This window comes from Camellia sinensis, chromosome 6 (genome assembly GCF_055761805.1).
Source record: "Camellia sinensis isolate YWXY chromosome 6, ASM5576180v1, whole genome shotgun sequence".
In the NCBI taxonomy this organism is placed as follows: domain Eukaryota; kingdom Viridiplantae; phylum Streptophyta; class Magnoliopsida; order Ericales; family Theaceae; genus Camellia; species Camellia sinensis.
Genome location: NC_138966.1, coordinates 9,888,223 through 9,960,311, shown reverse-complemented (window position 1 = coordinate 9,960,311; position 72,089 = coordinate 9,888,223). Strand labels below are relative to the sequence as shown.

Here is a 72,089-nt window from a genome sequence, read left to right as displayed (position 1 = left end):
AAGGTACGTACTGTGACCCTCTGGCGGTAGCAATCAATAACAGTCCGGTATGACAATAGCCAGTCCATACCCAAAATAACATCAAAACCCTTCATGGGCATAATAACAAAAGGAAAATGAAGCCTATGGTCGGTGACCTCTATATCACAACCTCTACATCCGTGTTTCAAAATCAATTCACCCCCAACAGGTGATACAACACAAATAGGAGATGCTAATAGTGCCAACTCCAACTCCAACACAGATGCGAATGTAGCAGATACAAAAGAATGAAATGCACCCGTATCAATCAACACACTAGCAACTGAGTTGCAAAATAGAAATGTACCTCTCACAACTGATGGAGCCGGTACTAGGTCCTACGCGGTAACAGCATACACGCGCCCTATAGGCCCCTGATCCACCTACTCACCTCTAGGAGCAAAAGACTGCTGCACAGACTGGGATGACGAAGCTCCCGGATTGGCCCTCGAGGCCTGCACAGATTGAGCTAACTAATAACTCTGCGTCTGCCTAGAACCAGACGCTCTCGAAGTGGCACTCAACTGCGGGCAAAACCTCTTCAGGTGCCTAGGCTGACCACACTGATAGCAAGATAAAGGCTGGCCCCTGCCCTGACTCTGGCCCTGAGGTCTAGCTAAAGAAGAAGCAGCTTGTTGACCCCCTCCCTTCTGCGGGCAAACCGAAAACTTGTGACCCAGCTGGCCACATGCAAAACAAGTCAAGCCTCCCTGACTACCTCTCCCAGAGCCTGTACTCGGCACTGGAAAGGTCGATTTAGTCAAACCACCCGGAGACTGCTGAGGGTTAAAACCCCCTGTCTCCTGCTATCACCCTGGCCATCTTGGCTCCTCTTGGAGCCGCTATGCTTCTTTTCTTTCTTCTCTTGCATCATAATCTCCATATGAGCTGCAGCATCCACCAGGCGTCTATACTCTCGAATAAAAGATCCTTCAACCCTCAACTTGAGTTCACGCCTCAACTTCCGCACAAATTCAAAGCAACGGCGTTCCTCAGACGCCATAAGTTCAGGTGCAAACCTGGACAGACTAGTAAAAGTAGCCTCAAACTGGGCCACTGACAAACCCTGCTGCTTAAGCCGGCAAAACTGCTCCCTCAGCTTTTCCCTAGCAGCTGAAGATAAAAACTTCTCCTGGAAAGCACTCACAAAAGCTTCCCATGCACCACCAACACTTCCCTTCTCGTACTTCCACCACTGACCTGCATCTCCCTTCAGTTGGAAGGATGCCAAGGTCACCTTTAAAGCCCCATCCTCGATGCCAAGCATCTCGAACGTCTTCTCCATCTGTTCCAACCACTCATCAGCCTTAAGTGGTTCCTTCGGATCCCCAACAAATTCGTCCGGATTGGACCGGAAGAATTCCCTCTTCAAGAAGGAAGGCCCTGCCTCAGCTGCGTGGGCTTGATCCTGATTCCCTACTCTGAGAATACCCAGAGCTCCTACTATTTCTCGGGCCAAGGCACTCAATAGCCTGCTGACCCGCTGGCTCGGCCACATGGGCCTGACCAACTCCCTCCTGCTGTGTCAGAATATCATCCGGTAAAGGCATCTCCTGCGTACCACGCCTGCCACGCCTACTACGTCCTCGTCCTGACATCCTAATAAAGGTAACCAAGACTATTAGCACATTCACATATGTGCCGAAACTATAACACTCACGTCCTAATGCATGGACAACTGTCATTCACTCCACGTAAGCACATAAACACATAAGCAATTACGAATTTCATTCCCAGATAATGATAGTCCCGAGGCGTAACTAGAGTTCCGATTAGAAACAACACTGATCAAGTGCTTTTCTAACAAGACTCCTAGAAACCCAAGGATCCAATAAATATCCTAGAAACTAAATCTCATACCCAAATAATCACATAAACATGTTATCAATTAAACACATAGCATATGACACTACATCTAAGTCTCTATCAAGCGAGACAAACCCATTGTGATACTAATCACTTCCCACTTACCCAAAGTATTCGAACCCGGTACGCTCTGATACCAAGTTGTAACGCCCTCAAAATAATACATAAAACCCATCACCTTAGACATGCATTGATATAAAAGAAACCAACCATTTCTATTCATCAGAGTAGTTCTTACAACAGTATTACATGTTAACAACAAAAGCAAATGCCTTATGGGCTTACAGCTTTCCAAGTCAACACTTGGTTACACAAAAGAAGAGCATTAACTCTATACAAAATAAACCCTTGGCTTGATATACATGTAATACAATCAAAATAAACAAAAAAAGAGTCTTCAACTCTCATCATCACCCAAGCTATGTCCTTGGAGGTGGCATGCTACCTGTACCTGAAAATAATGTCCCATATAGGGTGAGCCAACGCTCAGTAGAGATATGCTAAACACAGTATGAGCAGTAACTAAGACATTAGCAATTGATAAATGTTTAATTCCCATAAATCAATTCTTAATCCATTACCATTACATGGCCACTATGTTCATGTTTCATTTCATTTTCCATTTCTTATCACGTTCACAATTCACAACAACGGCTCAGAACCTGGCCAACAACTTACATGAGACAATGACTCATATTAAACGTTTCTCATTTTACAATAGATAGGCATACTAGCTATATCAACATCTCAATAGATAAGCATATCAGCTGTATCCACATTTCAACAGATAAGCATATAAGCTATATCAGTACTTTCATAGATAAGCATATGAGCTATATCAACACATTAACTGACAAGCATATGAGTTGTATCAGTGGAGTCCATCCCCTATCTCCTCCCAAACAACATCCGGTTTAGAGGTCCATCCCCTATCTTTCCCTAAATCGTGGAGTACATCCCTTATCTCCTCCCACACACACAAAGTATATACACAATCAATCAATATATAACGTTAATGTATTCTATCAACCGTCATACTCTATGAAACATCCAATTGATTAGTTTTAGTTTGCCTAATCATCATGCATTGTCTACAACAATCAAAGATACCCTCCACCGGTAGCCCAAGCAATTATTTCTAAACTGATAATAAAAGCTCCAACAGATAAAAATCAATGCTTTCAAAAGCGAGCGATTAATAAATCAAACTCCACTATTTTACAATATAATGAGCCAATTTCATTATTTCCAACTCAATTCCAAATAACAACACTTTTCCCAAATTAATTATACCAATTAATTTATACAACAAATTAGGGTTTTCTACTCATTTTTCCAATAATGACCCAATGGTCCATATATCAACAACCAACATCAATACCATTATTTTGAAACCCAAATTACACATTTAAGAATCAAAATAACAAAACCCTCTTTCAACATTTTCAAACCCTAGATCCCAATATTAAACCATTTAACAAAATGCCCAATAATCTAGGTTAAAACCCATAATAGTGAGTAGGAATCCCTACCTCAAAAGTTGACACCCAATGAAGAAGATGAAGAAAACAGAAATGCTCCAAATCCCGAGATTCTTGGATCAAAAGATAGCCCTCGACGATCAACAATTTTTTTGTAAAGGCCAAAGGTGAGGAGACAACTCCTACTAGATCAATACCTAGAGAGAAGGCAAGGTTCTAGAGAGAGAAGCTCTCAAATGGCGTTTTTGAAAAGTAAGAGAGAGAGTGAGGATGTAAAAAGTGACTTGAAAATGCCCAACTGCCTTCTGATATACGACAGGTCTGCTCGAGCGGAAAACACAACGCTCGAGCGTCAAAAACAAAGTACTGAATTCGCTCGAGCGCAAGAAGTCCCGCTCGAGCTCCAAGACACAAGAATAAAGTACATCTGCTCGAGCGTGAAAACCAGTCCGCTCGAGCGTAGATTTTTCCCTCCCAGAACTTACACCAAAAAAGTACTACCCGTTCGAGCGCAGGAAATCCGCTCAAGCGTAGAAATCACACCTGCAGAAGTTTTGCAGAGCACGAAAATACGGGGAGTGTGCAATATCCGCTCAAGCGCTAGAAGACCCGCTTGAGCGGAACGATCAAAAACCTGGCAACAAGAAATTAGACCAAGGCTCAACCCACCTGCTCGAAACATGCCCAACACATCCTAAAACTCAATCAAAATGGAATTAAAGGACGACAATAAGGTAGACACGACTACCAACTCCACGGAACCGAGTTCAGAATGCAACTGAACAGTAAAGGGAATACCGGAATCGCTATAAAAAATTATGAGATAATTATGATAATTTTAAATTTATAAATTATGGGATAGATTATTATAATTTTAAATTTATATTGTGTTAATTTTAAATTTAAATTAATAGATTGCTTCCCATATTTAGTGACAGTTTAAATTTTAAAATGAAATTTAAAAGTTTTAATTAATTAATTTTTGTGTAAGCTGGTTGGTCTTTTGACCTAACTGATTAAGTTAAATTGTTTTTGGTTTGAATGATTTGCTAATTTTACTAAAATATATTGGTTAGATTTGTTTGATTCGAAATAAACTAAAAAACTGAGATTGCTTAATTAGAAATAAACTTTTGACCCAAACAATTGTTAATTTTTATTTTGCAATCTCACATCGAGAAAAGAAAGAAAAAATGAGTTGTTTCACTTATATAAAGTGAATTTTATAAAGGGGGTTTTGAGGGGAGAAGCCTTCTAGAAACTCTAAACCGTCATTTTTAAATTATTGAATTTTCTTAATTTTAAATAATTAAAAAAATTCTCATTAGCTAACTTTCATTTACCTTTTATTTTACAATCCCACATTGGGAAAAAAGAAAAAAATGAATTGTTTCATTTACATAAAGTGAATCTTATACTCTCATTTATATAAATTATTGATTTTTCTTAATTTTAAACAATTAAGAAAATTTTCATTGGTTAGTGTAGACACCCCATTTTTGACCGACCTTAAGACTCAGACGTCACCGATTGAGCGCTTGGTGATGTTGCATAATGTGCTCGTTCAGAAGTTTCAGAGTTGCGGCCGTGAGCCCTGCCTCCGGACTTCCGAACCCTCTTTTGTACTTTGCCTCGGTTTGCGAACCAGGCTCGGTTTTCTTTGTTTCTTTTCCTGAGGGAAGGGAGAGGTCCCATAGACTATCTCTCAGTGGCCGTAGGCTACATTTTGTGGCCACAGGCCATTTTGCCCATTTCGGAGTCCGGTTTCCGGTTTTTCGGGACCGTTGGCCGTGTGCCTCGGTTCGGGACCGCCTAACCATCTCCGTTTGCTCTAAATTTTGGCTTACATCTTATTTTCTCCCTTTTGAGGGACACTGGGGTCTGAGAAACCCACTTCGTGGCCGAATGCCACTTTCGGTGCTTAACAGCCCATTTTCGGGACCTCGAACTGCGCGTTTTGGTCCCCGAGCATTCGTTTTGCAACGGCTTTCGTTCATTTTTGGCAGGTACCTCTGTTTTATCACTAGGTAGGTCACTGAAGGGTGGGAGGCCAGTAATTGTTGCAGCAACCACTCCGACGCCCTCCGGCGCCCGTTTTTCGCACTTCCGGGCTAATGTTGAACACCTTGGGCCCATTTTCTCGAACTTTGAACCACATATTTGTGATGTACACACATGGGAGGACCCTAAAAGTTGGTGGCCGGCCATTAATGTTACTTGACCCTTTTGAACCCCTCCTTCCGAGCTAATGTTGAACCCCTTGGACCCACATTCTTGAACTTTGAACCACAGGGTTGTGTTGTACATACATAGGAGGACACCATCAGTTGGTGGCCGGCCACTAAATCTGATTGACCCTTTTGATCCCTAGCCGGCCGGCTAGGGGGTGTGGCCGGCCGGCCACCTGCAGCAAAAGTAACAGGCCGGCCGAGTTCCTTGCACTGTTCACTTTACAGCTGTGGAGCTTTATCCCCCAGAAAATATCAATATCCGGGGGATATTTTGTGGGGGAAAGTTGCCCTCCTTTTCCCCCACTTTTGCACCCCCTTTTTGGCCCTTATAACAAGCAAGCTATATCACATCCAAGGGTTAGAAAAATTTGTCTTCAAGCTCCTATACACAAATCCCTCTCTATACCTCTCATTTCCTTGAAAACTTCTAAATCCCTAATCACCATTTCTTCTACACCACCAAGCTCTACCATCACCACTTCATTTCCAGCAACAAGGAAGGCTTCTCAAAGGCTAAAGGAGCTGCAAATTGATCCAAGAAGCAACAAAAGCTTTAGTCTTCAAGGGTGAGTAACATTTCTCCTCTTTGACCCTTTTTCTTGATCCATTTGTAAGCCCCACATGCTTTTTGTTTCAAGCTCCGGCCCTAACTGAAAGTGGCCTTCTTTTGAGCTCATTTTCATTCTTCATTAAGGGCTCAACCCTGTTTGAGCCCTCCATGATACACTTGCTTCATTGATCCTCTTATATGTCATAATCTTGCATGCTATTTTTGGCCCATGAGTAATCTGTTTTTGAGCATGTTGTAAACTGATATTAGGCTTATTTTTGGTCCCTATTCAACATTGAAGAAGGGCTCAACACCATTTGGGACTTCCATGTTATACTTACCTTTATACTCCTCTTTTATTCCCCATTCTTGCATGCAATGGCAGCCTACCATGCTTTTGTTTTTGGCCATTTTACAGTTCTGAAAAAGTGCTTATTTTGGTCCATTCTTCATGTTTCATTTAGGTCCTTTCATGGTTTGGGACCTCCATATGCCACTTCATGTTATATCTCTTTTTTATTCCCCATTCTTGCATGTTTAGTTAGCCTATCATGCTTTTGTTTTTGGCCATTTTACAGTTCTGGAAATAGTCTTATTTTGGCCTATACTTCATGTTTCATTAACATTTTTTTTCTGTTTGGCGATTATTTTGTATACTTCATGTTATAGCACCTTTTGAGCCTCAATCTTGTCCCTTTTTTTAGCATGTTTGTATACTGTTTTGGCCATTTTATAGTTCTGAAAATATTCATATTTTTGGTCCCTCTTCAATGTTGTAGAAGGAAATTTTTCAGTTTGGATTTTGCTTATATCACTTGCTTCATTACCCCTCTCTTGGCCCCTATTCTTGCATGCTATTTTTGCCATACCTATGCTTGCTGTTTGGCCATGTTTATAACTGTGAAAGTGCCTTTTTTGGGACTGCCTAGCTTCTGTCTTGGCATTACATGTCCACATTGTGCATGTTTGGCATAGCTATAGGCCATTTCGGGTGCCTAAATTCGCATTTCGCGACAATTCCATGCATTTGGTGTCATTTCGCCTTATTTCGGGACTGTTTTCCTCCATATTTTAGTGCTGAAATTCTATTAGAATGATTGCTTTCCATTTCTATGTCATTACATCGCATTCTGCCATCGCCTCGGTTTCCGTGCCCGTGTGCACGCATTTCGAGGCACTTCATTTTTCATCCATCGGCATCCTATGTGAGTGTGGCTGAGGCTCACTCATGTTGGTATAAGTCCATATCATGTTATCATGTCATTACATCGCATTCTGCCATCGCCTCGATTTGCGTGCCCGTGTGCACGCATTTCGAGGCACTTCATTTTTCATCCATCAGCATCCTATGTGAGTGTGGCTGAGGCTCACTCATGTTGGTATAAGCCCATATCATGTTATCATGTCATTACATCGCATTCTGCCATCGCCTCGGTTTGCGTGCCCATGTGCACGCATTTCGAGGCACTTCATTTTCACCTACCGGCATCCTATGTGAGTGTGGCTGAGGTTCACTCATGTTGGCATAAGCCCATGTTACATTTTACATGTCATTTGCATTACGTATGCCATTGCCTCGGTTTGCGTGCCCGTGCGCACGCATTTCGAGGCATATCATTTTCATAGCACAGTGCATACTAGGTTGTACCTTAGATTGCATTCTGTCATTTTCTCGGTTTGCGTGCCCGTGTGCACGCGTTTCTAGGCATCTCATTTTCATAGCATTGTGTATGTTAGGATTGTATCTTAGTTGCATTTCATGCATGTCATGCATATTGCATCGTGTTCGGAATAGGAGTTAGCCTGGGCACGGGAAACGAGGTACATTTCGTACTCCGAGTGACGGAATGTGTCTCAATTCCCCTGTCACCGACACTTCGGATTATCCATGATGGAGTTAGGTTTTAGCTGTATTTTCATGTGCATTCATCCTATATTGAGTTGTGCATTTCAATTCCTCGGCCATCATGCCTTGGTATGCGTGATTGGTGGCACGAGGATCGAGACATGCATATATCTGTGCAAATACATTGCTATGCTCCTTTCCTGCTCTCTGTTGCAGCAAAACGAAGAATCAGCAACTTTTTGGGGCTTGGCACGTATTTCAAGAACAGGTGTAAACAGAGGCTAATTGGGGCATTCCGGTGGATTTCCGCGCAAGGCAACCCGGACATGCATCATCCATCAGAAGCAAGGCAGTCCCTGGCTTGCATGCCAGTTTTATTTATTTTCTTAGTTAATTCGTTAATTAATTAGGATTTTGTAATATTTTGGACTGTAATATTCTTTCATTCGGGACTGTAATATTTGGACTGTATTATTTATTCGGACCCTCTATGCGAGGGCATAATTGTAATAAGTGTGCGTGTGTGTGTTGTATGTCTTCCAACCCCGCGTCTTTCTCCCTTTTATTTACCTGCTTATGATGGTTAGATTAGGGCATATTTCATTTAGCGTACAGTATGACAGCATGTTTGCATCATTCATCTGTATTACATGCACCGGGCTCGGCGCATCATACTAATTGCATTTGTATTTCAATTCCAAATTGAATACATGTTAGTTGTAGCATTCCATATGCCATGTTTAGAACAGCCGAGCCTGCTATAGTTGCATTTTTGCATGTGTTGCATTAGGCATTTCTGTATATTTAGGATTCATGCATGATTTCTAAATGAGTTTTTGTTTTGGCTTGGAGTACCCGGTGAGCTTTATGCTTTAGCATCCTTGCATGCGTGTGAGTGAATGCCATGATAGCATGCTTACCATGAGGCAATATGCTTATGTGATATAACTGCCTGAATGCCTGTGGGTGAAGGTTGGGTTACTTAAATTGGAATAAATCATCAAATGTTTTAAGCCCACTAGATAGTGGCAAAACCATCTTTTCCTAAGCCCACCTGAGGGTGGCAAAATCTGCATTTTTAAGCCTACTTGCGAGTAGCAAACCATCTTTCATAAACAAGCATGAAATGTTTTGTTCCAATTCGGGCAACCCAGTTTATACTTATATGCTGTGTGCATCACATAGTAACCTAGGCTAATAACCGGAATAAGAACACACAAAGTTTTCAAAAATAGATATCATGGTTAGTAGAGGCCGATCTTTGATCGGGCGAGCGGGGGTGCTCACGAAGTGACCTTCCCCAATCGTACCCAAGTTCCCGAGCCGAGGCAACTTTGGTGATGACAGACACGTGGCCTTTTGGCACCGAGTCAGGGTTTCCTAAATTTCCCAAAATAAAATATTTAGGTGGCGACTCTGTATCTGGCAAAGCAGTCCATGTTTGGCACTTCTTTCAAAAAATCTGTTTTCTCAAAAACGATTCGCCGGATTTGGACTCTTTGGTTCAGATTTAGAACCGTGACCATAAAGTCGAGTCCGAGCTGTAGCGAGGCCCCCCGCGGGCTTGTTACAGTTAGCTTCCATTTAACTTTTATCACTACAAGAAAAAACACTTTTGGCAACCACCTATTTTTTTTTGGTCGCAAATAGTCCACTTTTTGTGACTAAAATTTAACTTTTGGCGACCACAAGTTTTGGTCGCAGAAAATCACCTTTTGACGACCAAAAAAAAAGTTGGTTGCGGAAAGTATACCTATTGGCGACCAAAGGCTTTATTGGTCGCAGAAGATTACCCTTTGGCGACTAAAAAAAAAAGTTGGTCGCGGAAAGTACACTATTGGCGACCAAAGGTTTTTTTGGTCGCGGAAGATCACCTTTGGCGACCAAAAAAACAAGTTGGTCGCGGAAAGTATACTATTGGCTACCAAAGGCTTTTTTGGTCGTGGAAGATCACCTTTTGGCGACCAAAAAAAAAAGTTGGTCGCGAAAAGTATACTATTGGCGACCAAAGGCTTTTTTGGTCGCGGAAGCGGAAGATCACCTTTTCGCGACCAAAAAAAAAAGTTGGTCGCGGAAAGTATACTATTGGCGACCAAAGGCTTTTTTGGTCGTGGAAGATTACCCTTTGGCGACCAAAAAAAAAAGTTGGTCACGGAAAGTTATGGCGGGATAAATTTTAAAAAAAAGGATACTACTGTAATTACATGCTATTTTTCTGTTTAGGCATTAAAAGTTTTATAAAATAATATATAACCCAATTTTTATGGGTTATATATTTTTTTTGCCGAATATGAACAAGAAGCATGTTATTGGCAGAGTGGATTGGGTGCATAGTGAGTCCTTGGTTAGGAGTTCAAGTCCCAGGCAGCATAAAAGAATTATTTTTTTTGGAAGTTTACTCTTGGCTAATATGAATTGGACTTTCCGCGACCAAAAAAGTTGGTCGCCAATGGTCACTTTTTTTGGTCGCTAAAAGTTCCCTATTGGCTAATATGAATTGGACTTTTCGCGACCAAAAAAGTTGGTCGCGAATGGTCACTTTTAGTGCCCAAAGGTTTTTTTGGTCGCAAAAAACTATCTGTGACGAGGCTTTAGCAACCAACTCGCGACCAACATATTTTGGTCGCGAAAAGGTTTTAGCGACCAAATATGGTACTTTTCGCGACTAAAATGTTGGTCACGAAAAGTGTTTTTTCTTGTAGTGTATTTTACAATCCCATATAGAGATTTTGATTTTAAAAATAATTTTGTATGATATTTTGAAACTCTCATAATATTTAACTTTAAAAAAATAGCAATCCTATATCGAGAAAAGAAAGAAAAAGTGAGTTGTTTCACTTATATAAAGTGAATCATCTTATATTCTCATTTAATATTGTAGTATTGTGCATATTTCAGTTCAAGATGGTTTAAATTTTAAAATAAAATGAAAAAGTTTTAATTAATTAATTTTTTTTTTTTTTGTAAATTGGTTGGTTTTTTGACTCAGCCGATTACGCTGAATTGTTTTCAGTTTGACTAATTCACTGGTTTAACCACGGTTTTAGCTGTTTTATCAAAATATATATTGCCTAGATTTGTTTGATTTGGAATAAACTAGATTGACCTTATTAAAAATTGAATGACTGATATTGCTTGATTAGAAATGAACTTCCCGTTCAAACAATTGTTAACTTTTGTTTTACAATCCTACATCAGGAAAAGAAGGAAAAAATGAGTTGTTTCACTATATAAATCCTATGCTCCCATTTAATATTGTAATGTTGTGTATGTTTCAGTTCAAGATAATTTAAATTTTAAAATTAAAATAAAATTTAAAAGTTTTAATTAATTAATTTTTGTATAAGTTGATTGGTCCTTTGATCTAGCCGGTAGGGTAAATCGTTTTCGGTTTGATTGATTTGCTGGTTTAATCGCGATTTTAACGGTTTTATCAAAATATATTGGTTAGATTTGTTTGATTCGAAATAAATTAAAGATTGATCTAATTAAAGATTAAACGACTGAGATTGCTTGATTCGAAATAAACTTCATGTCCAAACAATTGTTAAGTTTTATTTTACACAATCCCACATTTGAAAAAGAAAGAAAAAGTGAGTTGTTTTACTTATATATTATATAAGGAAAATGATGGTTTTAGAGAGAAGATTTGTAAGAGTCCCAAACTATCATTTCAAAATTATTAAATTTTCTTAATTTTAAATAATAAAGAAAATTCCTATTGCGTAGCTTCTATTTAACTTTTATTTTACAATCCCATATCAAAAAAATAAGGAAAAAATGAATTGTTTTAACTTACATAAAATGAATCTTATGCTTCAATTTATATAAATTATTGAATTTTCTTAATTTTAAACAATTAAGAAAATTCTCATTGGCTAGCTTTCATTTATTTTTTATTTTACAATCTCACATTGAGAAAAGAAGAAAAAAGTGAATTGTTTCACTTACTTAAAGTGAATCTTATGCTTTCACTTATATAAGCCAAAAGAGATTTTTAGTGAGAAACCTCATAATTAATATCTCATACTATTTTTTTTTATTTTCTTAATTTTAAACAATTAAGAAAATTTCGATTGGTTAGCTTCCATTTAACTTTTATTTTAGAATCCCACATAGAAGTTTTGATTTTGAAAATAATTTTGTATAAGATTTTGGAACTCTCATAATATCTCTCTTTAAAAGTATTATTTTGTAAAATATATAGATATATTGATAATTTCAATGTTACTGTTACTGCTCCTTAATACAAAATTATGAGATAATTATGATAATTTTAAATTTGTGTTTAAAACTTATAAATTAAGGAATGGATTATTATAATTTTAAATTTATATTGTGTCAATTTTAAATTTTAATTAATACATTACTTTCCATATTTAGTGACAATTTAAATTTTAATAAAATAAAATTTAAAAGTTTTAATTAATTAATTTTTGTGTAAGCTAGTTGGTCTTTTGACCTAACTAATTAAGCTAAACCATATTTAGTTTGAATAATTTGCTAGTTTAACCGTGATTTTAGCGGTTTTAAATATTACGATGATTCTTTCTTACTCAATAAGTTTTTAATTTTTTTTAATTATTTCCCTTTCAAAAACCAATATGATAATTTTTGAAAATTCATATATTTATATTATAAAATAGTGAAATATTATAATTATGTCATTTTTTTATAATAAAGTATAGTTTTAATTATTAATTGTCAATACAACATTTTTAATCTATCTATATTATATGTTATGGTAAAAAAACATTAAAACAAAATCCTTAAATTTATATATAAAGTTTTATTTACGGAGATAAAATATAAAAAAATTAAATATAATTATCATATTTTTAATAAATAATATATTATTTTATCCTATAAATAACGGGTCATATACTAATCTATACTATATATTAAGCAAAAAAGGGTTTTTAACCCCAAGCCTTGTGGGAGCTCCAATCTCCCAATCTAAATTTCCTGATTTTTTGGTTTAAAAAAAAAAATCTTAGGATTTATTAACTTCTTCTAACTCCCAAGTCTTACCCTCATAATAACACTTTAATGCATTAAGAACAAGTATAACAAAAATTCTTTGAAATCCAACACATATGAATTCTTTGAAAAGTCTCAACACATATAATTATATCTCTCATAATAACAATTTAATGCATTAAGAATAAGCATAAAAAAAAATTATTGAAAAGTCCAACACATATGATTATTATCAAAATATTAAACTTTAATATAATATAATAATAAAAAAAGACATTTAATTCATTGAAAAGTCCAACACATATGATTATTATCAAAATATTAAACTTTAATATAATATAAAAAAGGAAAAAAAGAAGACATTTAAAAAAAAAAACATTTGAAAATCACAATTCACATAGAGCTCCAATCTCCCAACCTTAATTTTCTAAATTTTTTATTTAAAAAAAAAACTCAGCATTTATTGATTTGGTCAAAATCTCCTGATCAACATTTATTAACTTTTTTTCAATCCACATATTTTTCCACATGCCTGCATTTATTGATTTGATCAAAATCCCTAATCAGCATTTAAAATCTCCTCATACAAATAATTATAAATACAACTCGTGCATAATTACTGCGGTAGCCTTTTTAATTTCTTATATACACCATGGTTAGTAATAAGATTGTTAAATTATTTTTATAAAAAATCTTAAAAAACATAATTTATATATTAAAAAAAAATTAAAACATATATAAATATCTATAATTATCCGGCACGGCTGATAGGCTAGTCTATACTATATATTAAGCAAAAGGGGGTTTCTAACCCCAAGGCCTATGGGAGCTCCAATATGCCAATCCTAATTTTCTAATTTTTTGCTTTTTTTAAAAAAAAAATTAACCTCAACATTTATTAACTTTTCTCAACCCACAAGACTTTTTGACTTCTCTCATAATTACTGTAGTACCTTCTCCAAAACAAATAATTTGTATATTAAAATTTTTTTAAAACAAATATAAATATTTATATCTATATGTATCTATTTATTTATATCTATCTCTAACTCACAAGTTTTGTGGGAGTTCCAATATCTGAACCTTAATTTCTTAATTTTTTTTGAAAAAAAAAAAACATAGCACTTATTAAATTCTTCAAAGTCTTTTTAACTTCTCCAATACACACACTTTTTTTAACTTTTCACATACCTATTGCAAACAGTGAGTCTCCCTTTTGTTTTCTTTTTCTTGACTTCTCACTTCTACACTTTCAACTTTAGTAACCACATATGCAAACAGTAAGTCTTCTTTTGTTTTCTCCTTCTTGACTTTTTCTTTTGTTTACTGTTTTAATATTGTAGTTAGATAGCGCATAAAAATATTTGTGATTTGTCTTGTGAATAAAAAATTATAATTTAATTTTTTAATATGATTATAAACCCCCACAAAGAGAAAAATGTGATTATAATTAGTTGAATGCTTTTTTTTTTTTTATGTGATTGTAGTTAGTTTAATAGTTCTTTTTTTCATTTATTTATTTTATTATGGGAAAAATGTGATGTGGTTGTAGTTTGTTCAATGGCTCTTTTTTTTAATATGATTGTTATAGTTAGTTCAATGGTTTTTTTTTTAATGTTATTTAATCTTTTTATTTACTATTTTAATTTTATTTTTAATATGATTGAAGTTAAATAAACATAAACACTCATAAAGAAAAAAATGTGATTGTAATGTGATGTGATTGTAGTTTGTTCAATGATTTTTTTTAATATGATTGTTGTAGTTAGTTCAATGTTGTTTTTTTAATGTTATTTAATCTTTTTATTTACTATTTTAATTTTATTTTTAATATGATTTAAGTTAGATAAACATAAACACTCACAAGAAAAAAATGTGATTGTAGTTAGTTTAATGGTTCTTTTTTTTAAATGTGATTGTAGTTAGTCAATGGTTCTTTTTTTCATTTATTTATTTATTTTATTATGGAAAAAATGTGATTTGAATGTAGTTTGTTCAATGGTTTTTTTTTTAATGTGATTTAATCTTTTATTTACTATTTTAATGGTTTTTCTTTACAATTATTTATATAAAAAAATATGATTGTAGTTAGATAGCATAAAAAGATTTGTGATTTGATTTAGTTTTTTTCTGATTTGATTTTTAAAGTACCAATTATTGATAATGATTAGATTGTATTTTGAAAAAAAAATTGTAATCGATTTTTTTAACTCACTATGTTTTTTGAAAAAAAATTTATTGTGTTTTTTTAACTATCAATTCACTTAATTTGTGATTTGATTTTTAACTCACTGTATTTTTTGAAAAATAAAATGGATTATATTCATTAGGGTCACATAATGTACCAATTATTGATGATGATTAGAATGTATTTTGACCAAAAAAAATTGTAATGGATCTTTTTAACTCACTATATTTTTTGAAAAATAAATTTTTAATTATTAATTGACTTAATTTGTGATTGATTTTTTTAATTATTGATGATGATTAGGTAGCATTAAAAAAAATTGTGATTTGTATGATTGAAGTTATCTCATTTTGTTAAAGTTATCTCATTTTATTTATTGATTTAGTCAAAATTTCCTGATCAGCATTTATTAACTTTTTTTAATCCACATGCCTGCATTTATTGATTTGGTCAATATTCCCTGATTAGCATTTAAAATCGCCACATACAAATAATTATAGATACAATCTGTGTATAGTTACTGCGGTAGCTTTTTTAATTTTTCATATATACCATGGTTAGTAATAAGATTGTTAAATTATTTTTATAAAAAATCTTAAAAAATATAATTTATATATTAAAAAATATTTAAAATAAATATAAATATTTATAATTAAGTCGTGCATAGCACGGCTAATAGGCTAATTTTTTATATATTACGAAGTGACCTATTATAATTACACTGGTATTGGGTGAACCTTTATACAGGCCTGAGTTTAATTTCAGTGGCCAATTGCATTTTGGGTGAACCTTTATTATACATTGGGGAATCACAGAATAGTGGAGCAATTTTTCAGAAAAACATGGGGTGCTGTGATGGGTGCAAGGCAAAAGCTGTGCGGGTGTAACTCACAGTGCGGCTGCCAAAAAGGAAGCAATGAAACAACACACAGCAGCATCCGCTTCGTCGAAGAATCCCGTTAAGTTCAGGATGTAAATTTCCTTCTCTCTCTCTCTCAATTTTTCTTATTATTTTTACTATTAGGGTTTAGTTTATTCTTGAATAAACTTTATCAATTGAAGAAATGGTCGTTTTGCTCGACGAATCCCTTTCCAATGGTAACATTACCTCTTTGGAACGCAGTCCAACTGCTGATAATTTAGTTCCAATTCGTCTGGACATCGAGATCGATGGTCAGAGGTTCAGAGATGCGTTTACCTGGAACCCTTCTGGTATTCAATTTCTCTCTCTCTCTCTCTCTCGATCTCGAACTTCATTACCCTTTTCCCACTCTCAATGTTACTTTACTGCTTTCGTTGTTGCTTTGCATTTATCATTATTATTGTTTTTAGTTAGTTGTTCCAATCTACTTTTCAAATTCTGCTTTAATTGGTTCCTACATTGGAATGGATGGGTGGGGTGAGGTGAGGTGTAATTAATATACATTATCCAGTGGACATGTTTCATATATTTGGTTATCAAAGAGTTTCTCTGTTTTTGTGAAAATACTGCAACGAGGCCAAATAAATGATGCAACTCTGGAATATGATAACGAAGTTGCATATGAATGTTTTTCTTGTTCGTTCCCTTTTGTGTTGTTTTTGTTTTTGTTTTTATTTTCGTTTTTGCTTTTGTGATATAAGTCCCAATATGAGTTGTTGGTCATTGAAGATCTATAAAATTCTCTTTTACATCCAATGAACTATTTGCACGTGTTCTTGAATATTATAGATCCAGATTCAGAGGTGGTAGTATTTGCAAGGAGGACAGTTAAAGACTTAAAGCTTCCTCCAGCATTTGTTACACAGATTGCTCAATCCATTCAAGTAAGTGAACAAGTAAAACACAAAATTTAAAAGAAAAAGGAAAAAAACTACTTCACTATCTTTTTAATGTTTCTTTTCAAATATGAATTTTTTCAGTCACAGCTGACAGAATTTCGATCTTTTGAAGGGCAAGATATGTACAATGGGGAGAAGATTGTCCCCATCAAGGTATGTCTTAGTTATCACATAATGCTAGTTGCTTTTTTTGATATTTATCTTGCTCAACTTTCTTCCTTTTGATATTTGATCATTAACGTCAAGGTTGTGAGTGGTGTCAATTGACCCCACTCAACTTTGAAAAATATTTAATACCTACATAGTGTGACGCAAAATTTTAGGGTGATTCCATAAATTGTTTCCATAGAAGTGTTTATATATATATGGAAATCCTTTTTTCTTAAATTGTTGATTTATACACGATTCATTTAGGCAAATTATCAAACACTTTTAGTGATCTATTCAACCAATTTCCAAACAATCAATCAATTGACCAATTCATGATTTGATCTCTATCAATTCACGGGATTTTAACATGGGAAACCTCCCAGTTGAGATGAAAACCACCAGCCAATGGCTACAAATCAATCCATTGTATAACCCAGTGTTATCAAAGGTGCGCCTAGGCATGTGTCTAGGCCCAAGTCCCATCCAGGCCCAAGGTTTACGCCTCGTAGTGTTCCAGGCCACGCGACTTCAATAAGGCGTGTGCCTAGGCCCAAGTCCCATTTAGGCCCAAGGTTTGCGCTTTGTAGTTTCCAGGCCAAGCGACTTTGATAAGGCACACGACTGGTCCAAGGTGCAGTAAGGCCCAAGTCTTGAGGGCTTTTTTTATTGTTACTTTAATTGGTTTTTTTTAAAATCTGACTATTGATTTAAGATGATGCAGCTACAAAAGATCCCTACTCTTATTACATTTGCCAATTATAACCGAATGATTACAAAAGAAGTGTTACAATGAGACGGTGAATCATATCGTTTAATTCCAAGTCCTTTTCTTACTAGGATATTCTTGTGCAATGTGACCATACCCTTGACCTTCATAGCATTAATTCCAAGTCCTTTCCATTCTTCTCAGTTTTAGAACCAATTTTGATCTTGTCATTGCTTCTGTTCTTTTCTTTTGAGTTGATTCTCTGAGAATAATCTTATTTTTTTGATTATTTTTTTGAATTGCTTTATAATCAGAATCATCATCTCGGGATCAAACTCAATTTATCATTGGACTTCTTTGCATCCCATATGAGAAATTGAAAGCAACACTCTTTTGTTTCTTAGATAGAAGCAAATTAGTCACATAATTTTTTTTTCCTCCGGTAGAATAAAAGAATTTCATTAAAAGAGAAAGTTTACATAGTACAGACCAAGTGAAGCCAAAAACAAAACATAAAAGCCAGACCAGAAACTGGCCATGGTAGCAAGCATCAAGGCTGAGACAAATCAGTATCCCTAGCGGAGGAAAATTAGAAGCTATGTAGAGTGCTAAGCCAGGATAAAATGAAGTAGTCCTTCACGGGCTAGAGAATGAGCTGCCTTGACTTCCAACTGCTAAATTTTTGAGATACAATCTCCTCCAAAAGAAAACGGTCGCCTATCTATCACAAGTTACTGTTGAAAGAATTATTTTGAAACAATCAGTAACCAATCGACTGCCTATCGATCTCAGCATTTTGTTTGAAAATCAATTTCAAGCGATGAAAATCAATTTCAAGCGATCCTTGACCGATGGATCACCTTTTGATCACTTGTCACTGTTGAAGGTGGGATTGATTGCTCTTAAGAGGGATTGATCGCCAGGATAAGGCAATAGAGAATTAAGTGGGAAATCCACCCGAGGAAGAGTGACCATTACCCACCCACCACTTGACTCCCTGGTTGATCAGATCCGTACCATAAAAGGTGTCTTTTCCAAGCCCATGAGGAGCCGGAAGAAGCATTTACATGGAGTAGATTATAGTGAGAGCAATATTTGGGGACTTTTGAGATGGATAGATTCGGGTTAGAGAGTAACCTCCAGCATTGTTTGCCCAAGAGAGCTTGGTTCATAAGGTGAAAATCCCAAAGACCAAGTCCCCCCTCCATCTTTGGAACACAAAGAATGAACCAATCCAACCAGTAATTTGGTTTTTTGTCACTAGTGCTCCACCAAAAGGATGAGATGTAGGATGTGAGGTTATCACAAAGACCAAAAGGAATTTTGAAGGTGGTACAAAGGGAGTTAGGTAAAATAGAAAGAATAGATTTAACCAACAGTAGCTTTCCAGCTTGAGATAGAGTAAGTGCTTTCCACCCTTGAAGCTTCTTGTGAAAAGTAATCTAAAATGTAACGGAAGCACTCTTTTTTGTTAGAAGCAACTCTAAGAGGGAGCCTGAGGTAGTGATCTGCAACCTCTTTGAGAGGGACAGGAAAGAAAGCCGTGAATAAACGTGTGAACCAATGAGGGACATTAGGGCTGAAGATAATGTATGACTTTGGAGAATAACACATTGCCTCGAGACATGACTAAAGCTTTCTTTGGCATCACAGAGGACAACACAACTTTGAATAGAAGGTTGATTCCAACACAGAGGTTGGATGAGTTAAGGTGACTAAGGTAACATGAGAAAGCCTCAAGAAAAGGAATAAATAGATTAGGTGAGAGGGGATCACCTTGATGTAGGCCTCATAAGTTTTAAGATTACAAACCAATTGTTCCACATCGAGTTTGTCAATGTTTTAGATTTTTTCTATTGCGGTAGCCTTTGGTTGGAATCTTTCCGGCAATGATCTCAATTTTTCTAACCACCTTTTCTCTTTGGTATTTTCTCTCCTAGGTTGAAACTTAAATTGACAATGTCGCTCAACTTGGCATGAATGTCAATCAAAGAACTCATTTTCTCCCATCCTTTGAAACTTAAATTGACAATGTCACTCAAATTGGCATAAAAATCAATCAAAGAATTCATTTTCTTCCTACCTTAAGGTTTCAAAACTAGTAGTGAGCTTTTGATGTTTGAATGCTTAATGGTTTGGGTGTCTTCACGAGTAACTTGCAAGAAATCCCATGTTGCTTTTGTAGTTGCACATGTGCAAATTTGTTGAAATTGTTCTGGTGCGACAAAACAAAAAAGAGCATTGATAGCCTTGCTATTCAAATCACAATTCTATTAATCAACTTTGTCTTATTGATCAACGGGTTTAGAAGTTGTCACACCTCTATTAAGGTGAGGGTGCCCTGACGCTTCTATGCTTAATATTACTTTAGTACTCAGTCGATGTGGGACTTTGCTTCATACGAACCTCAGCCCAATGTGCTCACTTGACGGCACCTGTGGCGTGCAGGCCAAGGACACGCATCCTGCCCATCCCCTACCATGTTACACGGTCTTAGGTAGAACTCACTCCCAAAAGTTGGCTATTAAGGTGAGGGTGCCCTCATGCTTATATGCTTAATATTACTTTAGTACTCAGGCGATGTGGGACTTTGCTTCACAACACCATCCTTGGTAAGAGTAGGTTCTTTCCGTCCATGCACAACGGATTGCCAAACTTTATCATTAATAGCTTTTAAAAATGCTGTCATTTTAGCTTTCTAATGTGAATAGTTGGGAACCCTCAAGGAGCTGTGGTTTGACAGTTAAATTGCCTTCTTTTATAGAATCCATAAATATATGAATGAACTGGATTTCACTCGTGGAGCTTTGAAAAACAAAGAATGAGTGACTCGCTATGATACCAATTGAAAATCCCTTTTTCTTAAATGGTTGATTTATACTTGTGATTCAATTAGGTAAATCATCAAACACTTGATCAATTCAAGCGATCTCCAAACCAACCAATTAGTTGATTAATTCGTGATTAGATCTCTATCAATTTCCAATTGAGATGAAAAACAACGGTCCAAATGCCACAAATCAATCCACTGTATAAACAAATGATTACAAGAGAAGTCTAGAATTGAATGGTGAGCTTCACCCAACGGACTTAGGGTTCTATAGCTGCATCTGTGTTCATTTCTCTCCTAGGGATTGATCCAAGAACACTGCCGAATCCATGACAGTCAAGCCGCATCTGGAATCCACCTAAAGTCTTTGCTCTTGCCTTTTGGAATCCACCAAGTCTTCATTGTTGGATGTGAATTTGATGAAGAAATACGTTTAAGATAGTCAAACCATGCTTGGTGATCAAGAGATAATTTACTCTTCTTCAAGGATTGAGTAATTCTCTTACTAGACCAGTTCTGAGGAGTTTTTGCATATCTATAGAGTGAAACTGAAGGGCTTAGATTTGAAATTGATCATGATCTGCACTTTTCTAACCAACTTAACTGATTGAGACTGCTCATTTCGTCACTTCATTGCTTGATCGATGAATTCAAACTCTTAGTCTATGATGCACGGACACGGACACGGACACGGACACGGGACACGACACGGATACGGGAAAAAGCAAATTTTCAAAAAATAGGGGACACGACACGCTAGGGACACGTTCAATATATATAATTTTATTTATTTATTATATGTAAAATTAAAAAATATAAATATTATTTATTTATTTTAATATCAAATATTATTCACAAATTAAAATTTTTCTATAAATAAAAATAATTTATTTAAGCAAATAATAATATCTAAAAAACAGAAAAAAAGAAAAGAGAAAAAAAAAGATTTTTTTTGTTCAAATATATATCTATATTAGTATATAAATATATCTGTATATATATTAGTATATAATATATATCTATATATATTATCAGAAAAATAAAATAGAAAAAAAAATTGAAGACAGAAAAAGAAAATAGAAAAAAAAAATAGAAGAGAGGGGGGGGGATCAACATCACTCAGTATATAAAAGAAAAAAAAATAAAAGAACAAATAAAATCAGACAGAGAGGGAGAGAGAGAGCGAGGGAGCGACTGAGAGAGATCGGAGAAGAAGGACGAAGAAGAAGAAGAAGAAGATCGAAGAACGAAGAAGAGCAGCGTACCTTAACGAGTGACGACGAGACGAGGAGCGACGAGCGACGAGCTATGGACGACGAGCAAAGCTACGACGAGCGACCACTGAGAAGTGACCAGGTCCTCTCTTTCTCCCCCTTTCTCTTCTGTTCTAATCGAATTAAGCAGACATTGCTCTATTTTTGTTTTTTTACAAATCGACCCTAAAAAAAGTTTTGTAAATTATGAAATTACCTCCGAACGTGTCCCAAAGTGTCCAAACATATCCAGAACATGTCCAGATGTAAAAAATTTTAAAAAAAAAGGGGACACTCTCTGTTGCGTGTCCGACACGTGTCCACCGCGTGTCTGTGTCCGACACTGGTACGGAGCCCTCGGAGAGCTGTCTGTGCTTCATAGCTCTTAGTATTTTGTAACAAGCTCTGATCCAATAAAGTGAAAATCACCTCTGGACAACTACTCGAACAGTGGTCACAAGCTCACTGCAATAAGTATAATTACAATAAAAGAAAAAATTACAATTGAGAATGTGTTTGTCAAATGGGATTGCCAAAACTAAGTACTAACATGCATGTATGTATATATATTCATATATATAATCAGGGTCAATTTTTTGGAAAACAAAATGTAGCTATCCCCCTAGAATTGTAATAAAAAAGAAATAAACTAATTGTCAATGTTAAAATGAAAAAGAAACTTAAGATCCCATTGCCTATAAAATTTATTGCGTGAAATTGAGCATAAACTGTTGATTATTTATTGAATTTGTTTTGAAATTGTTTATGGAATTCAACTAAAACCTAGGAAAATTGTTAATATTATTTTTTTTAATGAATTTGTTCTGAAAATTTTAATTATTGATGGAATTAAGCCGAAATTGTTGGGCAATTTGGTGAAACTAAGTGAAAATTGATATACAATTATTGGGGAAATTACAAGGTTTGAGCCTTGTAACAAAATAAGTTTTTAATTTTTTCAATTTAAACTATAAACTTTGAATTGTTTTCAATCTAAACCATTTGCCTATTTTCGTTAAGTAAAGTCAATATTTTAGCCATTAAACTCAATGAAAAGGATATTTTAGACATTTTATGTATATGTATATTGAGTTTATTGACTAAAATACTATTTTTCCGTCAGTTTTATTTAACAAAAATAAGCAAGTGGTTTAGATTGAAAACAAATCTTAGGGTTTAAATTGACAAAATTGAAAATTTAGGGTTTATTTTGTTTCAAGGCTAAAACCTTGGGTTTTTTTTGTTTTTTTGTAATTGTCGTAAAATTATTTGATTAGTTGATGAGTCTATGTTGCAACTATCTTAGTACAATGAGTTGGAATTTAGTTGTAATCAAGTGAAATTCTTGTGTTTGATGAATTTAGGTTGAAATGGAATTATTTATTGAAGGAATAGCATCAATGTTATAAAGTTTTTATTTTTTGGGTACATGTAATTTGAAAAGCTTGCATTAATTTTCTTGATTTTGTTGAAAATATATGATATTTTAATGGTGTTAAAGTTGATGTTGATATGTTCTACATAACTAAAAATTTGATATTTATAATTATTTATGGAATGGCCCCACTTCATACAAAATTATAGTTTTATTGGTGCTTATTATTCTGTCTCCTTTCCAGCTTGATCTTCGAGTGAATCATACGCTAATAAAGGACCAGTTTTTGTGGGTAAGTTTGATTAGAGAGTTAAGTATTCGTAGGTTTGGAAATAGGATTGTCCATGTTTAATAGTGATATGTCTGATGCTTTTGGATTTTGCATGTTCTACAGTTGTTGGGGGTATAACACATTTTGAATTAAATTGATTGCCAGGACTTGAACAACTTTGCGAGTGATCCAGAAGAATTTGCAAGAACCTTCTGCAGAGATTTGGGTATTGAAGACCCAGAAGTCGGAGTAAGTAAAGCAAATTAACCATATCATTCGTAGACAATCAAACTGTTTTTGTTGACCCAATGTCTTCTTTTTACCTGTTTATATTTGTGCTTCAACGTAGTTGTTTGTGTGCCAACAACTTGTGTATTGTGAGGCACCAACCCCCTTGGCCAAAAAGAACATGGTAGAAACAAAAAACAAAAAAGACAAAACCCACAGTTTCTGTGTTGTTACTTAACAGTTAACATCAATCGAGCCAGGTTGATTTGGGCTGTGTGTGTCTCAAGCTCATCTTGAGCAAATTTTCCTGAGTTCAGCTCATCCCATGTGAACCTCATTATCCTTAGTCTAAGCTTGACCCATTTCACAAAAAGGGAGTCGGAATGCATTCCTTTACAATTTCTCTTAAACTATTGGTGTATAAAACAAAATTTAAAATCCTGATGTAGGGCACAAGGTTTGAAGCCCAGACTTCATCATTGTAGTTTAACTTTGGAAGCAAGTACTCAACCACCAAACCTATAATTATTTAGAGAAATGACAAAATTTAGGATTTTCTTGTCTTAGTGGCTTTTCTTTTATTTCTTTGGGATCATATGTTTGAGTGGTAATGTCACGCCCCAAACCCGCCCCTAAAAGTTTGGACATGACCCGTTTGAAAACGAACACTTAACCTGTAGTAAATAACATATGGGGCCTCATCGGAAGCATAAAGTAGGAAAATAACTATACATATAAATTCCATTGAGCTACATCTACATGCCAGGACCTCTTATACATCACATTCATCATGGAGAATAGATAAAGCTCCAAACCATATGTTGTAGCATCGGTGATAAACAACCATATGTACTGACCCAGCCCCATCATTGGGCTTATATAAAAATCATTGAAGTTCTACCTCTTTAACTTTAAATGGGTAATCAAAATTAAGCCAACATTTCAATAGACTTTACAAAAATAAATGGCTTCGTGCAGTGCTTGAACCCACGAAGGTTGACAAAAGAAACCGGGTGTCATGACTAGGACTGACCACTTGGTTGGTTACCTACAGAAACATACATTAGACAGAGTGAGCCAAGCTCAGTGAATAGTAATACATAAATAAAACGATGCTTAAATTGAAACATAACACATAGCAATGCATATAAAGATGTAGAGTTCACATAGTTAGTCTGATTCTGTGCTACGTACATAACGGCCTTAAGTTCAATCTTGCAACATAAACATGGTGGCTATAAGCCCTTGAAACATGGTGGCACGAGGCCCTTGAAACATGGTGGCTATAAGCCCTTGAAACTTGTGGCACTAAGGCCCTTGAAGCATGTGGCATAAAGCCCTTGTAACATATGGCACTAAGGCCCTTGTAACATATGGCATAAAGCCTTTGTAACATATGGCACTAAGGCCCTTGAAACATATGGCATAAAGCCCTTGTAAAGTTGGCATGAGGCCCTTGAAAAGTTGGCATGAAGCCTTTGGACATGCATATATGAACCCAAGAGGTGTCTCACACGGACTCTAGAGGTAACTCACAATGTAGCACTTAGTTCCGTGTAGCACTTTGTTTCATTTCATAACAACTTATACGGATGGCTATAAGCCTCATAATTTTCACATATGTATGGACTCAAGAGGTGTCTCACATGGACTCTAGCGGTGGCTCACAATGTAGCACTTAGTTCCAAGTAGCACTTTGTTCCATACCAATAATCATTAGGTCTTACAGACCAAACCATACATTTAATATCATACCCCGGAAATAAATTTATACATATGCATTATGCTTGAATCATAAATAGAAATCAGAATTCATACTTGCTTATACTTGGCACTGTAATAGTGCTAGCAAATCAATAATAAGTATTTTTTTTGTTCGTTCCATAAAGGACCCAACATTGTGAACTTGTAGCATACTTGAACATGTTCATACATAAACTGGTAACATACGTAAACTTGTGACAGACTTAAACTTGTAACATATACTTGAAACATACCTGAACATACTTGAACTTGTAACATACTGGAAACATGCCTGAAACATACTTGAACATCATTCATTAATTCAAACGGAACATATCATAACTAGAGCATTTCTTGTTGTATCGTGTCATTATCGTACGCTTAACAATGAGAGACTAATTCACATTCTCATGAGGGTCACATAATGATGCCAAACTTTGCACTTATATCGTAGATTCTGGATCACTTCCAATTCATAAGCAATATAACAAATTAACTTCAATTCATCTGGATACATGTAGCTACTCTTATATTTACTCAGAATCCATTATTCGAGAATGAACATAAATTCTTTTGGGTAAATGACTTACTTTACGTGCTCTCTTATCAATAGCATACACCTTTGTTTAATCATTCTTATATGTTAACATAGTTGCCTTGCCTTGTAATTAACATAGTCCTAATGGTAACTGTTACATCATTCCCATGAGTTGACATAATTAACGTAAAGTTAACAGTACATTCCTGATAATTAGTAACGAAAAGTAAGTACATTCTCATTAGATTATAGATGACTTTATTGGTTTCACAATTTCACAGTTCGGCCCTTGGCCTGAGGGGTTCACACAATCACCAGTTCCTTTGATGTTTTCATAATTCCATAATGTTTCTCACATAACATACATAACTTCATAAACTCTTTTGAAGTTTCCATAATATCACAGTGTTTCTCACATAGCGTTCATAACATTTATGTCAACATAATTCTTACGACGAAGATTTAACATCAATAACGATAAATGGTTAAAGGTAAATCAAAGTACTACTACTCACAGTGATCGGTTCCCGGTGGTAATGGTACAATGTCCTCGTCTCGACCTACAATTACAGTGCACAACACATAATATGAGGTTATACTCGATCCTTTACTTATTCTCTTTGATCGTTCAATCAATTAGTCATGGTGGTACCAAGCTCATTGTTCTTTAATATGTTGTAATCCATGTCTTAGAAAACAGGAGAAATCGATAGGAAATGGTTTAGGTGAAGAAATGGTACATAACTAATTGACATAACGTGAACAGTCGTCACTAATTTGGGTATAACTTTTTCTGTATTTAGAATTTGGGAGTGAGACTAGCGCCATTGGAAACTAGACTTCCGGGGCTTGATTTTAGGCTCAAGAATCACTCAAAACGGAGTCCGGATGCAAAAGATATACCTATTCAAAGTTGGCTGGACAGAGCTGTCTCCGCACGTGCGGGTGAACAGTGCCGCACGTGCGGCCCTGGACAGCAGCAGTCCGAAAATGGCTGAAATTGTGGGACTTCTCATTTTCAAAAATCAAACCTTAATTACATGTAAATCAAAGCCCAAAACTCTTTAATACATGACCAATTTCACATTATTATTCTTCATCAAACACCATAATCTCACAATAAACAAATTTAATGATTTTACTTCTTCAATCAAGGAATTCTTAGAAAATGTAGGTTCATGGGTTCAAAGCTCACATTTTCTATATCAATCCATGATTTCAAGTAGTAGATGGATTCTATACAAGGTTAGTAATTAGAGCCACATACCTTACTCAAACCTTTGTTCATCCCTTAGTCTCTTCAATTTTCCCAAGCTTTTGGTTGATCTTTCCTCTCTCTTCTATCTTCTTCAACCATCTTCAAGCTTCCATGGATGTTGAATTCCTTAGGGAGAAGCTTTGCCTCTTCTCTCTCTCCCTCTCTCTCTCTCACGGTTCTCCTTCCCCTTTCTCTAGATATTTTTATTTTTTGTTTGGTTCAAAATAGATGAGTTCAACAACTCATAAGGCATATATGCATATATAAAAGCTTCCCACAAATAGGAAGGGCCAAACACGCCCTTACGAATCGCACAAAATCACATTTCAATTAAACTTCCCAGATAACTCTAAAAATTATGCTAATCATAAATATGTCCCCTGTTCCGGTATCTGAAGTCTTTAAGGCCTTTAATTTGCAGTATAAAGTTAATTACCCAAACGTCCATTAACGAATCAGACAAATTAGATTTCAAATTAATTTTTCCAAATAATTCCAAAAATTCCCATTAACATATCTAAGTACTCAATTTTGATTTTTGAACCCGTAAAGGTCGGTAATTCCCATTTTAAGTCCGTAACTCAACTGATAATGCTTCAATTCTAATAGATATAATTAAATTAAATCACATTATTTCATAGGGAAATAAAGATGATTTCTTATACGCATTTTGGGGTCATTACAGGTAATATCCCAGTCTTGCTAGGCCTTTGAACATCAAAAGCCCTAGCCTGCTAGGCATGACAATCAAGTAAGCCCTAGCCCTGTTAGGCATTGAGAAGTAAGCCCTAGTCTTGCTAGGCATTCGAACATCAAAGCCTTAGCGTGCTAGGCAGGGCAGTCAAGTAGGCCTTCGACTTGCTAGGCCTTGAGAAGCAGGCCCTAGTCTTGCTATGCATTCAAACATCAAAGCCCTAACTTGCTACGCATGGAAGTCAAGTAAGCCGTAGCCCTGCTAGGCATTGAGAAGTAAGCCCTAATCTTGCTAGGCATTTGAGCATCAAAACGCTAGCTTGCTAGGCACGACAGTCAAGTAAACCCTGGCCGTGCTATGCATTGAGAAGTAAGCCCCAACTTGCTAGACATGGAAGTCAAGCAAGTCCTAGCCCTGCTAGGCATTCAAACATTAAAGCCCTAGCTTGCTAGACATAAAATTTAAATAAGCCGTAGCTTCTTAGGCATTCTTTATGAATTACATGGCTTGACTAGAGCTCTGGGAATAAAACCTATATCAGTTGGCATTCTTTATCAAGGGTCTTCTTCATAAAAAATTTGGCACCCGCTGGAAAGTCTAGCTAGAGACCTAACTTGGCTAGGCATGAGTCATGGTATCTACGTCACACGGACTATTTGTTTTGTGAGAGGTATCCGTGTCAACATGACACGACACGGGTATAGGTGCGGAATATGGCCGGGATATGGCTAGATACAAACGGATACGACTGAAACTCAAAGATGGAGAGAGAGAGAGAGAGAGAGAGAGAGGGGGGGGGTTGAAACTCACCTTTGTGAAGCAAGTTGAGTGGCGAAGCAAGATCGAAACGTGAACCCTAGTCACGAGCTCGACCGAATTGAAAGAGATCATCGCGAAGTTGATTCCACCCAGAAAACGATCCTAGGGCTTCAATTCCCTTTTGGTCTCTCTCTCTCTCTCTCCCTCTTCTATGTTCTCTCTGTTCCCTTTGTCGATCTCAGTTTGCTTTCTCTCTCTCTCTTCTTCTTTTCATCTTCTCCTCTTTGTTCTCTGTTCTCTTCTTTTAAATTAGATTTATATCGTATAATGTAAATTAATATAATAATATATAATATTATTCATATTACATAATATCGTTCAACTAAAAAAAATTATATAATATAATATATCATAAATAATATAATTTTTATTCCTAAAATAAAAATAATTTATTTTATCATTTATAAGATAATTTATTTTATACCTAAAATAATTTTTATTTGTTATTTATATTTTATTTGTTATTTTTTTAATTAATTTGTTATTCCTAACTTTTTTTAACCCATCTTCATATAATAAATATATTTAAAAAATAATTACTTAATGTATCGCCGTACCCGTATTCAAATTTGGATCCATGTCCACGTATCCGCAATTTTTAATTTTGAAGTATCTGACCCCTAGATATGCACCTGCACCCGATGCCCACTCCTGAGTCTGTGAAATGTACCATGGTATTTAGACATCACATGAAGACATGGGGAGTACATGGTTGTAGTACCTTGCATCCATATATCACTCCGACCAAGCAACATGCTTGGCCATCATAGCAACATCTCCTACTCATCTAGACAAATTAAAGAGAGTGAAAGTTGGGGAGCAATTGTGAGACACAAGGATCACCATGGTCTTGACCCATATAAGTTATTAAAATGGGCTAGACCAACCAAGAGGCCCGTCAAATAATTTCATTAGGGCAAAGCATCAACCACTGTATAAATAGGGATCTCTCTTGGAAGACCACTCTTAGAAACTATGAAGCACGGATACTCCAAAATGGGCAGCGTACGAGTATCGAATACTTCTTGGATACAGATATGCGTTCGATACGCTGGGATATGTATTGGATACGGCTAAAAAGTATCCGTTTTTTGTTTTATTTTTTTTGAATTTTGGATATATTTTGGATACGCATGGATGCATGGGAGATATGTTCTGGATACTTTTGGGATACGGCGGGGCAGAAAATGTAATTTTCTAAACTTTTTTGTGGGTCAAATCGTAAAAAAATTAAAATTAACACAAATTAGATTTAGATCCCTCAAGGCTCAAATCCACGGGCAAACAAGAAATTGAAGAAATTGAAAAAGAAAAAACCCTAACTTTACCTCAAATACACAAATCCAAAAAGCTTTGAAGCAAATCAGGCAAGGAAGGAAGAACTCTAGTTGCTGGATCTCGGTTTTGTCTCGATTGACCACAGTGCAACAGGTTTCTCTCGCTCTCTCTCTCGTTCCCTGTCTTGTCTCTTATTCTTTCTTTGCTGATCCCCTCCCCCTCCTTTTATATTACTCTTTATTATTTGTATATATATACTAGCGAATGTATATATATATACACTAGTAAATAACCCGTGCCTAAAGGCACTACCAACACAATTTGATTGCAAACCACCCTCTCTCATTGACGAACATGATTTGTTTGAAAGAAACTCTAATTTGACAACAAAATGAACTCATCTCAGTCATAAAAACAATTAGAAGAACAATAGCTTACTATAATATCATTGAATTAGATGATTTTATGGTTTGAATATGTACAATACCAAAAAACTCAGCAAACCTATGTTTAAGAGTGATAATTGTATGTTTCACAATTTTCTGCAATGGCGGTTGTCATAGCAACAAATGATCTTATTCCAATTTGTTTTGTAACTAATCAATTTGTTTTGACCCCATCATTGGCTGAAACACATGAAAAATAGTATTGAGTGAAGATTCCAAATATGAATGTCAGAGAGAAGATTACACTGGTTTTACATAGTGAAACCTAACAATAAAATGATAACTCTTGTAAAGAAGTCTCCCTAGTTGAATCAGGGAGCAAATTTCAACACCAGCAAAAATACGAATTTGGCAAACCTCTCCAAACACTTTGATCTAGATAGTAAATTACCATAGTGAAGCAAACATAGAACACACATTGATGAACTTGCCATTTTTCCAACTATCTAAGCTTTGTAAATGGATCAAATAATTAAAATTAAAAAGACCTTAAAAAAACACAAACTATTCATTGCAAAATTCAAGAAAAAATCAAAATTTTGTGTCATGACTATTAGATTAGTCCAAAAGACTATTTTTAATCATTGAAAGACATGAAGAGGCCAAAATTGTTCATTCCTAGCAATGCATAGCTTGTATTGGCAAACTAATTTGGAAGCAACAATGAATCTGAAAACTAATCTTGCAAGCAAAAATCAACTTTTTACTCTAATATAAAGGACCCAACCAATCATCACTTCACAAATAAAATCAAATGTAAGAATCAACAACACAATTGTAAATAAAGCAATTAAATTGGATATGGTTTTCTCTTTTGAAGCACTCTTTCTGCAATTGAAACCTTCTTAGATACACATAAAAATCAATACCAAAACAATTGAAGAAACTAACACCAAATTCTACTATACATAAAAAGAAAAAGAAAAAAAGACACATAGAAATGAGCCTGCTTAATGGCGAGAAGCTCTCTAGAATCAAGATTCACTCCCACATAAACCCAGCTAAATGCATTGCAATCAGTGGCCGAGCAAAAAGCTGCGGCTTTGAGAAGAGCCTTATTCACAGTTGAAAATGCTGGACTTGATTTCATGAGGAAGCCTTTGAAGACACCTCCAAGCATGTTGGGTGTTATTAGGAATACAAATGGAAGATTTAATAAATGCAATGAATTAATATTTTAGTTCAATAATTTTGGAAATTGACAATTGTTTACACAAATATAAAGAGAGTGATATTACGGGTTTGTGATGGGGATACCCGTTGGATCTCTGAACCAAAGTGGCCTCAATCTATTCTTGGCCTGCCATGCTCGCTTGAAGAGCTTCAGTTGTTGAAATCAACTACTCGTAGGTCATTGACTTCAAGCTATAGTTGTCCATCAGCACTCTGTAGATCAAGCCCTTTCAAGTCTCAATCGGCCCTTCGCAACTCAAACCCATGGTGGAGACATGAAGAGAGAGAGTGGTAGCTTGGTCTCTCTTGGTGACCCAACACAGCCAAAAAAAAAAAAAAAAAAAAAAAACACAGAGTTATGAGCAAAAAAACACAACAGTGATCAAAAGCAGCGAGTTAGAAGTCTTACCTTGCGAGTGCGAGTTCGAAGGGTTGTAAGGGAAGGAGGAGCATCGTTGTTTGAATTGCAGCAAGGGAAACTCAACATAAAAATGCTATCCCAACACAGCCAAAAACAAAAACAGACACAACCATGAGCCAAAAACAAACTCAGCCAAAAACAAAAACAGCCATCAGCCATACCTACTGGAATGAACAGTCGAGTTTGAAGGGTTGGGAAGGAGGAGAGGAGAGAAACAACGTAATCTACATAATCAACAACCCCAATTTTTGAGAAATACCATTGAACAAACAAACAAATGAACAAACAATGGAAAATACAATTGAAAATTCACAACAACCATTGAATCAATATGGTACAAAGAAAGCTACCAAGCATTTGGGTACAATGGGAAGCTTTTCCCTCCCAGCAAAATTAAGAAAGTTCATTAGCAATTAACAAAATAATATGCAAAAAACTTTGAAAAACAAACAACCAAGCACAGATTTAGCTCATTTCAGTATATACACAGAAAGCATACTAAAGTAGAAGCACCACAATCTTCATTCAAATAAAACAATTTTTATAAATTCAATCATCATAACATAAATATGTATAGAGACATGTTTATACACTTCAATTGTTCAGTAAAAGTAAATCAAAACCCCCCACATTTAAAAAAAAAAAAAATACCTTTTTTTTGTTGTTTCCCCCCCCCCCCCCCCCCTTTTCGGGAAATCTCAATGGCTAGAAATTGAAGAACAAACCGAGTGCAAATCAAGCAATTAAGCCAAATTAAACTCAAAAGTTCCAACAAAACCCAGGTTGAGAAGAAGTCATGAAATTGTGGTTTAGAAGAAAGATATAAAATGGGTACATGGAATGGACGCATTTAATGGAGAAAATGAAAATCGAAAGAAAATGCGTTACCTTAACCAGGAAGTGAAGATGAGATTATTTGGAGTTAGCAGTTCAGATTATTCAAAATTAGATTCCTTTATTTTTGTACCATTTTCTGAGCAACCAAACAAACCACTAAGTCAAGTCTGATGGTAAATCACTTCAAAAGATCTCCAGATGGCAGTAGCATCACATAAAATTCAAACCGAGTAGAAAAGGCCAAGCTTAATTTTCTCATAACAATACTACTTTCCAAGACTCAAGCAATATATGTCTATTTCAAGAAACAAATTCTATTTGCATAAATTTCATTCAGTAATTCCCAATTGCATAGATTTTTTCACCCAACAATGAAATAACCTCCAAGAAATCCAATTTTGCCACTTGCTACCTAATTAAGAAAAATCACTTTCAGCCTATGAGCTTCTAATAAAGGTATTCTCCAAAACCCAATTCATCAGCCAATAAGATCACAATATTTAGTTGAGAAAGATCGTGCCGCCTTTTTTATGCCACCTTCAACCTCAAGCAAACAGAACAATTTAAAAATATTCCATATTCTCACGACGGCATTGAAAGACCTAACTTTTGATTTGAATTCATACCTGGAAATAATGGAGACAAAAACAGTTTCACTGAACAAAATCAATAGGCAACAAAATTGATACTGGGAAAAACAGGCCATGAGTATTGTTCTTGGCAGAATTTCAAATTAGTGTATGTTTTCAAAAACAATTTCATATTAGTGGTAGACTTTACCAACTTTAATAATTAAAGCTACTAACTTTTCAATGAATTTATAAATATTTTGTGAAGTTATCACTGATTTGCAATTTTCCCAATGTTCTTTATTGAATTGATGCTCCTATCCAATCCAAAGCCTTTGGACCCCAAAATTCAATGAAAAACTATTATTACGCTTCCAAATTAAATCAAAACAACAATCGAAGATGAAACAACACATAATCGAACACACAATCGATCTCGGTATCTGGATTAGTCATTGTGCCTGTGAGTATTGAAACTCAACGAAGAGAAAAACTCAGCCGATTCCAGATCTGAAACCCTATCCACCTCTTGACTCTCATCTTCACCACCATACAACAACAAAGCCATCATCAAATACTCCACGCTGTGCTGCTTCTTCAGCTCTGAATTTGCCGACCACGGCGGCAGTCTGGGAAGTGATTGGAGTTTCAGCATCCCGACGTTGAATCGCCGGGGAAGATCGTACATGAAGACCCTGAGAGGCGATTTGGTGCGGCAGGGTGTAGTGTAGTTCGGGAGAGATTGTAAGAGTGGGAAGAAGTGTGATCTGACATCAACGGTTCTGATGAAAATGGAGTAGGTGATGAAGATGATGAGGATGAGTAGGAGAGAGGACTGTTTTTCCTATCATCTTCATTTTCTCTCTCTAGAAAGCTCTGGGTTTCTGTCACACCCCAAAACCGCCCCTAAAAGTTTTGGGCATGACTACATCAGAAACAGACATAAAACCGATATATGTAACATATGGGGCCTGAACGGAAGCACTTGATAACAAAAATCTATTCCATTGAGCTACCACTATTATGCCAGGATCACAACATCACATTAGGTAAATAATATACAGAAAACTTACACACATATTCCTCGACTCAGCCCCACAATTGGGCGTATAACAAAAATATTAATGAAAGACAACCAAAGCATAAGCCAAAAAAACTAACAACACTTTACAAGATGCACGGGCTTCAGCTAAGTGCCTGGACACACCGAGGTTGACAAGAGAGAGACGAGCCTTAAGGGTTAGGACTGGTCTCCCGGTTGATTACCTACTGAAACAGACAAAATACAGAATGAGCGAAACTCAGTGAATAATAATACATAAATAATGTAATGCTTAACTTGAATAATAAAACATATAACTGCAGAGTCATATGATTAACTACATTCTGTAATTACTTCCAGAACAGCCATGGGTCCAGTTTTCTTAACAGAATGGCTTAAAGCCCACTAATGTACAGAATGGCCTAAAGCCCACTAATGTACAGAATGGCCATAGGCCTAATAGATACAGAACGACCATGGGCCCAGAAATAACAGAACGGCCATCGGCCTAAAAATAATAGAACGGCCTAGCGGCCCAGAAATAACAGAATGGCCTAGCGGCCCAGAAATAACAGAATAGCCTATCGGCCCAGAAATAACAGAATGGCCTAGCGACCCAGAAATAACAGAACGGCCTAGCGGCCCAGAAATAACAGAACAGCCTATCGGCCCAGAAATAACAGAACGGCCTAGCGGCCCAGAAATAACAGAACAGCCTATCGGCCCAGAAATAACAGAACGGCCTAGCGGCCCAGAAATAACTATGTATGGACTCAAGAGGTGGCTCGTACGGATACTAGAGGTGGCTCCCACCAAAGTGTAGTACTTAGTTCCGTACAGCACTTTGTTCCATACCAGAAATCATTAGGTCATAAAGACCGAACAATGCATATTATGTCATAACATAGCATAACCGAAACGGATAAACAAAAACAGAATAACCTTAGTTTCTTAAGAATTCCATTATGGAATAGTGCACATAAACTTTTCATGACTTAGTTACCGATTAACACAGTTATCTCGTGTATAGCAGAATAAGAGTCATACTATTGCAGAGAGCATATAATAACGTTAAACCTTTGCATTCATATCGTAGGTTCTGAATGACCTCGGGTCCACATGTAACACAACAGAACTATTTCAGATTCATACAGATGCACATAGCTTATCCAATTATTTTGATCCCTCAGAAATATCCATACTCGATGATTTATAACTGATCGGCCTCAGGCCCATTAGTAGCAAACGATATGCCTTCACAGTTACACTAAAATCATTATTCCAGAATGAACATAATTATTAATAAGTACAACGTATTTCACAGCTTGGCCCTCGGCCTAATAGGTTCACAAATTCACAAATTCACAAATCGGCCCTCGGCCTCATAAATCCACAAATCGGCCCTCAGCCTCATAAATTCACAAATCGGCCCTCGGCCTCATAAATTCACAAGTCTTCCGATGTTTCCATAGGTTCATAGTTCACAAGACTTCCGATGTTTCCATAATTTCACATTGTTTCCCGAGTAGCACACATATTAACATAGTTTCTTGCGATGAACATAACGTTCATAACAATAATTATTAACGATAATAAAGGTATTTCGTTCCTACTATTACTCACAGTGTTGTTGCAGAGCGATGTTTCCTCCCGTCGTGTGTCCTACATACGTATATAACACACATTAGTTCCCTTTTTCCTTGTTAAACCATTTCTTGAGTCATCACACTTCAATTGAATTTACAACAATCAAAAAGACTTCAAACATAATTCCAAAAATAGCTGAGGGTTAAGCACGTAAAACGGAGCGAACAAATTTCCCGACCTGGGCCGCACGTGCAGCCATCCCCTCCGCACGTGCGGTCCTCCTCACCGCACGAGCGGCCATAGGCAGAATGCAAAATCTCATTTTTTTCTCTTGCCCGCACGTGCGGCCATGACCTCCGCACGTGCGGCCGAGCCCCTATTTTGGTAGTCCGAAACTCACACAAAACCCATCTTTGCAAACACATAAAAAGGTTCAAATTAGATGAATTTAACACAAGAATAAGACTCTAAATCACACAAAAATCAATCACCGATCTACTTTGGTCCTTACTTACTTTGAATTCATAATCACAACCAACCATAATTCTTTCCAAAGTTCTAATTATTTTGGGTTCACTTATACACATATATACATAGCTATTTAATTTTATAATCCAACCACCTAAATGAGTGTTTACATGAAATTAACAAGGAAACAAGGTGTAATTTCTTCATATAACTCAAATTAGGTTCCAAAACAACCATATGGCAAGCATAACTTTCCAATTAGACAATCAATACTTACAAAACTTCAAGCATCAACCCTAGCTCTTCCAAATGAAAGGCATGCTTACTCAAATCCAAGAAAGAGCTTAATTCAAGATGAAGTTTACATACCTTGGTTCAAATCTCTACCAATCCTCTCAATTTCCCAAATTTCCACCCTAGGTGAAACTCTCCTTTCCTTCTCTAACTCTTCTCTTCCTACTCTCCGAGGAGATATTTTTGAAAAAGAATTACCAAGTCAAATGTTAAAAAGAACATAGATATATATAAAAAGTGAATAGGACAAAAATCAATCGTTTAATCATCCCAAATTGAAATTTCACAGAAACGCTTATTATTACTTAAAAATTATGCTGATCTTAAATGTAAAGTCAATTTCAGATAATTAAGCCTCTAAGGCTTCCAATTTCTAATTCAAACATTATAATTGTGACAAATTGTTCTTTTAGTAGACATATATGAATCCGTAACCACAAGTCTCACTTAAGTAAATTTAATTTCACATGAAATTTCACCATAAATATTTAAATGCTCAGAATAAGGGACTGAAAATATACCAGAAACACATGCGAGGGTCGGGTTATTACAGTTTCTCTCTCTGTATGTATGTGTATGAATGTACATGTGAGAGAGAACGTGTAGAGAGGGAGCTGAAGAGAAGATGTTTGAGAGAGAGAGAGAGAGCAGAGTGTTTGGGCGGGAACTAAATGTATCTGAACCATTGATATATACTTAGGATTGATCTAGACCATTAAAATCAAATGTTTCTCTGATACATTTTGACAAATTTTCAAAAATAGTTCTGTCTTATTATATAGATATATATTTTTGTGGGTTCTGGATTTTTTTAAGCGAAGTCTTTGGATTAATATTAAGAGGTTTACTATTGGATGTTTTATGAATGTTTTTTTTCCTTTAGGTTTTATTTTCATGCTTATTACATCAATAAAATTAAAAAATAAAATAAAATTTACAAACTTATCCCCGCCGTACCCGTATCTTTCTTTTTCAAATTTTGGCATATCGCCATATCCGTATTGTATCGTATACGAATCCCGTATCCGTGCTTCCTTGCTTAGAAACGAAGGTATGCCCTAAACTCTGCACACAACAGAACACCCATGGTTCTTTTTCTTTCTCTGATAGATCCTTTATAACTTGGCCATCGGAGTGCCCTCTTGTTGGAAACCACTGGTCGGATCGCATTAATGGTGTTTTATTTTGCAGATCACATGGTGAAGCTCATATCTTTCTTGAATCTCTCCATCAATCTATGTGAGCTGATTTTATGCGCTCGCATGGACAATTGATTTTTCTCAGCCTTTTCTTGATCCTAATTTAGTTGCATCCTGAACTAAGCTTTTTGAGAAGATCTCATTCTAAGAATTTGATTGCTTCAATTTGTTCGGTAAACCATAAAGAGAAAATTTATGAATTCAATTAATTTTTTTTATTTAAAATCAATTTATTTAAGGGTCCTATCTGGCCAGAAAAGAGGCAAAACATTATGACCCCATCATCATCGTCACCTCCTCAGTATTTGTGCACACACTTACATCCTCTTCCAAGTGTGTATATGTTTCTTTTTCTGGGGGTGTCTCTTGGAAATAGTCTGTTGTAAACCTAGTATCCAATTCTCAGTTTAACCTCAACCCTTCTTTCCCACTTAAAGTTTCTCGTGTTTATTTTTCATTTGTAATTTCTGAAATATATTGCAACCTAAAAGGTGACTACTGCCTTGCAGCCTGCAATTGCTGTTGCAATTAGGGAACAACTATATGAGGTTAGAATGTAACGCTCCTTTTGTCGTACATTTTTGGTGGACATTATCAAACCTAGCTATTTTACTTCTTCTCACTATTTTAGTACATGTGCTAGATTGCAATCCAAAGTGTAGCTTCAACAAGGGAAACTAGAATAAACAAGAAGGGTCGCAGAGGGGCTGAACAATTCCCAGCCAGGTTTGTGTTATTGCTTTTACTTAATGTTGTTGATCCTATTTTGTTTTGGTTGGGAAGATTGAGTACTATCTGATTAACAACGTGAATATAGGTTTGAATATATGTCTGCTTTGTTTTTGTTGCTTCTCCCTAACCAAATTGTTTATCTTCCATCATCTCTCTCTCTCTCTCTCACACACACACACACAGTAAGGCAGGTGGAACTGCAGTAGACTTGATGAAGTTATTTGGTAACAAATCCAGTGCCATTCGGTAAGGCCTGTTAATTTCCTGCATTTTATGACTTACCAAAAATATATATATATATATATGTATAGTTTGTTGAGCTTGTCATAGTAAAGTTCTTAGTCAACATGCCTAATATTGAGCTTTGTAGTCAACAACAATTTTCAATAGGAAGTATAAGTAGTAGGAAGCGTCTAACACATGGCATTAATCTTTTTCTTTTTATTGCATTAAAATTAAAATTTGAATATCCATTGTGGATATCAATTGTACAGTAATGATACAATTAGAATTAGTTCCATAGAGGAGACTGACTGTAAATCTCTTGGTGCTTCTTCAGGAAGAGAAGGGAATGGGATGTCTATGAACCCATTGTTGATATTCTGTCGAATGAGGAAGTAGATGCCCTTGAAGCAAGAGAAGAGAGGGATGCTCGAACGTGAAATTTCTGTTCATTTATGTACCTAAAAAGTAACTAAAGCCACCATGACCACACCATATCTTATTCTCCGTGAATGTTTTGAGAATATGCACATGCATTTGTATGTCAGGAGAGGGGGAGAGAAGATCAAGGTAAAGGACTATAAGCAAAAGATTATTACTATTATATCTTTTTTTTTTTTTTTGTGATTTGATTGTCAGATCTCTGTTTATGAAGGTGAAATAACCATTCTCCTTCAACCTATATGCTTCCACTCGAAAGAACAACTCCAACGCCACCCTGCCAATTTAGCAAAATCCAAACCCAATTAATCTTATCGATTAGAACGTAAACTCCAACCTCATAGAAGCTTTCTACGACTTCTCATTCATTCACACCACCTCATAGCGATAGAGAGAGTCACTAATCCACAAACAAATCCCGACCTCCCAGCCAAAAGCATCTTCTTTGATGATGGGAGAGAAGGAATAAAATTTCATTTTCTTAACAAACAAAATCAACTTTTATGTTTAATTACAGGAATTCAATAAATTTTGTAAGTCATTTATAATTGTTTGAAATAAAAAATTGACACCTAACGTGTAGAAAAAAAATTCTAAACGTTATTCACTTCTATAGTTGTGTTTGCAAAAAGAAAAGATAAAAAAAAGGCAATTTTCCTTTTTGAAAGTATAAAAAACAAGCCAGTTAGGTGTGAGTTTTCATCGTCTCTTTGACGAATTAAATTCCTGTAATTAATCAATGATGTTGGTTTCTCTTGTTTAGAAAAAGAAAATTTTCATTCCTTCCTCTCCCACTCCCTCCGGCCACCATCCATTGCTCATCGTCATCACCAATCCGCACATCTGGCTACTTGCACCTCAGACCACTGTTGCCATCGACTTCCATCGGCTACAACACATGCAATAAACAGGTACCACAAAAAGCCTTGGCAACCTCCCCCAATGGCTAGAATCATGTTCGACCGCACCCTCTTTCTGAAAACAAACACTGACTAGCTCTTGACAGAAACCATCGGAACCCTAAAGTATACTGAAGAAAAAGAAGATGCAAAATTAAAATAAGATTCATAAACTGTGACATTTATGAAAAAGAATTGACAATTTAGAGAAGACAAAGAAAAGTGTAGTTCGGAAGAAGAGTTAAAAGAGTCTAAAGATGAAGAATGCCAAAAAAAAGAAAAAAAAAAGAAAAGAAAAGAAGACGAACACAGTATTCAGATGGACAAAAAAAAGAAGAATTGAGAATTCAGAAAATGATCTCTCTGAAAGGCGACCCCTGGTAGCTCCTTTAATGGCTTGAATAACCAATCAGATCAACACAAAATCAACTCTTAATTATACCGTGTTCTTATTCCATAAATTTCATTGTCACTTGAAAAGAAACACACAAAAGGAAAAAAGAAAAAGAAATTCCAAAATATCAAATAAATTTGTTCAATATCCATGCACGCTAAACCTCCTATTCAAAACTTGGGTTTTTATATTCAGATATATGGAAAAAGAGCACATTGTCAATGTTAGAGGCCACCAAGTTATGTTCATATCTTGCATATACACAGGAAAATACACACTTGTAAAAAAGGAACAAATAGATCAAGCAAGACGAGTTGGCTGGCATGATAAGCTAAGTCAGGCCATCTTCATCTAGTGCTTCCTCTTGTTCTTTGGCTGCATCAGCCCTCAGTGCACTCACATCACCAGTTGGCAACTTCCTTGCAAGCCTGATGATCTGCAGCCATTTATTTATGTAAATTAAAGTATAAAACGCAGCGGATGAAAAATTTTATAGTCATACCTTTCAGTAGAACCTGAAGTGAAGAATCTCGTGGGTAAATCACGTGTTTCCAAGATGTGAACAACCAACTTAGTAGTGGAGTGATACTACAAAAAGAGTATCACCCATACAAGTCACAGTGCAGAAGCTGTATCGTTCTCATATGTAAGAGAGTTAGAGAGAGAGTCTGGGAAAAAGGGTTATGGGTAAAAATCACATAACGTATCTGATATACGTATCTCCCATCATATCAGATGTATATTATTAAATATATATCAACCAATATCTATCTATCCATCTATCCATATCTATTGATATGATAGATATAGATATTCTGAATGGTTATCCAAATAAGTTTTGAATTCAAATTTAAACTTACATGGATAAGGTTCAAAAGGTTCAGGTTCAAAGGTTCAAAGGGTCATGTCACATGGGCGCCCAATTTCTAACATCTCCCACTCGCACATGAGTTGGCATGACACTGCCACATCTCTATCTCTATCTCAATCTCCCAAAAAATGAACAATCTCATACTAGCCAATGCACTGTGCGACTGCTGAGAACACTTACATGTGGGAGCTCTGTATTAGAAACTCAAAATGAGCCAGCATAGAGACATCAATCCAAAAAGAACAGAAATAGTGTCTCATATACCCCAGACCCATCTAATTACACCGGTCCAAAAAACATCTCTAATCTCTCAAAAAGAGCATGTTTGACCCTCTCAATTTTTGCAATATATTCACACTCAATCCGCCTCTCATACAGAGCGATGTGAGTTGCCGGCAGTGAATATACAACAGTGGTGTAATACCAGATGATCTTTCCTTTGCCTCCATGCCATTTAGTTTAAGATTGATCGCTTTCCCTGTGATGTCCCTTAAGGCCGAATCATACATGATCGCAAGCAACATACCAAAGTAGCAGAACATCAACCCCTTACGTTATGACATAGTAAAAAATCACAAAATGGTACATAAATGAAAGTCATATCAATAATGACACATAAGACTCACACGGTGAGGAAACAGGGATCCATTCTCTCACCTCATTACTCAGTCGCCAAGCACATATAGTATAAATACATACTACGGTGGAGTAACTCTTCCAAAAGAGTGACGTCATACTCGATACACCGTACAGATATTAGTCTAGTCGCTTTCAAGCGCCTAACCTGAATTCTCTATTTGCTCGCCTTCCAGGCGCCAAATGAGATCTTGCATTTGACTAATCATAACAGGCACAACATGGAAAGTGGATACTAACATCCATGTTTGGTCCTTAACATGACCTCATCTTGGTTGTAACCAAGGCAACATGCATAGTGGATAATTTAAGACTCTCTTGGCTCCAAATAAAAATAAACCATTAGTCTCATCCTTGCTCGCTCTCAAGCGCCAAGGGCGATTGCTCGTGTGAGTGAGCCAATCTTGCCTGCTGACATCATCATCTGCTAACCATTATGACACAAACCATAATAGTGTCAACATCCCATCATCTCACAACAAATAAGTGATCGATCTAAAAAACATGACCACAACTTACGCAATTATAGATTCCAAACATAAGCCTTATCAGCACCTTTTGTGATAAGCATATACAACGGAATCCTCCATGTGCGCCTCACATGAAGTGATTCAAGATCACTATCTCTTGCGCAATTACCTCTCTAAAGATATTTTAGTGACCAATTTGCGCTCATTCTTGATGCGCCCAACTAGCGCAGATGCGCCCAACTAGCGCATTGAATCTTACAAGGAGCAAATTAATATACTACTAGTAAAGCATTCTATCCATAGTCTAATGAGCAAGGTCAATGTCTAAACAACTCAGTTGACCATTTACCAAAGATAACACTTATCATGCCGAATACGCCCACATAGCGTACTTTAGGCTCCCACAACAAATAAAAAATCAAAAAATATAGGTCATCTGTTTCTCCCAAAGACAATCCGAGGATTCAATCAATAGCTAAGGCTCTGGCTTTTACCGATAGGTAAGTCAATGGGTTTGCAATTTTACATCTAGAATCGTTCTAGGATATTCCTTATGTAAGTCATCGAAGACAAAACAGAAATTCTGCCAAAACAATCCCTAAGGATCGTACATCCGAGCATATAAATTACATCACCCATGTCCATCATATCTAAAATAGAGGACTGCCCACCCTAGGTGGCGACAACCCTATAAATTCTTGGCTTATAATGACTAAGTAAGGAAAAACTTCTTTTGGACCATTGATCATGCCTCAGTGGTCTTCATCGATCATCGTTGGCCTATCATGGCTTGACGAAATCTAAGAACCACTATTTGGATAATTGTTTTAGGCTGTAAAAGATTTATTGGAACTAGCAACCTTTTTGCGCTCCTAACTTTTCACCATAAAAGCAGAAGGTAAATCCCTACGGATCTACTTATCCAATTCTCTAACGAGAAAGTTGGGTCACAATGTCCACAAATCAATGTTCCGAACTTATGTCAATCATAGCTTAAGTCAAAATAACCTCACTCCCCAGGAGGAAGTCTTCTCATGATCTACACTTTCCTCAATGGTGCAACTTTTCGGTATCTAGCGAGCCTTATGCCTCAACAATGACTATCCAAATTACGCATAACTTTAGAACAGTTTCGCGTCATAATGGAAAGTCAACCAAATTATCGAAATGGTTAATCCTCAAAGACTTTGTCTTAAATTGCGCAACATTGATCCATTTTCTAAAAACAGGGGACTAGAGCCTTTGGCATTATCCTAGGCTCTTTATCATCTTACGAAGCAATCATGAATGTTTCCTTCTCAATCACCCAGTGATGACGTGGAAAATTTTCACATTCGCTACCACGCAATTAAGAATGTAGAGTATTCTTCTCTAATGTAGTAATCCATTAGTAGGCACATCGCTCCCACTGTCCTTAGGATATTGGAAATTTCTTTCCATTCTCAACTAGGCTACATAAAAGCGCTATGCTTAGAATTCTCTATCTTATAGAGTTCCAAAACTCTATTCACGTCACCTTTACTAAGAAAACTTTATGTGACTTAGTTACACTTCCACAAAGCTGCTTACCTATATGCACATGACCCGGAGGGTTTACATGACCGCATATAATAATGTGTCACACGACCCTATGTGTTTATAAGACAGCATACAATAATGCGCTATAGAACCCTAGATCTTAACTTCGTAACCTTATGAGAAGTAAAATAAAGATAAGCTGCTTAACGGTTACAGATCGCCCATAGATGGCTCTCCGCTAACCCATTACTCAAATGGAGTGTAAAATCTGATATGGAGGGCACTTAGTTAGGGATATAGGCAACAAACTAGAGCAATTCCCAATTGGGAAACATTTTGTGCCATTATCCACCTAACATTAACAATATTTAATTCCTTATCTCTACTATACCCTTGTGTTATTGAGTACTAGGAATAATCAACTTTCTAAGCATCCATTTCTCTTCACAGAGCTTTCTAAAAAAACACTCAAATAGATACTCGCCACCTTGGTCAAAACTAAAAGCACAAAAGCTGTTATCTAATTGATCTCGACCTTATATGTGCAATGTCAAAAATCATCTCAAAACTTTTGACTTATGGGAGATTAAATAGTCTTGACTCAAATGCATATCGTAATCTATAAATATGTCGAGATTGAGGCTTAGCTATCATACCCTTACACATATCTAGTCACAAATATCATAGTGGACTAAATGCGCCAAACAAATGACCTTCTACGGCTTTCCTACTTACTTGTGCGCACCTATTGTGAACAAAGTTACACATTCACATGAGAGCAGATGTCAAAAACGAGTGGGCCCGAGAAGGCCTACTCAAACCATCGTGTCATCATTTCATTAATGTGATTAAGTATAATAAGCCACCAGTTCATGACCAATGTCATAAACTAATTCCAATCATTTTAATGTATGAGTTCTCGAAGACAAGTTTTAAAGATTTAGGCCCAACTAGGTAATGACTCACGGCTAATTCATATTCACTAGATCATAAAAGGATGTCATGGAGATATTAAGTACGCTTAAGTTGTAAATTTAACTAGTAAGTGCTAATTCCCTGCACCTTCAAGTCAATTTTATTCTTCATACACTTTACTGCATCTAGTTGAAAGATGACGATACTCCATTTGCCATTTCTATTTCTCGCTTCATAGTTACTTGCAATTAATTCTACTATCCACAAGAAGGAGAGAATAAGCTATCAATCTATGATTGCTCCTGAAGTAACTTAAGCACGAATTAGGCTAAAGAGTCTTATTCAACACAATGCTCTCACAAGCGATGCGTCAAATTCGTAGAATCATAATAACCTTGTCGGCCTTGGCCTTTTCATTACTATGCTGCAACGTTTGCGCTTAGTGGTAAACGTTATTAAAAAAAACGTTAGCCTAGCTAAGGAATCATACAAAGAAGCACCTTAACATGTCTCACACTCAAGTGTGGAAATAGTAAGTGTCCAGACTTAGACAAGTTGGCAATGCTAATAGATTTTGCAGCCACTTGACGCTAATCTTTTCACTTAGTGTTAATAGATTTTGCTGCTACTAAGTGCTAATCTTTTAACTTCAAGTGATACTTTAATGCACACTATTATAGTGCGTGAAATTTTGCTCCATCCACTCCCAATAGTTGGGTAAAGATCAAAACACTGCTCATACTGGCTACTCGTCTTACATTTAATGACTAACTTATTAAAGTTCGCATTTCTTGGAAGACGTGACTCTTGAATGTTACTTCATCCAATGATACAACATCATTACAAGTCAAATTACAAAGCCAATCCGCGCAGCTCAATAGTCAAGATCATATAGAGATCTATTAAGGGTTTACTAATTTCATAACTCCAAAACTCGCAAACCAAAACTACGTAGTGTGCCGCTAACCATAGCGCACACATTAGTTTTTATTGTGTCAAACAAGGCAACAAAACGACGATGACTTTGAGTCATGTTTCATTACTTTGGCTCAAATAAGGTCTGACCTAAAGTCTCCAAGACTTTTGCTCATCTAAAGAATAGGATTACATTGTTCACATTTGAACATCTTTACTAAGTCTAGGCCAACCAAATTAACTTCCATAAGCTAAATCAATTTAGAGAGAAATTCGCATTGGGATTAATTTGATTAGCATAATATAATTTTGCCACAAAAATCTAAATTAAATAGTGACAATATTACACAAGTCGCAAGATCGAAAATCCACTATGCTCCTAATCATCTCTTGCGCCATAGGTGACAATTATCCAAAATTTAATTTAATTCATGCGCAAAATATTAGTTTTCGGGAGTAAATCTACAAAGATTTCTCTCAACCGAACAACCTCCCACTGATTATGGCATGTCTAAAAAAAAAAACATGATAAAATATTCTAATTCCATACAATAGCATCATAATGTAGATTCACAATCAATACATGCTATGTTACATTTAATAACAGAATTAAAATAAAAACAATTAATTATGCTATTCTAATTACAACATATTAGAAATTCTAGGCAAAAAATAACAATATGCTGTATTTAATATTCAAATTATACCATAACAGAAAATATATCACTTCTGAATTTTTCTGGTATTTTCTGAAATTTTAAATAACTAATAAACACACATAAAATTAGAAATAAATATTCCAGAATCTGGTAAAATGCAATAACCATACCAGTAAATAGTAAACTACAACAGTAGTCTACAAAAAAAATTCAGCCCTAGAAACTTAATCATGCAACACCAGATGCAATTTAAAGCAGAAATAATGAATTATTATTTCAGGAAAAATATTTTTTTATTTTCATAAAATTTTGAAAATTTTACAGAAGATATAAAATTTAATGCTGAGTCTAACAGTACTAACCATGCTTAAAACAAATCTATAACGAATTAATTATGACCATTTAACGCGATTTAGAATTAAAAACAAAACAAACAGTGCCTTAACATCAGCAGCCAAGCCAGCGGAGGTAAACGGCGCGGCTCAGCATGAGGCTCAGCGTGCGGCTCAGCACGAGGCTCAGCGCACGGCACTCGTGCGTGGCGCGGACGGTGCGCGTGATGGCGTGTGGAGGCGCGTCTGGCGCGTGGAAGCACGTGTAAGCCGCTCACGGCGTCAGGTGGTGTGTGCGGTCCACGCGCCGACTTCCAGGGTGTTTTTTGGTCCAATTTTGGTACTGCCGGACTCCATTTTCGAAAAAAATACATTTATGGTATTAAAAATGACATTTAATGAACATAAAAATGAGGTATTTTACGCTCTTCATCTAATGAGAGTGGACATCTTCCTCCTTTATTAATATTCATGCATATATTATGTATATATATTTATATAAAAATATACACATATTTTAATGCATAAAAATAAGCACGAAAATACCCATATTGGCTCTGATACCAATGTAAATCAAAGTATAAAACGCAGTGGATGAAAAATTTCATAGTCATGCCTTTTAGTAGAGACTGAAGCGAAGAATCTCGTGGGTAAATCAAGTGCTTTCAAGATGTGAACAACCAACCCAGCAGTGGAGTGATACTACAAAAAGAGTATCACCCACACAAGTCACAGTGCAGAAGCTGGATCGTTCTCATATGGGAGAGAGTTAGAGAGAGAGTCTGGAAAAAGAGGTTATGGGTGAAAATCACATAACGTATTTGATATACGTATCTCCCATTATACCAGATGTATATTATTAAATAGCCAAAAAGCGATCTTAACAACCAAAAAGCGTTAAAATAAAAGAACTAGATTGTCAATTGGTTGATACTTGAATATAATGGAAGGAACATTTCCAGTCAAAAAGAAAATAATGATGGTGTTAACGCAAAAACAAAATGCCAAACAGGAACACTCTTGAAAAGAAAGTGATGACAAAGGAGAGAAGTGGGTTAAGCATCTTGTTCACGTTTTTAAACTCACGGGTCTATTACCTTTTGTGGGGGGTGGGGATGCAACACAGTATTGTACTGTTATTGAGACTGTAAATGTGCTATACCCCTGAACTGTTTAACTTAAATAACTACTTGGAGAATCTTATTTGTTCATTTGCAATTAATAGAACACTGGCATAAAAAATAAAAAATAAAAAATAAAAAATAAAAAATAAAAAGAAAACAGAAAAAGAAAAAGAAAAAGAAAAAAACCAATTGGAAGAGTAGAGTATTATTGAAGTCGCATTTTGGGATCAGTGCTGAGCTCAACCACATTTCTGCCTGCGAAGGATGGCTTTCTTGGTGCAAGTACATATTCTAAAAATGCTATGGTGCGAGATAACTGATAGTGTGGTACCTCATCAAAGTACTTGAGAATACAAAACTATATCAATTATCATCTAAGCTACATGGACTTGGATAGGAGTGTCAGGTGAAAGTATGTATCTAAGTGTCAGACCTTCATAAATTTAAATCTTAGGATCTTGGGATACATATCCGAAATTAAATATGAGTATCGGGATGTGTCATATACGCATATATATTGCATATTATATAATATTCTTGTATGAGATGTTGTAAATTACGTGGAAATATACTACAAATTAAATCGGATTTAGGAAAAATACAAAATTTCTATATCTAATTCATGTGAGGCTAAAAATATTGTTTTACTAGCAAATGTGAGTTTTTTCTTCTTCATATGTTGTAACAAATTAAAGGATCTAAGTGTCTAAATTGTGTACGAGTGTCGGACACATCCCACACCCTCCTTACCCATGTCATATCTGGTGGACATAGGTACGCTGGAGGGAAATAGATGAGCCCATGTAACACAGATTATCATTTACTAACTTTGATCTCATTTCCCTCCTAGAACCACAAAAGGGAATAAGGATGAGGATGATCTTCAACCTTTTTTTTTTTTTTGACGAAGGATGATCTTCAACCTTGAGGTTCAACTTTCTAACCACTTATTGAAAACTAAATTCTTGCAACCACCGTTATCAATGATCATACTGTAAATATAGCCGTCAATGTTGCAAGTGGTGTAAAAGATATTGGTACACAATCATTATCTTCATTTTCTTGCTTAGGTGTAAGAGGAGTCTTCTTGACCATGAGTTCGATCTCGACTATTTGCGACTTAACGCCTCACCAGTTGGGCGGTTAGCAACATGGCAGCCCATCAACTTTTGGGAATATGTCAGGGTGATGTCTCCGCCTACCCCCTGCTTGTCCAGTTGTTCTATCAAAATATGTTTATAGATCCCGATTTCCATAATTGTTTGAGGATCATAGTCGACGGCATTACCCTCACCATCCATCTTGAGGACTTTGCCACTATCCTTGGGTGCCGCCGCACACATCCCTGCAACTCCCCATTCCAGGACTATGATAAAAAGTTGCCAGTCACTCATCTCATACAGACTGACTTTCTAGACAGTGCGGGTGATGCTAGTCATTCTTTTGTTCGCCGCCATAATTTGCCACCCTGGCTTTGGTTGATTCATGCCATTTTTTGGCAGAATGCCATTCCTTTGGGACATAAGAAGGAGTGCCACGGTGCTTTTATTTGGGCTCTTCATCACTTTGAGTTCGAATTTTGGGTGGATGTCTCGTAACTTATTTGGGATCAGATGTACGAAATCATGACAAATGTGCAAATCAAGCAAACCCGGAGCTCTCAAACTTGGATTCTTCCATTCGCCAACTTGATCACTCACCTCTTCCGCCGCCACTCAAGCTATCGGTTTCATCCTAAGGAGGAGGTCATGGAAGTCTTGCAGTATACCAAGCAGACTTGGCTTCATAGTTTGTCTCGCATGCCACCTCTTCAGATGTAGCCTCTCGCTGCTTATGTTGACCTCGAGGGTTTGGGTGATGACGTTCCCATGGCCGATCCTGCACATGGCATTGCTGCCAACGCTCTTGCTGATCCACCTGCACCCGTCTTTATGACTTGTGTTGATTATAAGGCCCTTCATCATGAGCACATTTGCCTTCAACAATATGTTGATACCCTTTAGATCAATTTCTCAGCTTATCGGGACCTCTCAGCAGCGTTATGACGCCTTTCAGGTGTATATGTCGCAGTCCTTTGCTGATATGTAGGCCCTTATGCATTCTTGTTTGCGGAGTATTGGAACAATTTGTCTTGAATTCTTCAATTGGTGGTCTTCGGGTCTTCAAAACTTGGTGATGAACTTGTGTGTATAGAACAAAAATTTTATGTTTCAAGTCGCGTCACTAAGTCGCTTTCCTAAAGACAATATTTGCACCCACCAAAGGTGTGCAGGGGGTTACAGCAAATTCGCCTCCACGATACAATGAAGCCTGATCTAAAGATCAAGTCTACCGGCGTCTGCACTGATGACAGTAGATCAGATTACTCTTGATATAATCAAGAAAAACCAAGACACTGATAATCAAATCTGCAGAACTTGATTACCAGTAAGAAAAGCAGAAATTGCTTAAAGAAACTCTTGATCGAAAACTCAAAATCAAGAGGGAGAGAGAGAGAGAATTGTAGGAATGCTTCTGAATTTTTTTGGATGGAATGAAATAGCTAATTTCACAGCCTATTTATAGGCCTTGATGGATTTGATCGAATGGTCATGTCCCTTGATCGCATCCGATCAGATTTGACCATTGGATTGACGATCTATGGTGCAGATCATTCTCACACCAAACAGATGCCTTGACTAATCACACCTGATCACAATCGGGTGCCATCTCATCCGTACGATCGCGCATCTCCAATCAACGGTTATGATCAATCCGTTCCAGATCAGACACACAACCATTTGATCGGTTAGTTGACTCATCGCCAACGGATGCCACATCACTGCCACGTGGAGCTGACTGTATTCTACGTCACCCATGCCACGTTGGATCCATGTCATCACTCCAACCTGTCCGATGCAAATAGGAAAGTGCCTTCCTGGCGCTTTGCGCTAATGCTGAGTGCAAAGTGTGGCATCTAACGCTACATAGCCCACTGCCCATGCCACGCGCGCGCGCATGTGCATGTGCGTATACATGTGCAGATGGTGCGAAGCACTATCTTTGCGGTGTGGGTGCTTGCATATTAGCTTTCACCTCACAATTCCATATTCAAAGGAATATTCCATGTAGTACTTTATTAAGTGCTCTATGTTTTCCTCTCTTTTCGATGTGGGACAAAGTCCCCAAGCTTATTCAAGCTTTCCAAAGAAAAACAAGAAAGGCTTTGAAAACACCCAAAAATTAAACTATACATTTTAAAAACCATTTTGAAAATTTCCCAACATTCCCCTACCATTTTCAAAATATCAGATGATGATTCTTGGTTCACTTGGCAGCCTTATGCATAGGTGAAGATATCTTATGATGTGAATCATTCACTTAGTGAAGACATCTCAAAGTTAGTCAAGATGACATAATAGACTTGTCTTTGAACTAGCGATCTTATACGACTAACCGAACATGCCTCACGCACAGTACAGGTTTCCTCAAGTATTCAAACAAACCGACACGTAGATTGGCCTTGTGTCTATATCCTATTTCATGAGCTCTTTAGAGTTAATCCCTTGGACTCATAGGAAGCGGCACCACCTCCTACACTCACATAAGTAAGCTTACTAAGAGTACCCCTGTAATTAACAGTACCCTAACAACTCAGTTGTAAGCTTATTAAGAGTTTGTTAACTCATCCTCATCTTTTCACATTATAGGTACCAAGCACTTCAACCTTGGGATGAAAAAGAAATAAAACTAAGTGCTTGCAATCATGACATATGGTGTACATGGGCTCATTGAACTCAAGACTTGATGTTTCTTCAAGCGTTGAGTCGAGTTTCTACCAGAAGTGATTATGTTAAGTGGGCTTAAGACCCATCCCCTTTGATGTTTTCCACACCAAATCCCTTGCAAGTCCCTTTGATAAGGGGTTAGCCAAGTGTAGACACCCCATTTTTGACTGCCCGCAAGACTTAGGCGCTTGGTTCGATACACTCGATGATGAAAGTTGAATTATGAATTCGCAACGATTTGGATTCAATCAAGCTATCAAAATAACCTCAAATCTTCAACATTTACCTTAGTTGAACCCGTGAGTTTCATTTTTGGACCTTTTTCCACTTTGAGTTGAGTTTGAACCAAAAAACAAGGGAAGGCATCAAAGCCCGGCCGTGCATCAGTGATGGTCGGCCATGGCTATGAATGGCTGGTCGGCCCTTGGTGGTAAAAAACACTGTTCTGGGTAGGAGCTCGCTAGCTGGCCATTTTTGAAGCTATTTATCACCTTTTGAGCTCAAATTCTATAAAAACGAAGCTGTGTTATTGTTTTAAGGGTTAAAAAAAATTTAGAGAGCCTATATACACCTTGAGAGCTCCTCCCTCCTCATTGTTCCATTGCAAGCAACCTTTGAGCTAACCTAGCTTCCTTGTGTCATCTCTATACTCCATATACAACCTTGTCTCACCACCTTAGAGTCTTGGTTGATCTTGGAGAAGCATAATTCAAGCTTGAGAGTAGGTTGAAACCAAGTTTGGATCACAAACAACAAGCTTACCTCTTGGAAGGTATAAGCTTGTTTTTTTCTCTCTTGCTTTCATTTCTTCCGTTTGCTTCATAATTCTTACTGTTTTGTGTTGTTTTGAGTCTATTTGAAGTGTTCAAGGTTGGGTTTGAAGAGCTACCAAAAGGGTAGAGAGAGCTTGCTCCTTTTACACCTTTACCCATAACTTAAACCCTACATTTTCTAGTCTTTTTCTTTGATATCTACATTGATTTTCAGAGTTTTCAAAGGGCCAAAAATCATGTTTTGAAGTTTCAAAAGTGGAGGGATTAGCCACCCCTCCTTATTCTTGCTCACTAGCCTTCATTCTTTTCTTTATTGTTTAGCTTTTTAGGCTATTTTCATCAACTTTTAGCCTCTATTTTTCATATGTTAAGGACTGTTTTAGGGCTGTCCAAGCCTTTTTCATTAGTTCATGCTTTGTTTAGTTCATTTGCTGTCTCGTAAATTAGTATACATAACTTGTTGCATGTTATTCCAAGCCTCCCTTTACTCATTTCCATGTTTAAGAGTCTAAGTTTAACAATCAATCCACCATCCATCTTTTTTATGCTTGAGAATGATTTCAACCGATTGAGGTTGCTTAAAACATGTAAGAGAGACTCCTACTTATTGGCTTAATTTTTCAAAGATTCATTGCCAACGGTATAGTCTTTCTCTCATGCTTTAGAAGAATCTCTCGTTTGACATTACTTCTTGTTTAGAGGACTTTAACATCACCATGGACAAATGGACTAAAGAATGGCAAGGCTTCATAAAATTGGCTTAAAACTTGGATCAATACACATAAAGAAAATGGCTTAAATTGCTTCAACTTGGCCGTTACTTGTGTCAAAAGTCGTCACATGCTAATCCATGACATTTTGATGACTCTTGAAGCATTACAACGTCCCTCTTTGAGTTAATACTATGACAAGAGGGAGGGGTGGTCTTATTCTTTGCATTTTATCGACTTTTGTCCAAGATCGCATCCGAGATCATCAAGCAACCATTTTGCTCATTGATAGTTTTGGAATCAATTTCAACCTTCTCTCGAGGCTTTCTCATGACAGAGGAGAAAGAAAGAGACAAACAGAGCTTGAGGACACTTTGTCTGCATTGGTTTACCTCAGAACACAAAAATAGAGCTTTGCACCAAATTGATGCATGATCGGCCATCTGTAGGCCCGGCTTGCCATCGGTGATGCACGGCCAGCCCTCAGTGTGTGGCTAGCAGTGCAGTTTTGTAGAAAACAGGGGCAGTAGCTGAAGGTGAAACAGAGGCGGCTTGGGTAGACAGAGTAGTTCTCAGGCCCTATGCATGCAACCTTCATCCATTTTCAATTATGTATTTTGTCAAATGTAATTAATCTTGTTGTAATTAATTAGTTGTAGCTAGTTAATTTTACAAAGTGTTGTAATTAGTTAGTTGGTTAACTAGAATTGTTAGTTAATTCATTTCATTTGTAATAATTAGTTAAGTAAATTAGCTAGTTATTTATTCGATTTTGTTATAATTAGCTTTATTAGATTAGCTTTAATTAGTTAGTTAATTAGCTAGTTTATCTATTCAGACTCTCCTTCGTGAGAGCGCAATGTTGTAATAATGTGTATGTCTTCCAACCCCACGTCTTTCTCCTTTTTATTTACTAGCTTGCGATGGTTAGTTTAGGGACATCATGTTTCAATTAGCATTCTCCATGCTTGCATCCATTCGTATTGCACGCATCATGGCTCTGTTCATTAGTTTAACTGCATCATTAGTTCAATACTTTTTTAAACATGTGCTTAGATTGCATGTTATCAAAATTGATTCATATGCTATGCTAATAGCCGAGCCTATTAGTTGCATATCACATTTGTTGTATTAGTCATATTGCATAGTTAGGAATCATGCATTTTTCCAACTCTTTTGTTTATTTTGGCATGGAGTAGTAGGTAAGCTTTTATTAGCTTTAGCATATTGCATAATATGTTAGTGTTGCCATGTTTAGCATACTTGCCATGATGTTAATTTCTTAATTGATAAACTGCTTGAATGCCTGTGGATGAAGGCTTGTTGCTTGAATTGGAATAATTTGAGCAATGTTTATATGCGATCACTTTTTCAAGTGGTCTATATTTCGAAACAAGTTTGCAAAACAAACATGACTCGAGTTGTTCCAATTCTTGCAATTTTAATCTATACTTGTGTGTGTGTGCGCATCATATAGTAAATGCTAACCTAAATAAACCAGAACAAGAGCATGTAATGCACATAAAAATCATATCATAATTAGTAGAGGTTGATCTTTTATTGGGCGAGTGGGGTGCTCATGACCTTCCCCTCTCATACCTAAGTTCTCGAGTTGAGACAATCTTGGTGATGACGGACACGTGGCCTTTGGCACGAGTCATGGGTTTTCAAAATTTTTCAAAAATAAAATATTTAGCTGGCGACTCTGTATCTGGCAAAGCAATCTAATTTTGGCAATTTGATTCAAAATTGAATTTCCAAAAGATTTTTCGGATTTGGACTCTTTGGTGTTTATCAATTTCACATTGCACTTGTGAGATTAGATTCTGAACCTCGGGAGTTTGAACTGCAGGGCTTATATTTCGACCTTCTGAAAGGGAGTGCGAAAAACTCGAGCTATAGTTTTTGGCGACTCTGTTGGGGAATTAGAGAACTTGACTTGAAATTCATGATATGAAATTTTATTTACACTTATATGTTTCTTTGCATTGCGTTTGCATTGGTGCGTTTAAGTCATTGTGTTTGCCATTTGCTATTCCTGGACAGTTTGCCTAAAAAGCTTGCCAAAAGGCTGACTGGTCGCGGGCTCTGCCACGATGGGAACACAACCCGTGGATCTGGACTACCACTATGCCGTTTGATCCTCTTTTCACTTCTCGGTGTTTGGTGTGAGAGGTATATTAGGTAGTCTTGCTGAGGTACCCTTTTGACCATTTGGCCTAGTTGCATATCGAAAAGCCATAAAGACTGTTCCAAACTAGGACAGGTTACTCACCCGAATTTAGGAATGCGTGAAACCACTTTGTTTGAATAGTGAACCCTAGTTCCTGACGAAACTAGGATATGGTAACCTTACCCTCTCATAGGGGTGTTTTGGATCTCACTTAATTGGTATGTGCTTTACAGTAAAACTGTATAGGAACGTGCATATCAATTGCAAGTTGGGTATCAGTTTTGGGGGCATAATTCAATGTTGAGAGTAGCCCTACAGCTTTGATTACATCTGTGCGTTGTTGACATCTGAGCTGAGGTGCTGTGCGTTTTTCTGATTTCTGCTTTCTGTTTTCTTTATTTCTTTTTGGTAGGTAGTTTATCACAATAGCTTCGGAATGTTTGGATATCCCCCGAGCACTCTAGACTCGTGTTAGGAGGCTTTATAGATCCAGAGACCTTGTTAGAGGACAGCCTGTGTTTGCTTCACTCCCACCGGTTACTAAACAGAGAAGAGTTAGGCATAATTCACCAACGATCACCTACATCTAGTCAGACTCAGTTTTCTACATCCGGTCCAGTACGAGATTACTCACCCATCCCGATGGCACAATATCCCCCAGTTAGCATGGAGGACCTAATCCACCACCTTCAGCAAACAGTTGAAACCATGCAGCAAGACGTTGCTCGTCAGGCTGAAGTCACAACCCATCAAGCTGAAGTAATAAATAGGCAGCAACAACAACAACCACAGCCGGCAGTGGCTTCTACATCTCATGCACGTCCTACAGGTATTCTAGCACCCGGAGCCACAGTCCATACTGCTAATGCCCAAGCTGAGAATCAAGGTAATCCGGCAGAGCCAATCCCACCGCAGGCCTCCAAAGCACCTGTGTATCCAACCGAGGCTCCATTTGAATTTGAAGTTGACCCGACTATGCTTAAGGTCAACAAACTGGAGAAGCTTTTCAAGCGGGCACATGGCGTGAACTCTATCCTCGACATCGAAGATGTATATATTGACTTTGCAGTAACTTTGCTAGACCGGTTCAAAATGCCACACATAGATCAGTCCGATGGTTTCGGAGACCCCATGGTTCATCTTCGGCTGTTCTCAGACATTCTGCGGTCGATGAGCCTTACTAGATTGCAAAAACTCTCACTCTTTGGCTGGACCCTGTCGGGTATAGCAGCTATCTAGTATGCGAAGCTCGAGGATTTTTTGAAGTAGAGTTAGGAGGAAATGGCTAAGGCCTTTATTGCACAGTACTCATACAACACCCAAATCGAGGTTATAACCCCCGATCTCAAAGCAACGCGCCAGAAGCCAAAAGAGGGCTTTTCAAAATTCGTAACAAGATGGAGGGCCAAGGCTTCAATGATGACTACACGACATTCAGAGAAAGACCAGATAAGAATGATAGTTTGTAATCTGCACGGAAAATTGCTGTAGAAAATGATAGTCCTACCCTTGTTCACATTCATCGAGCTCTATGAGATAGGAGTCTAGATTGAAGGCGCGATGAAACAGGGGTTGATAACTGATGAGAAAGAGCAGGCCAAGAGGCCTTTTGTGAGCAGTTCTAATGCAACCACCAGTGGAAGCACAACTGCGCAGCCGTCGGATGTGAATGTTGTCACCACTACAACCAAGACCTCCAATCCTTTTTCCAGTACAACCTCGCAAACTTCAAACAACCAGGCCTGATCCCAGAGGACCTTTACCCCACTTTACATGCCTTTATCACAAGCCTTGAGGGTGCTGATAAAAAAGGGACACCTCAAGCCATTAGAACCTCGCCTACCGAAACACAACCTAGCCAAGTACTGTGCGTTTCACCAGCAGCACGGTCACGACACCGACCAATGCTTCCGGTTGCGTCATGAGATTCAAGATCTCATTGACAACAAGGTGATCGCACCACTCCAAAAGCCAAATGTAACCACTAACCCTCTCCCGGCCCATAACCAAGTTCTTCCAACTCACAACCTAAACCTAATCCATACACTGGCCCTTCCCTACGACCCTAGCGTATATATTACCCCTTTCTACCTACCCAAACTGATGTTGTTCATTCCTAAAAGCACAGATTTGTACATGATGGACACGTCCACACTTCAACTTGAACCCGTGGTGGTGACAGTGCCGTGGTAGTGACAGTGGCCGGATAAGGGAGGTTGGCCTTAGAGGAGAGTATGAGTTCGTTGCCTGAGTGCTCTGAGGATTTGACTGAGGGAGAGAATGATTCGTGTCGTTACATTGTGCCAGTTGATCAAGTCAAGCCGAAAGTGGCATTGCCAACAGCAGTGGAGGTCAATGTGGTTAGAGAAGATGGCCCGAGCTAAGATTTGAATGATCTGGCAGAATTAGAGGAGGACTTAGACAATCTGCAGTTCTATGACAAACAAGATCAGGGGGATGTGCAGATTGATTGGTTTGATTTGAATGGGTCAACGAACAACTCGGGATGGTTGAGTGATGAACCTCACCGGGAGGAAGGAAATGAAACAAAATCAGAAGAAAAGGAAGCAAGAATAACTACAGTGGCCGGAATGGCTGATGAAGATGGGAAACTGCCATATAGCACCGGTGTCGAGAATTTAGCTCAAGAATTGAGCATAGTGAGTACTGCAAACACCGAACAAGAAGCTGCATTGAAGCAGTTTGTGCAAGAAAGAGATCAAGACAAACAGGAAGCTAAAAAAGCCCAACACCCTGCCGGGGGGGGGGTACTCCTGATGAAAGAATGATCAGAATGAATCGGACAATTGTTTGTCGGTTGCCGGAGGTATATGGTGGGAGGATGATGATTTACATCTGGTCCACATCGATGAAGACTGGGGTGGATGCCTGCCAGATAACACATGGTACGCTGAAGAGATAGACCATATGACTAGAAATGCACAGTATTTCAAGCCACCACACTTAGACTAAGCTGAGGCCTCTGGGAAAGATAGAGAGGTTGAGAAGCAGAAAGAGAAACAATTGGAAGAAGAGGCAGTGTTAAAATAACTAAAGAAGATCCAAGCTGATATTTCAATCTGGGGTCTGCTCATGGCTTCACGAGTACATCGACGGGCTGTACTATCAGCGATGGACAGGGCCAAGTTGTCCATTAACACTACCCTTGAACTGCTCATGGGATTGGTCTTCCCAAGAGGTGCTACTCCAACTTTAACCTTTTTCGAGAAAGAACTCCCGCCAGAAGGCTCAACACACAACAAACCTCTGTACATATCTATTAAGTGTAGAGAAAAATGGGTGCTAGTGGTGTTAGTCGATACTGGGTCAACTATCAATGTCTGTCCATCTCGTACAGCTTATGCCATCAGTCTGAAACCAGCAGATTTTGTGTCCACAACCCAAGTGATTCGAGCATATGACAATACAAGTAGGGAGGTTATGGGCATAGTTCAAATCAAAGTTCAGGTGGGCCCATCACAACAGGATATTGAGTTTCGTGTCCTAGGTGTACCGGCCACTTTCAACTTACTGCTAGGGAGGCCCTGGCTTTACCTTGTGAAAGAAATCTCTTCTACCTTCCATCAAATGCTGAAATACCCTCATGGGAAGGAAATGGCTATTGTGTTTAGGAATTCGTCCATACATCCTCTGCCAGGGGTAACTACACTAATACTGGAGATCATTCATGGTAATGAGGATGTATTCCTTTTAGGATTTACTCTGGCCGAGGCTCGGGTGGTTCAGAATATCTTGGCAGCTGATGAGGGCATGTATGTCAACGCCCAATCAGTCTATTTCATGAACAAACTCCAACACGTGCCAGGAATAGGACTGGGAAGAAGTGGCCGGAAAGGCGTCACAACATTGGCCAATGTGTCGCATAATCCACATGTTTCTGGTCTTGGTTATACGCCCACCAAAGAGGATTGGGCTAGGAAAAGAAAAGAGATGGTAGGCAGAGCTAGAGCCAAACAGGTTGGGAAACACTATAAGGTTATTTACAGGCCGATCTGAGAAACGTTGAATGGTCACTTTGTTTGGGAGGGTAAAGACTTCCCATTTTGTGGCTTTCTCGAGCCCTGGTTGAATTCTACGAAGCAACATGTTCCTGGTTTCTAAATCTTCTTTGACCTATAGTTACAAAACAGTGATGCCGAGGAAAAGGCTGAGCCAACTGCTGAAGTTAAACAGGGCATAGAAAGTGACTCGGACAATAGGCATCTTGGAGTAGGAGCAATATCGGCATGTCTCCGTTCAGATCTTCTGGCTGACTCAAAGAGCTTGGGGGATAACCTGACCATCTCCATAATCAGGGACCAATTGGGTGTAAACCCATCTAGCAGCATTTTGGATGCGTCTAAAGCGCCATCTCTCATTTGGCAATTGGAGGAGGGTTACTTGTCTAGTAGTTCTGAGTCGGGTAGTGAGCCAGAATCTGATTCCACAGAGTCTGTGGAGTCGGAATCAGATTCCGGTTCTTCTGAGTTTGAGTCCGGTATTCCTGGGGGTGATAACTCGGATGCCAAAGTCTTGTCTAGGTCCTCTTTTTCTTTTTTTTTGAGTCGGTTGTAACTAAAGAGCTGGATGAGTTGGACTTTATGAATTAGAATGTCGCTGCTAATTCTGAGTATTTCTCTATGCCGCTTGTTTACTGCATTGATCAGGATTTTCAAAATTTTAATGAAAACGAAGAGGAAAGAATTCCTCTGGTTTTGAAAAATTTGATTAATTAAGAGGAGGAGAGGTTTGCCAAACCCCTTGCTGATGAAATTATTGCTTTTAATGTGGGTACTGAGAAGGATTCACGTCTGGTATAGATCAGGTCCACGCTGTCTTCGGAGGAGCGCGAGCACTTAGTCACTTTATTAAAAGATTTCAAAGATGTTTTCACGTGATCCTACGAAGACATGCCTGGAATCGATCCTGAGATTGTACAACATCGGATCCCTCTTGACCCCGAGGCTCGACCCGTCAAACAGAAGTTGCGGAGAATACGTTCGAATTGGGCTTTGAAAATTAAGGAAGAAGTTACCAAGCAGATTGAGGCAGGGTTCTTGCTTGTGTCTGAGTATCCAACGTGGTTGGCCAACATTGTTCCAGTCCCAAAGAAGGATGGCAGAATCAGAGTCTGTGTTGACTTCAGGGATCTGAATAAGGCTAGTCCAAAGGATGATTTTCCCCTGCTACATATTGATGAGTTGGTAGACTTCACCGCGGGTCATGCATTGCTCTCCTTCATAGACGAGTTTTCCGCGTATGACCAGATTCTAATGGCACTCGAGGATAGAGAGAAAACTACATTTACTATGCCGTGGGGAACCTACTACTATCGGGTGATGCCGTTTGGGCTGAAGAATGCCGGGGCTACCTATGAAAGGGCTGCAACCACTATTTTTCATGATATGATCCACAAAGAGGTCGAGGTGTACGTGAACAACATGATTGTCAAATCCAAAGAAAGAGAGGGCCACTATACTGCCTTGAAGAAATTTTTTCAATGGATTAGAGAATACAGACTGAGGTTGAACCCGCAGAAGTGTACTTTTGGTGTGACAGCAGGGAAAATGTTGGGTTTCTTGATCACACAGAGGGGCATCGAGGTAGATCCTTCCAAAATCAAGGCCATCCTAGAAATGCCACCACCAAGGATTGAAAAAAGGTGCGAGACTTTCTGAGTAAAGTGCAATTCATAAGACGGTTTATTTCTAAATTAACCTTGACTTGTGAACCACTATTTGGTCTCCTAAAGAAATGAAAGAAATTCTGATGGGATGATTGATGTCAATTCACTTTTGAGCAGATTAAGCAATATTTTCAAAATCTGCCTGTGTTGTTGCTGCAAGAGCTGGGGAGGCCTTTGATTTTATATCTGTCAGTCACGGACACAACGATAGGATGCATGCTTGCTTAGGAATATGAGGATAGGGTGGAGAAAGCCATCTATTACTTGAGCAAGAAAATACTGGATTATGAGACCCGCTACACTCTGTTGGAGAAAGCTTGCCTAGCTTTGGTATGGGCGACCAGGAAATTGAGGTACTACTTGTTAGCTCACTTCGTAATTCTGATTTTGAGATTAGATCCCATCAAATATATCTTTGAGAAACCAACTCTTACGGGTAGGCTAGTCCATTGGTTACTTCTTCTCTCTGAATTTGATTTGAAGTATGTCATTCGCAAGTCGGTCAAGGGGAGAGTAGAAGCAGAGTTTCTAGAAGATCATCTGGTGGAAGGGGATGAATCGATACAATACCTGCTTCCAGATGAAGCCATTCTGCAAGTTGAGGAAGAGACTTGGACAACGTACTTTGACGGAGTGTCTAATCAGTATGATTATAGGGTAAGTGTGTTGCTGATAGGACCCGATGACTCCCATATACCTTTAGCCTTTAAACTTCGGTTCAAGGTATCGAATAACGAAGTAGTATATGAGGCATGTATTGCTGGTTTGGAAGCCGCCCTGGAACTAGGGGCAAAAAGGTTAGACGTGATTGGGGACTCGAACTTAATTATGTCTTGAGCAAATGGAGACTGGAAGATCAAAGCAAAAAAGATAAAGATTTATCACCAGACCCTGGACGTTTTGATTCCTAGGTTTGAAATGCTGACTTTCGCGTATCTACTGAGAGAGAACAACAGGTTCGCTAATGCCTTATCAACTCTATCTTCCATGATAGATATCCCGTTTGGAGTCCGAATGTGTTCGATCATCATTAAGCAGAAGTATACGCCAGCCTATGAAACTATCACCGCAATAGATGAAACGCAAGATCAAAGGCCTTGGTACTACGATATTTGGAACTTTTTGGAAAAGGAGGTTTATCCACCAGGGGAAAATTCTAAGAACAAAAGGGGAATACGGCGAATAACCGTCCAATTTATCATCTGCAGAGGAAAACTATATAAGAGAGGTCATTTGGGAATGCACGAGTTGTGTGTCAAAGTAGAGGAATCAAAGCGCCTGATGGAGGCCATTCATGGAGGAGAGTGCGGAGTGCACATGAATGGAGTAATGTTAGCCCGAAAGATTCTTAGGCAAGGTTACTACTGGTCCACTATGGAGAAGGATTGTATTGGTTTTGTTCGGCGATACCATAGATGTCAAATTCATGCTAATCACATGAACATCCCGCCGTCAAAGCTGTACAATATGACTTCGCCATGGCCTTTCTCAGTCTTGGGAATTGACATCATTGGGGCAGTCACACCAAAAGGGTCGAACGACCGTGAATACATTCTGGTGGCAATTGATTACTTCACAAAGTGGGTAGAAGCTCAATCCTATGCAGTGTTGAAAGCAGCGCATATGGCTAAGTTCATCCGAAACAACATCATTTGTCGATATGGAGTCCCAAATGAGATCATTTTAGATAATGGTTCCCATTTCAAGAAAGAAGTGATAAACTTGTTGGAGAAATACAATGTGGCTTTCCATAAGTTATCTACATACCGGCCGCAAACCAACGGAGCTGTTGAGGCCGCCAATAAGAACATTAAGCATATTTTGTAGAAAATGATTGAGACCTACAGGGATTGGCTAGATAAATTGCCATTTGCACTTTGGGCCTACAGAACTTCAATCCGGACGTCTATAGGGGCAACTTCTTATTCTCTTGTCTATGGGATGAAAGCTATTATGCCAATCGAAATAGAAGTCCCGTCGTTATGGGTTATGGCTGAGTGTCAAATAGTAGAGGCGGACTGGCAGTAGAGCAGGTTTGAAGAACTGATGCTGTTTGATGAGAGAAGGCTGAAAGCATTGTACTATGTTCAAGGTCATCAACGCAGAATTGCTAGGGCTTTTAACAAGAAGGTTAAGTCCCGGAATCTCAAAGAGGGAGATATGGTGCTGAAAGACAACCGAGCCCCCATTCATGACCCTAGGGGCAAGTTCAAACCCAATTGGACTGGTCCTTACATCATCAAAAATATCTAGTCGAGTGGTGCTATTATTCTTATGGACCTGGATGGTGTAGAATTTTCCCAACCGATCAACGTGGACAAGTTGAAGAAATACTATCCCTGAGAGGCTCGCTAGGCCAAAAACCCGGAAGGAAGACCTACGCAAAAGTTAGAGCATGAAAAATTAGAAAGAAAGAAAGATTGAGCACGCAAGGTTAAAAACCCTAAAAGGCGGCGTTGGTGAAAGTTAGAGCGCAAAAGGAGAGAGTTAATACTTGAGTGAACCCAAACCGAACTACATAAGGCCTGATTCTCATCTTCGGGATACATAGGCAACTTCATCTTGAAGTTCGGCCTTAAATACCTCCAACTTAACTATCCTATTCATGTGTCTAATCAGGTCATCTTTGTCTGTTCTTTGCCTGAGGATTTGGTTGTGATCTTTACTTTAAGAGAAGAGTGGGTTATAGTGCAGAGCAGTGGTGTTCAAACAAGGGGCAATTTGTGGCCTTTTAATTCGGGTTGTACATCTCGAGGATTGATTTCGTGTGTGTCAAGTGGTGATCCTTTTTGAAAATGGTTTTGAAAAGTTTTAATAAAAGTTGATTTTGTTCAAATTTTACTTTTTACAGCTTAGACCATTTTTGGACCAAAAGAAATTTTTTTAGTGCTCACAACTTTAATTTCATTGATTTCAATACAAAGTTCTCCACCTCTCTGATATGAATCAAAGATGCTTTTATTACATCAAAAACTTGAAAAGAAAGGTCAAAGCAATAAACTAGGGCATAGATGAGTCAGGTGCGCCTGCGTCCCCTGCTCGTGCTGGTAGAAGCTTCTGAAGCCAAAATGGGCCCAGTTTGTGCCTTATCCTCGAGCCAAGCTAAGCACTCGCCAGAAAGTGCGCGATTGAAACTAGGGGCAACGGCCAGAAGCTCTCTCGTCCTCAAAGTAGTAAGGTACCTAGCCAAATGTGAACCTCGAATGGAGAATGAAACTGGGTATTCTATTTTCTCCTCTGGACAGGTCTGATCATGCCCAAACTGATGTTTGAACCAGAATGGGAAGTAGAATACGCAGTGTGTCAGGCCAATCAGCTAAATCCCGGGTTGCTGAGTCATGCCGTAGCTCATCTCAGTCAAATTAAGCCAGGGGCAACGCCAAGAACGTCAACAGCAGATCTGTTGCACATCCAATGGCACCACTATCTCTCGTTCGGGAAATCTACTAGTCGGTAGTGAAAGAAATAGCCTTGAGCTGAGTACTTAGGGTAAGAGTTCACTACCTTCAGCTTATCCATAAGCCACACCTAGGAAGGGATGAAAGAAAAGAGAGATGTATGTTGAGAGAAAATTGAGAAAAGGATTTTAAGAGAAAAATAGAGCATGAATGCCGAGTGATGTGAGAAACACATATGAGAAAGGGTGGGAAACATTATCTGCAGAAGTAGTGGACTCCCCGCAATTTGGTAGTTTCCCGTCGATGAAAAGTGTCCAAGCCCATCAAAGTCTTGGCCAACACTAAGCCAATGGAACTTTTGCCTTCTTTCAAACTTTGGACCACTTCGATCAATCGAATGCTGGACCACTTCAATCTACCGAACGCTGGACCTGCCAAAACTTGGGGCAAAAAGGAAATAAACCAGCACACATAAGCAGAGGGCATGTTGTCGAAACCCTCGCCAGAGAAGGTCACCTTGGTCACCAACGCCAAAAAATCGATGAATCAGGCTGGGAATATCCAGCTCTCTATTGTGAACCAAAGATCGAACCTCGTGTAGAGCGAGCCCACACATCCATCCTAAAGCTTGGACGTGGCCAAAACGGGGCTAAGGTATGACATTCTCATCGCGCCGGGATTCCATTAGTGCCTGAAATTCTTCAATGGTCAGGCATATTTCTTGTCCCCCGAAGCTAAATACATGTGTGACTGGGTTCCAACATCGAACCGCGACATGGAAGAATGGAAAGCAAAGAGAAGTTCGACTCAAAGGAAAAAGGGCATTTCAGTCGAAGCCACAAAAATTTACCTTTTCCGAGCCATCCAAAGTGGCTATCCAGTCTTGAAGCCTGCTGACAAATAACATCTCCATTTTGAGAGCAAAATACCAAAGACTTGTAAGTTTGCCAGAAAAATAGCATGGGAGCACTATTTATAGAGTTTGAGAAGGAGTTGAGCATGACAAATGGACATCACTGACCGATATCACATTGATGGCCGGCCATGCATCAGTGATAGCCGACCGTGCATCAGTGAAGCCCGGTCGGGTCTTGGTGTTGGTCCAGTGCAGATCAGTTGCAGTAAAAGCTGGCCTTTGTTCAGGTGGACTTCAACTGTACTTTTGAGTTTTGTTTTGTTTGTACCAAGTGTTTGTTAGTTTTTTTGAGTTGTTTTCATTTTGTTTTTCTATTATCGAGTTGTATTTTAAATTTTGACCGGTTGTACGTCATTGTCCGATTCACCAATCAATTCAAGAACAAAGTATTCATAGTTCCAAAAGTTACAATGCATGGGTTACACCATTCATCACATGCAAATTCCATTCATCATATTGTGCAAAGAGATCATTCAACAAAACTTGTCCTTTTATAACTGGTGGGTCTAACCCCGATCGTTGTTTTACAAAGCCAAAACAAAAGAAAAGTCTTCGAAAATAAAAAGTCTATCCAAAGCTAGTTTTATAACTACATAACAAAATGAAAGCAAAAGCAAAAGAAAAATAATAGCAAAATCATCATCGTCATCAGTAACCCATCATTGCTTTCTTCCTCCTTGGCTGTAGAGGAGGTGTATCGCTGTCATCGCAGAGGCTGCCGGACTGCAGGTCAATCTTCTCTCTCTCGTCCTCAGGGGTCGTGGACCCGTCAAAAGACTCCTCAAAAGGCGAGTGCTGTCTCACTCAACCTCTCCCCCAATCGGTGCCTCCTCGACCTCTCACTAGGCCCCGTCTCTGCCTACTGGCTGGGGAAGGTCTTGTAGGCACTGTTGGCGCCAGCTCAAGTTGAAAAGAGGACATATATCAGTAGGAGTAAACAAAGTGTATAGTATGGAAATAAGTACAGTAAACCGCAGATAGAATGTACCTCGATCCCATGGGTGACTAAGGCAGTCTGCCTCTTCCGTACCATCAGGAGTAGTCAGTCGATCATCCGAAGAAACTCCTCACCAAATGCCCAGGGAATCTGGAAAAGAACAAAATCTGAGAAAGGCAGACAGAAGTAATAGTAGAACAATGAAGATGAATGGTAGAAAATAAGCTAAAGTACAATATGGACTAGAATAAAGAAATGTGTACTTGCTTAACGCCAGGGGAAAACACGAGCTTGCGGTCCCTCTCCTCGATGTGCTCCAGTGGGATCTGCTCAATCACTCTGTCCGGACGCATGTATATGATCTCGGTGGGTATCACAGGAAATCCAAGAATGGGAGTGTAATAACCCAACCCTCGTACATGTTTTCTGGTATGCTTTTAGTTCCCCATTCTGTGTATTTGTATGCTTATTGTGAAATTTCATGTGAAAGTGAGTTTAATTAAGTGAATCTTATGATTATAGATTCGTATCTGTCTAATAAGAGAAATATATGTTACAATTATAATGTTTGGACAAGAAATTGGAAGCCTTAGAGGCTCGATAATCCGAAATTGATTTTATATTTTAGATCAGCATGATTTTTAGGTCTTAATAGGATTTTCTGTAAAATTTTGATTTGGAATGATTAAACTGATTGATTTTCGTCCTTATTCATCTTTTATATATAATTGTCCCTTAAACATTTGACTTGGGGAATCCATTTCAAAATATCTCCTGGGAGAGAATTAGAGAAGAAGAATAAAGGGGAGAGAACTTCACCAAGGAAGAGATTGGGAATTTGAGAGGGTTTGTTGAGATTTAAGCCCAAGGTAAGTTTAATTCACCTTGTTCAACCTTTTTCTTGGAGTTGAGTAAAACATCTCCTTTTATTCATACCATCTAGGGTTGCAATTGAGATTTTGTGTGTGTATGTTGGCCAATTGGCAAAGATAATCTTATCATTTCGTTATATTGATTTAATTTGAACCATCTAGTGAGAACTACATCTTATTTCTTCAATTGCTAAGTTGAGCTCATCTATGTGAACAAATGGCTATATATGTATATATATATGTGTGTGTGTAAGGAAGTTGGAAATATTATGGAATTGAGTTATGTTTATGAGTTTTAAGGGTTAAAGATCTAATTCATATTTAGATTGATATATGTTTGTAATTCCTATTTACATGATTTTTGAACCATGTTCTAGCAATTAATGGACCTATTTTGAGCCTTGTAAATGCTTACCAAAATTAGGTTTTTGCTTGAATTTTGGACTGCAAACTGGGCAGAATCGCCGCACGTGCGGAGGTCATGGCCGCACGTACGGGAGCACCACCGCACGTGCGGAGGTCATGGCCGCACGTGCGGAAAACAGGGGAAAATTAAGCTGAAGACACTATAAAATATGCACATGTGGGGCTCACAGCCGCACGTGTGGCCCATGCTGGAAATTTTTGTCTACTCTGTTTTACGTGCTTGACCCTCTAATATTATTGAAATCTGTATTTGATGCCTTTGAATGTTTGTAAATTCGTTTGAAGCGAAACGAATCAGAAAATGATTTAAAAAGGAAAAGAAACTAATTTATGAATTGTGCATGTGTGTAGGTCACAATCTGAGAGAAACTATCGCTCCGCTACAGCACAGTGAGTAATAGTACTGTAGTAGTACACTTTACTTATCGCTAATGATTGTTGTTAGCACTCTGTTAATCGCAAGTCAACTGTGTTAACTTATGTGAACGTTTGGTAAAATCTGTGAACATCTATATGACTCTGAGACTAGTCTATTCTGTTGATATCTGGGCCTAAGGCCAATCTGTAAAAGCTGTTAGACCTATGGCCATTCTGTATGCTACTGGGCTTAAAGCCATTCTATATAAAATCTGGGCCTAAGGCCATTCTAAAAACATTTATGGAATGAGCTTAATCACATAACCTTTGCACTTATATACACTATAATGCAAGTTAATCATTGAATTGTTTAAGTACTATTATTCGCTGAGCTTCGCTCACTCTGTGTTATGTCTATCTCTGTAGGTACTCAGTCTGGAGGTCAGTCCTAGTCCAGCTTGGACCACTTATCTTTTGCCCATTACACCACGACCAAACACTTAGATGAAGCTCATTCATTTTGTGGAGTCCTTGCAGAGCTTTTAGCTTCGTGCCCTGAACCTTTTGTCTAATGTTTTAAAACATGATTAACTTCTCTTAACATAGTTTTGTTACATCCTCAGACTCGGGGGTGGGTCTGTATATTTGTATATATGTAATTATGTGTGTGTTTATCATACGTTAAATTACCTAACATAAAGTGTTTGATCCTGGCATGTTAGTATTAGCTCAATGGATGTTATTATGCATTGTAAAATGCTTCCGTTCAGGCCCCATACGTTATACATATTGAATTTGATGTCCGTTTCTGAAGTGATCATGCCCAAACTTTTAGGGGTGGGTTTGGAGTGTGACAGGGAGCAACAGTAGGCGCACCTCCAGCAGGCGCACCGCCAGTCCCAGCAGCAGTAGTAGCAGCAACCTCTGGCACAACTCGAGCCACTCTTGGAGTAAGATGTGCCATCACCCGAGTATGTAAGAAGGCAGTGAGATCTCCAGGCTCATGATGACAATTGCCGTCTTTGCCTATCATCAAGAGGTTGAGCTCAGGACCATCTTGTAGATTATCCGCTACCCTCATGCCGGGAGAAGGAGGATATGAAATGTCGGGGTCAGCAACGCCCCGCATCTGGCAGGTGAACCTCTTTTCCAGGTAGTATGCTCCGCCAAAGGGGCCCTCGAACAGGATCCTCATCGTGGAGGCATACCAAGCAGCGGCATAGGTCGTTCTCGACACCTGGGGAATGCCCGCCCAAGGGTGCCAGGCAACCTGTGAAATCAGTGCAGTGTCAGATGTTAGTGCAACATGAGGAAATCAATGCAGTGTCAGATGTCAGTGTAGCATGAGGAAATCAGTGCAATGTCAAATGTCAATGTAGTGTGAAATTAGTGCAGTGTCAGAAATCAATATAATGTCAGAAGTTAGTGTAGTATGAGAATGATAATATGGTACAGATGCAACAGCATGAGAATGATCGTGTAGTGTGGAACAATGTAATATGTTTATAATCGCTAACAGCTAAAGACTGGCATTATGCTTACCTTGTCCGCCGTAATCGTGTCAAAGAAGCGGCGAAAGTACGGGAAGGTTCGGTCTACAAGGCGATGTTGCTCGAACCGCGAATTGTAGTATCGAGAGCGGGGTATTGACAACTCGATCGGCCTCACTGGGACTAGAGCCAGGCAAGTGAAATATGTGTACACCCAAAGCTACAAACAAAAGGCAAACAGAAGACATGAGAAAATGGATCAGATGAGCAAGAAATGTAGCAGTGAATAGGATGTAAAGCGTATCAGAAAAGTTGGTATAGGTGATACCTCCCAAACCCTCCAGTAGCCGCCGAGTGAATCCGCCTTGCGGCTTGAGATGGAGCTCATGTAGCCGTATAAAGTGGCTAGGCCTACGCCATCTCAGTCGTACTCCACCACCCGAGGAAGGTGTACCAGTGCCCCTAGAATATATAACCTTATGGTATTTTCCTTGTTCGCAAATAGGGTAGTACCGAGAAGATATATGAGAATGCCGCAGGCGTATTGGGCAACCTCACCTGCAATAGCTGGCTGAGTGCCGGAAAAGTGCTCTAGGAACCAGCTGTAGTGCACCATCCTGTGGCTGGTAGTGTCTAGGATCGCCCCAAGAAGCTGGATCTGTGCATCCCTCCACTGGGTCATATCTGGATCAAAGGGGATTGGACCGCCGATCCCAACCCACAAACCGGTCAACATCGAGAAGTCGTATAGGGTCAGTGTCATCTCCCCGATCGAAAAAAAGTGGAATGAGTTAGTGGTGTCGCACCATCTCTCTAGCAAGGCCCCATAAAGCCAAGACTCGACCCTCATTTGTATGAGCTTGGAGCAGAAGGGCCCAAAGCCTACAACATCTACTAAAGTGCAGACCTCTGTGGGAAGCCGCTCGTACCAAGGTCATGGACCGGATATAGAGCCGTAGCCGCCTATCCTCCTAGCAATCACCTATCAGTTGGAAGTTTTATCAGTATATGTACAGCAGAGATGAGTGGTTTGTTCATCAATTTCAACTTTCAACATGTATACAAAGTAAAATAAAGGGAAAAGTTATGTATCGTGGAGGCGTCAGCAGATACATGCTCCATGGGCTCTTGCAGTAGAGTGTCCTCATCTAGCCTTGGGATGAAGCCCTCGAATCTCAAGATGCCTCATGGGGGTGGCACATGTGTACGCAACTGGTATGCAGCCGCATCAAAGGGCCTCTCGGCAAGGGGAAGCAATGCAGCCTCTTCTGTCTCTATGTCTGCACCTAGGGCAGCACCAATACCTGCAACGGGGTCAGGGATAGGTACTTCATCGCTAGCCATAGAGAGGAGATTAAAAAGTGAAGAAAAAGCGAGTAGTTGGGTGTTTTTTGGAGTGAAAATCACAAAACCAAAACCCTAGGAGAGAGGAATGAGGAGGAGATATAAAAAAATCAAAGGGAAACGGGGAAAAGTTGGGAAAATATGTGAGGATCTAAGAAAAACCAAGAGAAAATTCAAACTTCACCAAACCAAATTTTGTTCTGTTCAAAAGATGGAGGATCAAGACGGTTTAAGGGAAAATTTTTGCAAAAGTTGTTGGGTAACTCAAGAAAAAGGGAAATCTAGAGAGAAAGAAAGTTTAGAGAGAAGGGGGAGGGGATTTCGACCTAGGTTGTGATCCAAATGAGGCTTGAAGTGTGTTTTAAACAACCACGGGCTTGCATTTTACTAAACTGCCCGTGGCCGATGTTGAAGGCCGATCGATTGCATTGAAGCTCGGCTGTGCATCGTCGAGGCTCGATCGACCTTTGGTGATTTCAATTCTATTTTTGTTTTGTTTTGTTGTTGTTTTTTTTTTTTTTTTTCATTTTGTTTGTGTGTGTTGCTGGTTATAATTATTTTATTTTATTTCATCATTATTTTAATTCTGAGTTTTAATTTTGGGTTTTAATTTGGGTGAAATAATGAGTTGTATGATAACAATGAAAAAATGAGTGCAACAAAAAAAAAAAAAAAAAAAACAACAACAACAATGAGTGGAAAAAAGAAAGAAATGAGAAAACAAAGAATTAAGGCAAATTAGCAAAGAGATCAAAGGAAATAAAGAGAGTGAACGTGATATCCACGTTTTGTTTTGTTGTGTGAGTGCATAATTTGATTTATTAAATTCATGATGTAACTTGTTTTATTGATGACTTGTTTTGTCTAGTTCGTAATTCATTCTATCATTTCTTATCACACGATATTGTATGTACGGTTCATTTAGAGGAGTTCCAGATAAGTCATTTGT

General features: G+C 37.9%; 1 protein-coding gene across 18 annotated transcripts; it reads left to right on the top strand.

Annotated features, from left to right (window-relative positions):
* Positions 1-15,881: 15,881 nt before the first annotated feature.
* LOC114302874 (chromatin structure-remodeling complex protein BSH) lies at positions 15,882-39,721 on the top strand. Of its 18 annotated transcripts, none has more exons than XR_014331937.1 (11): positions 15,882-16,135; positions 16,287-16,375; positions 16,875-16,969; positions 17,066-17,137; positions 23,543-23,590; positions 23,735-23,818; positions 26,570-26,670; positions 38,673-38,711; positions 38,807-38,889; positions 39,079-39,141; positions 39,459-39,721. XR_014331937.1 is itself a non-coding variant. In XM_082873241.1 (10 exons), the coding sequence occupies exons 1-10, from the start codon at positions 16,080-16,082 to the stop codon at positions 39,514-39,516; spliced, it is 687 nt and encodes a 228-aa protein (XP_082729367.1). In that variant the 5' UTR covers positions 15,882-16,079; the 3' UTR covers positions 39,517-39,721. The 18 variants fall into 18 exon arrangements, 12 of the variants coding, with proteins under 12 accessions (XP_082729367.1, XP_082729363.1, XP_082729364.1 ...); XR_014331936.1 differs by having other exon boundaries at positions 39,455-39,721; XR_014331934.1 differs by having other exon boundaries at positions 38,795-38,889.
* The last annotated feature ends 32,368 nt before the right edge of the window (positions 39,722-72,089 follow it).

Excerpts from the sequence above, each read along its gene's own strand:
- LOC114302874 (XM_082873236.1), top strand. The coding sequence starts at position 16,080 with ATGAAACAACACACAGCAGCATCCGCTTCGTCGAAGAATCCCGTTAAG. Across the intron at positions 23,819-38,654 it reads TTGAAGACCCAGAAGTCGGA|GTGACTACTGCCTTGCAGCC; the intron begins GTAAGTAAAGCA and ends GCAACCTAAAAG. Across the intron at positions 38,890-39,078 it reads GCTGAACAATTCCCAGCCAG|TAAGGCAGGTGGAACTGCAG; the intron begins GTTTGTGTTATT and ends ACACACACACAG.